The sequence below is a fragment of the Salmo salar genome, chromosome 09, assembly GCF_965601325.2.
Source record: "Salmo salar chromosome 09, fSalSal1, whole genome shotgun sequence".
Lineage (NCBI taxonomy): Eukaryota > Metazoa > Chordata > Actinopteri > Salmoniformes > Salmonidae > Salmo > Salmo salar.
Genome location: NC_138299.1, coordinates 68,506,383 through 68,567,330, shown reverse-complemented (window position 1 = coordinate 68,567,330; position 60,948 = coordinate 68,506,383). Strand labels below are relative to the sequence as shown.

At 43.5% G+C, this 60,948-nt stretch overlaps 2 protein-coding genes across 4 annotated transcripts; both read left to right on the top strand.

Moving 5' to 3' along the window:
• The first annotated feature begins 1,442 nt into the window (after nt 1-1,442).
• LOC106611590 (proteinase-activated receptor 4) lies at nt 1,443-8,952 on the top strand. The gene is made up of 2 exons (XM_014211967.3): nt 1,443-2,120; nt 4,123-8,952. Exons 1-2 carry the CDS (start codon nt 2,009-2,011, stop codon nt 5,199-5,201), a joined length of 1,191 nt encoding a protein of 396 aa, XP_014067442.1. The 5' UTR covers nt 1,443-2,008; the 3' UTR covers nt 5,202-8,952.
• Nucleotides 8,953-9,501: 549 nt separating this feature from the next.
• On the top strand, nt 9,502-29,076 carry LOC106611589 (leukocyte cell-derived chemotaxin-2). 3 transcript variants are annotated; one of them, XM_082955880.1, is made up of 7 exons: nt 9,563-9,599; nt 16,573-16,643; nt 16,778-16,956; nt 17,174-17,237; nt 26,565-26,676; nt 26,970-27,121; nt 27,579-29,076. In XM_082955880.1, exons 5-7 carry the CDS (start codon nt 26,585-26,587, stop codon nt 27,743-27,745), a joined length of 411 nt encoding a protein of 136 aa, XP_082812006.1. In that variant the 5' UTR covers nt 9,563-9,599; nt 16,573-16,643; nt 16,778-16,956; nt 17,174-17,237; nt 26,565-26,584; the 3' UTR covers nt 27,746-29,076. The 3 variants fall into 3 exon arrangements, with proteins under 3 accessions (XP_014067439.1, XP_082812006.1, XP_014067437.1); XM_014211964.3 differs by lacking the exons at nt 16,573-16,643; nt 16,778-16,956 and having other exon boundaries at nt 9,502-9,599; XM_014211962.3 differs by lacking the exons at nt 9,563-9,599; nt 16,573-16,643; nt 16,778-16,956; nt 17,174-17,237 and adding an exon at nt 26,178-26,334.
• Nucleotides 29,077-60,948: the final 31,872 nt, after the last annotated feature.

Here is a 60,948-nt window from a genome sequence, read left to right as displayed (position 1 = left end):
TCTACATGTGTGAAATAGGACCAATATAAGCACCCACCAAATTATTATTTTATTATGAGCCCCCTCATACCCACTGAGCACCAACCAACACCAGACGTCGGACATTGAAAAGTAGTTACAATTTTCTTAGAATTTGTAACTATTAGAATCATAGTCAGTGTGTAGAATAATACCCAGACATGCAAAGGGAGATATTCCATGTTTTACCTTTGTGTACCTATTCAGGATACATCACCGTGAAGAGAATGACATGAATAATTATGCATTTCTGTATAGTACAGATCAGGGACCCATGATGTCATTCTTTTACCATAATTATGTTATGGGTGTTAATCCACTTCACTTACTGTAGTTTAATAACCAATAATGTTTTCAAACTCAAGGTGTTATATTATAGCTAACACCCCATTGTTTCTGCAGACATCTTTGAATCTTAATTGGAGTTTTTTGAAAATGTGGTCACATAAAAAAGAGATTTCACCGTAATTTTGCAAAGTTCTTTGAGTAAATGTGTTTGGTAACACTTTGCCAGATGCAATAAGAAAATTACAGAAACACATTATCAGTAATAGCCTGTTGAGTCTGAATATATAAACACCAGGGTGGCACGCACAGACACACTTCCCCTACATCCGTGATCCCTCTTTTCCGTCAGCTAAGATCCTATCGTTTCCTGTGAGATGTCAGCAATTCACATGAAAACACATCAGCATAACATTAGCTAAGCACTGTGGACACAGAAGTTGAAGTCCTTCTCAATCCACTTGCCCTGCTAGAAGATACAAGGACTGTAATGCTGATGTGTTGCAGACCCTATTTGACTTTGCTATTAGTCCTTTCAAGGCCATTGCCTTGATATGCCCCTGTTCTTCTGTGACGAAAGTGTCTGCTCCTCATGCAGGCCTCTACCTCTCTCCTCACAGTCACCATACTGGGGACATAGGTCATGTGCTTATCCAGTTTGACAGACTGTGTGTTTGTAATGTTTATTTGTGTGTGTCTGAGTAGGGTTGCTTGGTATATGTGTGCGGAAGGACAGACTGCCAAGACAGGAGGAACAAATAAACCAAGCTACGTGAAAAATAGAGGTCTCATATAAAAGGAATGGTTGGATATTTATACAACTTGAGAGTATTTGGGTGGAAAGCACAGCCTCTCTGCCCAGTGGAGGATTATTGACGCTTATTTGACAATGGCTTGTCCTCCTAAGAACGGCAGGAATGTATTCCCTCTGGCGTCAAGACCTGAAGCTTTTTGTGAGTTGTGTTTTAAATGGCATCTGAGGATGCACGATTGAGTCCAGTATGCAGAACAAAGATTGCTGCAAGGGAGAGGAGGATTGGGAACATACAGGTGTTGTTTAGGACAGGATATTTTCAATGAATGTCAGAACATGGAACTCTTCAGCATAATGACACTTACTTATGAAGTGTGTGTATGTGGTTGTATGTGTGTGTTTGTGTGTGTATGCTCTTACGAGAAAGGGTCATTGGGTGTGAGTGGATGTCTGTCTGGAATAATGCATGCCTTACTATGGCCCCTGAGGTCAAATTACCATATTTCCTGTTCCTCAAAGCGTGGGGCAGATCAACTCACCGCTCTCCTCATATGAATCACAGCATGAGAAGAACAATGTCATGCCCCCACCACCAAACATGCACCTCCCCCAGAGGCAGAACTAGACACACAGCTGGACTATATTAGAATAGAGCATAGGAGTACAGTGTAGAAGAGACCGGTGTAGTCTGTTGAAGTCAAGCTGCTGAACTCATCTGAGACACAGCGAAGACTCTTGACAAACTTTGGCAGGAATACAGTGATTTGAAGGGTGATATTGTGGTAAAGGAGATAACAATTTCAGACTTCACTGCGGGGGCTGCGTTACACGGAGCAGATAAAGGAAGGGAGGGAAAAGGAAGGGAGAGGCAGCTCTCTCTGCTTGTGGAAGTAGCTCCAAACCATAAATTATAGCTTTCGCTGTGAGAGAGTACGGATCCTCTGCAGCACCATGAGTCTCTTTGCTCCAGCCGGGACTCTGCTATTGCTGCTCTCTCTCTCTGCTATCCTCCATGGCTGTTCCTCCTCTCCCACCACAGAAGAGTGCACTGGCATGGGCGTCCGTAAGTTGGTGCATCTTTTTTTTCTTCTTTTGATCCAAACTCCTTCAGGTCACTTTTATTAAGCAAACCTCAAACGAAGGGTTTGTCGTTAAAAACTCTGAATGTGTGTGTTTGCGTGTGAATTATTTTTATTTTGGTAGGTGTTCATGTAGCTTGGATGTGGTCATTTCAGTTGAGGAAGCTTATCTTTCCTGTGATTTTGAAGATATACCGGCATGCAAGCTAATCTACTGCCTCTTATTTACTGAGTAGGAATGTGTTCTCTATAGGGTAGTTTATGTACATTATTGCCATATACTGGCCAGCTATTTCCTGTAAATTAAATCATTAGCTGAAATGAGCCTGAGCTCTCTGGGAACTGTCACTATAGCCTGCCACTTAACTGTAATGGCCAAAACAACATCAGGCTTAACTGGAATGTGAATTTCATTGGTGATTGAAAAATATGAGTGTTCACAACGCTGAGCCACTACACGCACAGGCAAGGTACTGAACAAGAGAGGTAACCCTCTTAGAAAAAAGGTGCTATCTAGAACCAACAAGGGTTCTTTGGCTGTCCCCATAGAAGAACCCTGGGATTTCTAGTTCCAGATAGAACTCTTTTGGGTTCCATGTAGAACCCTCTGTGTAAAGGGTTCTACCTTGAACCCAAAAGGGTTCTACCTGGAACCCAAAACATTTATACTATGAGGACAGCCGAAGAACCCTTGTGAACCCTTTTTTGTAAGTGTGTAGGAGCTAAACGAGCTTCAGTATATCTGCATTTCAAATGTGATAAATATACTGAACAAAAATTTAAAGGCAACATATAAAGTGTTTCATGAGCTGAAATAAAAGATCCCAGACATTTTCCATAAAAGCTCATGCACAAATTTCTTTACATCCCTGTTAGTGAGAATTTCTCCTTTGCCAAGATAATCTATCTACCTGACAGGTGTAACATATCAAGAAGCTGATTAAACAGCATGATCATTACACAGGTGCGTCTTGTGCTGGGGACAATAAAAGGACACTCTAAAATGTGCAGTTTTGTCACACAACACAGTGTCACAGATGTCTCAGGTTTTGAGGGAGCATGGAATAGGCATGCTGACTGCAGGAATGTCCTCCAGGGCTGTTGCCAGGGACCAGCCACCCAGACAGCTGATGAAACTGTGGGTTTACACTACCGAAGAACAACTGCACAAACTGTCAGAAACCGTCTCAGGGAAGCTGATCTGCGTGTTCGTCATCCTCACCAGGGTCTTGACCTGACTGCAGTTCGGCGTCATATCCGGCTTCAGTAGGAAAATGCTCACCTTCGATGGCCACGGGCACACTGGAGAAGTGTGCTCTTCACAGATTAATCCTGATTTCAACTGTTCCGGGACAGATGGCAGACAATGCCGCAATGATCTGTACACAATTCCTGGAAACTGAAAATGCCCTAGTTCTTCAATGGCCTGCTTACTCACTAGACATTTCATCCATTGACATGTCATCCATGTTTGGGATACTCTGGATTGACATGTACGACAGCGTGTTCTAGTTCCCGCCAATATCCAGAAACTTCGCACACCTTCGGACATACAGTACCACAGACCACTTTAATGGTCTCGCCAGACCCCTCCCATGACCATAGGTTATTTTCAAGCTGATGAGATCACTTTGTTCTTAATGATCTGAATCCTAGCTTGAGATCCACTCGTGTAACTCAAGTTTTCACCCAAAATGTCCTTTCGACTACGGATGTGAAAGTCCTGCAAGCTTTTCGCAGTGGGCTGAAACCTAACTTGAGAAATGCAGGCATATCTCCATCCTTTGTGTATATCACACATTGATGCTATTAGAAGTTTGTGTCACCTACACATTTCAAGTTAGGGGTATGCCTTATCTGAATGCTTAACTAGGAACACAGCTTTTGCTAGGTAAAATATCAGTATATGAATGCATTTATACTGAAAATAATTTCATGCAGAACCTCTAACGAATCATCAAATCTCTTCTGTTTCTACCTCGACAGGGCTGCGCTCCTTCAAGCTGGTGTCCAACTGCAACTTCACCACCCTGAAAGACAAACAGATCCAGGAGGTGCAGGCTCCCACCACCGTGCTCTACGTGCCCATGCTCTACCTGGTAGCCTTCACTGTGGGCCTCCCGGCTAACCTCCTGGCCCTGTGGGTCCTTCTGTTCCGTACCAAGAAGATGCCATCCACCATCCTCCTTATCAACCTCACCACCACCGACCTCATGATACTGATGGTGCTCCCCTTCCGCATAGTCTATCACTTCCAGGGCAATGACTGGGTCTTCGGCGAGCCCTTCTGCCGCGTGGTCACGGCGCTCTTCTACGGCAACATGTACGGCTCGGTGCTGTGCCTGGCGTTCATCGCCGTTGACCGCTACGTGGCATTGGTGCACCCATTCGGTGCCAAAACCCTCCGCAGCCGCCGCACCTCCCTTTACATGAGCCTGGGCGTGTGGGTGGTGGTGCTGGCCGCCATGTTGCCTCTCCTCGTCTCCCGCCAGTCCTACAAGCTGGACGAGCCGAGCATAACCACATGCCACGACGCGTTGCCTGAGGAGGAGCATGAGAACTACTTCCTGCCCTACTTTCTCACACTCTTCTTTCTCTGCTTCCTGCTCCCCCTGCTGGTCGTCCTCTACTGCTACGGCTCCGTGATACGCACCCTAGTGGCGGGAGGCCAGCGCTACGCCCACGCTGTGCGTGTCACTGTGCTAGTGCTGGTAGTGTTTGTTGGCTGCCTGCTACCCAGCAACGTCCTCCTTCTCCTGCACTACTCCGACTCCTACCTGGTGGATGACGGGGAGGACCTGTACGTGCCCTACATGGTTAGCCTAGCTGTTAGCACGTTGAACAGCTGCATCGACCCCTTCATCTTCTACTACGTCTCTGACGACTTCAGGGAAAAGGTCAGGACGGTGCTGTGTTGCCGCGGCGACAATGGGAGAGACTCGACCACAGGGAACCAGGTGTCCTATTCGTCCACCTCAAAGGGGACGCAAAGGTCAAAAGTGACACTGCTGTCCAAGTCTAGTCGGAGCCCGGTGACGTCAGAGGGGGAGGTAGCATGCAGATAGGTATTAGAGAACTAGACGTGTAGGCACTAGGATCAGACAAAGACTCAATCTTGTGTTGTGCCACACAATGTTTTCTCTGGTTTGCATGAGACTCATCTCATTTATACAGCCAATTACTTTTATCGTATATTGTGAATAATAAAACATTTATGGCATTTCTGTGCAATTTCCATAAACATGCAATCAATGGAGGGAGGTGTTTAGGAATCATCATCATACAGGGATACATTAGTCTCTTTAGACATCCACTTTTCCTCACACAATTTTCAAATGCTCTTCACTGTTGCCTATGGTCTGGTTTTCGAGATGAGGGTTTGTATCATTAGAGTTCTACAGTATTACACAGTCACTCTATATTAATGGACAAAATGGGAAAAACACAGTTGCAGGGTGCGTTGTCCCTATTCTTCGGTCTAGGTCAGTGGTTCCCAAACTTTTTATAGTCCCATGCCCCTTCAATCATTCAACCTCCAGCTGCATACCCCCTCTAGCACCAGGGTCAGCGCACTCTCAAATGTTGTTTTTTGCCATCATTGTAAGCCTGCCACACACACTATACGATTAATTTATTAAACATAAGAATGAGTGTGAGTTTTTGTCACAGCCCGGCTTGTGGGAACTGACAAAGAGCTCTTAAAGGACCAGGGGTCAAATAATAATATAATAATATTCAATCATTTTGCTCTTTATTTAACCATCTTACATATAAAATCTTATTTATTCATCGAAAATTGTGAATAACTCACCACAGGTTAATGAGAAGGGTGTGTTTGAAAGCATGCACATAACTCTGCAATGTTGGGTTGTATTGGAGAGAGTATTAACTAATTTCCCACACACAGTCTGTGCCTGTATTTAGTTTTCATGCTAATGAGGGCCGAGAATCCACTCTCAAATAGGTACATGGTTGCAAAGGGCATCAGTGTCTTAACAGCACGATTTGCCAAGGCAGAATACTCTGAGCGCATCCCAATCTAGACATCTGGCAGTGGCTTCTGATTAAATTCAATTTTCACAGAACCGCTTGTTGCAATTTCAATGAGGCTCTCTTGTTCAGATATCGGTAAGTGGACTGAAGGTAGGGCATGAAAGGGATAACGAATCCAGTTGTTTGTTTCATCCGTTTCGGGAAGGTAACTATGTAATTGCGCACCCAGCTCACTCAGGTGCTTTGCTATATCACATTTTAAGTTAATTTGCACACAAAAAATCATACAATGATGGAAAGACCTGTGTGTTGTCCTTGTTAATGCAGAAAGAGAAGAGCTCCAACTTCTTAGTCATAGCCTCAATTTTGTCCCGCACATTGAATATAGTTGCAGAGAGTCCCTGTAATCCTAGATTCAAATCATTCAGGCGAGAAAAAACATCATCCAGATAGGCCAGTCGTGTGAGAAATTATGGTCAGTAAAGAAAACCTTAAGCTCGTCTCTCAATTAAAAAAAATGTGTCAATACTTTGCCCCTTGATAACCAGCGCACTTCTGTATGTTGTAAAAGCGTTACATGGTCGCTGCCCATATCATTGCATAGTGCAGAAAATATACGAGAGTTCAGGGGCATTGCTTTAACTATTTTCACTGCAGTGTCCAAAACGTCTTTCAAGCTGTCAGGCATTCCCTTGGCAGCAAGAGCCTCTCGGTGGATGCTGCAGTGTACCCAAGTGGCGTCGGGAGCAACTGCTTGCGCACGCATTACCACTCTACTATGTCTCCCTGTCATGGCTTTTGTGCCATCAGTACAGATACCAACACATCTTGACCACCAAAGTCCATTTGATGTCACAAAGCTGCCCAGTACTTTAACAATATCCTCTCCTGTTGTCCTGGTTTCCAATGGTTTGTAGAAGAGGATGTCTTCCTTAACTGACACCCCATAAACGTAATGGACATATACCAGGAGCTGTGCCAGGCCTGCCACGTCTGTTGACTCATCCAGCTGTTATGCATATAATTCACTGGCTTGTATGCGAATCCGTAATTGTTTCAAAACATCTCCTGCCATGTCACTGATGCGTGGTGAAACAGTGTTGTTTGATGAAGCCATTGTCTGTATAGTTTTTTTGGCCTTTTCCCCTAGCATTGTCCCAGCCATATCCGCGGCAGCAGGAAGAATTAAGTCCTCCACAATAGTTTGGGGCTTGCCTGTCCTAGCCACTCGGTAGCTCACTATATAAGACGCCTCTAGCCCCTTCTTATTAATGGTATCTGTTGCTTTTATACATGTCTTACTACTCGAAATTCATCTTAGTTCTCGCTCTAGAAAGAGGAGTGGGAGGCCCCGGTGCACAACTGAGCATGAGTACAAGTACATTAGTGTCTAGTTTGAGAAACAGATGCCTCACAAGTACTCAACTGGCAGCAAATGCTAATCCTCTTGCTCAGTTGTGCTCCGGGGCCTCCCACTCCTCTTTCTGTTCTGGTTAGGGACAGTTTGCACTGTTCTGTGAAGGGAGTAGTTCACAGCTTTGTACGGGATATTCAGTTTCTTGGCAATTTCTCGCATGGAATAGCCTTCATTTCTCAGAACAAAAATAGACTGACGAGTTTCAGAAGAAAGTTATTTGTTTCTGGCCATTTTGAGCCTGTAATCGAACCCACAAATACTGATGCTCCAGATACTCAACTAGTCTAAAGAAGGTCAGTTTTATTACTTTTTTAATCAGAACAATAGTTTCAGCTGTGCTAACATAATTACAAAAGGGTTTTCTAATGATCAATAAGCCTTTTAAAATGATAAACTTGGATTAGCTAACACAAAGTGCCATTGGAACACAGGAGTGATGGTTGCTGATAATGGGCCTCTGTACGCCTACGTAGATATTCCATTAAAAATCAGCCATTTCCAGCTACAATAGTGATTAACAACATTAAATATATACACTGTATGTCTGATCAATTTGATGTTATTTTAATGGCCAAAAATGTGCTTTTCTTTCAAAAACAAGGACATTTCTAAGTGACCCCAAACTTTTGAACGGTAGTGTATATATATTTACGGCATTGTGTGTACCCCCAGTTTGAGGATACCTGGTCTAGGTGAAATGCCTAAATAGAGTGGGTATAACCCTTTCATTATCTACATGTACAGTACTGATACAAATATCTAATAGTATGGAATCAGCATTACTACACAGTATTACACATTTGTTTTCATTGTATTATCTCAACAATCCAGGGGTACATTCCTATAGGTAGGGTGACCTATCCATAGCTTACAGCTCTGTGGTAAATGTTTCAATTGTCTGTGGAATAGCTGAACAGTTTGTACCTAGAGGTCAACAACAGCATATCACATTAAGCCGTTCTAAGTGATGCCATCATTTTTTTCCATTTAGACGTGTTGGCCAAATATAGGCATGTCCATGTGAAAATGGGTACGCGTCTGGAATGGATTCTGTTCATACCATGCTGTGACTGCTTGTCTGGAACACATTCAAGTTCTGGATATTTCCCTCACAAATTATACATCATGGAGTGTTTTTAAGGTAAAGGATAGAGTCAGCAAAACATCCTAATGTGGCTTTGTCAGAATTATATACCCTTAATTTAGCCATTAATAATGGTTTTGATGTACATTAGGCTGGTTTATACTTGAATACTTGAACTGGTGGCCTGGTATTTTATAATATTGTTTCCACTGGTATTTATTCATCTGGCATTTACTAAGAAAGTATGTTGTATTATTATTGTACTTACTTATATTCACCGGTTTAAAGAAATCACTAAAATAAAGTGCAACATTTTTTGGTGGAGGAATGGGAGTTATATCCTATAATATGCTGAAGCACACATATATCACCCCAAATGTGTTTTTTCACACTCTCTCAAACTTCCCTGACATCACTTGAGTGGAAACCAAATGTGTTCTTTGCTTATCTACTGACAATGGTTTTTGTCCTAAATAAAACACAGAAGGAAGTTTCCTCGTCAATTCTGGAGCCAAAACATACACAGTGCACTTGCCTTCACTGTGGAACATTCCACAGTGGCAGTAAATCAATACTAGCTCCCACTATCAACATGTAAATGGTTGTTTATCAGGGCTCTCAAAACACATTGAAATACCAAACCACTATCAAGAACTATTCATCTTTCAACAACAATACCAACATATATACATGCACATTTATTTAAACAAAGGGATTAATATCAATGTAACACCAAGTAGACAAAGCCTATGAGTGTGTAATCAAGTGCCAGCAAGCAGTGGATCCAACGCCTTGTTTTGGCCAATTGTGTGGAGTGATAAGGGGTATCATGGCATAGCAGTCTTGGGGGATGGGGGGGAAGGGGGGAATAAGTGAGTGACACCCATGACCAGTCGAAGCGTCTGTTGGGTGGGTCTAAACCAGAATAATAACCTTTGTCTTCATTGGGATTCCAATACATTTGACTAGGTATGTTGTTTTTTGTTCATAAACTTTCAAAATACCGATATTGATAAGAATATCTGCATGTGTCTAATGGAATATTTGAATTTACGACGTAGTCTGACATACAAAGAAAACCATTTGATAAAAATAAACTTTTGCACATATACAAAGGCTTTGGCATCTGAAATAGTGTAAGTGCACGTTTGAAAATAGGTTGGTTAGACATCTGTCACTTTTGCAACATACCAAGTTCTCCTTTTCCTGTATTTGGCTAATTCAATTGAGATTAAAGTTTAACTGAATGAACAACAGAGACAAAATGCAAGTGTAAACACTTCTTAAAATAGTTTGGGGAATGGCCTCGTCTCTGAGGGATGATCCTCAGAGCCTGATCCTTTGATGGCAGGTAGCCCTATGCGGGGCAGCTGGCAGTGAAATCTCCCCCTCAGGGATTAAGAGGTTCCAATGACAGGTCTTAGCTGGTGATGGTGGAGAGGTGGAGGGTTGTCGGTAACTTTCGCTGTGACACAGCAAGTACGAGAACATGGGTAAGTTTGACATACAAACACATCCCAAGATGTATGCCCATTGGTTGAGAGAGAGGAATGTGATAAGACTGTGCCCATAGGTTAAACAGCAAGCGTAAGGAATTTGCATTATTCTGCTCATAGGCTATGAGGCAAATAGGTGAATGACATTCTGTACGTTGATAATGGAAAACAGGAGGAGAGACATGATGCTATGCTGATGATGTTAATATTTTTAAACACTAACACACATTCCCATTATGCACATAGAAGAGGAAGTAATGTGAATTGTATTATGCTTACTGAAAGAAGTAAAGCGAGCTATCCATTCAGACCAGCCATACCGATTGAACCTATGAGATGAACTACATTAGATTAGAAACTTCTCTTCTGCATGTCATTATTTCCTCTCCAATTGCTGAGCATCAAATCACATCTAATCACATTTTATTAGTCACATGCACCGAATACAACAGTGAAATGCTTACTAACAAGCCCTCAACCAACAATGCAGTTAAAAAAAATATGAATAAGAATAAGAAATAAAAGGAACAAGTAATTAAAGAGCTGCAGTAAAATAACAATAGCGAGACTATATACAGGGGGTACCGGTACAGAGTCAATGTGCGGGGGCACCGGTTAGTCGAGGTAATTGAGGTAATATGTACATGTAGATAGAGTTATTAAAGTGACTATGCATAGATAATAACAGAGAGTAGCAGCAGCGTAAAAGGGGGGGGGGGGGGGGCAATGCAAATAGTCTGGGTTGCCATTTGATTAGATGTTCAGGTGTCTTATGGCTTGGGGGTAGAAGCTGTTTAGAAGCCTCTTGGACCTAGACTTGGTACTCCGATACTGCTTGCCGTGCGGTACCAGAGAGAACAGTGTATGACTAGGTTGGCTGGAATCTTTGACAATTGCTCGGGCCTTTTTCTGACACTGCCTGGTATAGAGGTCCTGGATGGCAGGAAGCTTGGCCCCAGTGATGTACTGAGCCGTACGCACTACCCTCTGTAGTGCCTTGCGGTCTGAGGCCGAGCAGTTGCCATACCAGGCAGTGATGCAACCAGTCAGGATGCTCTCGATGGTGCAGCTCTCTAGAACCTTTTGAGGATCTGAGGACTCATGCCAAATCTTTTCAGTCTCCTGAAGCTGGATGGAAGATGAGAAGGGTAGCTATAGATGTGAAACAATGCAAATCTGCAAATCTATAAAAGTAATGGACCATTTGGGCTTCCCAAAATAGTTAAGTTTGGTTAAAATGCCAAATAATTATTTATTGTACTCAGTAACTAAATGAAGGAGGGAGAAAGAGTATGAATGTTAGTGTCTTTACACACTTGTATGGGCACTTTCTATACAGTATGTTTCGGACAAAGAAACACACATTCATACCTCTATGTTTGTGAGTGTACCGCTATGTTTGTGCGTATGCATGCTGTGTGTACGTGTGTGTGTGCATGCGTATTAGAGCAAGTAGGATGCACACACTTAACTACTAGACCAATCAATGGACTTTCTCCATGTCAACAGGGTTAGCTTTGGCAAACCCATAGCAGACACTACCAGCCTCATAGTGGGCTGACAAAATGGAGGCTAAATGACCTCTGAGGCTAATGGTTTCTTCCTCTAATGGTCTGGAAAGCCTTAGCATGGCCATTAAAACACAGACAATTAGGTTTAGCAATTCACAGCATCCCCAGAGTAACTCCCCCACGTCATTTCTATTGATTCTCCAAAGAGGCTCTGAAAGGTAATTTATTTTCTCATGAAGATTATTGGAAAAATAGGATTGTGATAATCAAATCAAATCAAATTTATTTTTATATATTCCTTCGTACATCAGCTGATATTCTCAAAGTGCTGTACAGAAACCCAGCCTAAAACCCCAAACAGCAAGCAAAGCATGTGAAAGAAGCACGGTGGCTAGGAAAAACTCCCTAGGAAAAACTCCCTAGAAAGGCCAAAAAGCTAGGAAGAAACCTAGAGAGGAACCAGGCTATGAGGGGTGGCCAGTCCTCTTCTGGCTGTGCAGGGTGGATATTATAACAGAACATGGTCAAAATGTTAAAATGTTAAAATGTTCATAAATGACCAGCATGGTCAAATAATAATAATCATAGTAGTTGTCGAGGGTGCAACAAGCACGTCCGGTGAACAGGTCAGGGTTCCATAGCCGCAGGCAGAACAGTTGAAACTGGAGCAGCAGGTGGACTGGGGACAGCAAGGAGTCATCATACCAGGTAGTCCTGAGGCATGGTCCTAGGGCTCAGGTCCTCCGAGAGAAAGACAGAAAGAGAGAAAGAGAGAATTAGAGAGAGCATATTTAAATACACACAGGACACCGGATAAGACAAGAGAAATACTCCAGATGTAACAGACTGACCCTAGCCCCCCGACACATAAACTACTGCAGCATAAATACTGGAGGCTGAGACAGGAGGGATCAGAAGACACTGTGGCCCCATCCGATGATACCCCCGGACAGGGCCAAACAGGCAGGATATAACCCCACCCACTTTGCCAAAGCACAGCCCCCACACCACTAGAGGGATGTCTCCAACCACCAACTTACCGTCCTAAGACAAGGCCGAGTATAGCCCACAACGATCTCCGCCATGGCACAACCCAAGGGGGGGGGGGGGGGGGGGGGGCGCCAACCCAGACAGGAAGACCACGTCAGTGACTCAACCCACTCAAGTGACGCACCCCTCCCATGGACGGCATGGAAGAACACCAGTAGGCCAGTGACTCAGCCCCTGTAAAAGGGTTAGAGGCAGAGAATCCCAGTGGAAAGAGGGGAACCGGCAAGGCAGAGACAGCAAGGGCGGTTCGTTGCTCCAGCCTTTCCGTTCACCTTCACACTCCTGGGCCAGACTATACTTAATCATAGGACCTACTGAAGAGATAAGTCTTCAGTAAAGACTTAAAGGTTGAGACTGAGTCTGCGTCTCTCACATTGGTAGGCAGACCATTCCATAAAAATGGAGCTCTATAGGAGAAAGCCCTACCTCCAGCCATTTGCTTAGAAATTCTAGGGACAATTAGGAGGCCTGCGTCTTGTGACCGTAGCGTACGTGTAGGTATGTACGGCAGGACCAAATCGGAAAGATAGGTAGGAGCAAGCCCATGTAATGCTTTGTAGGTTAGCAGTAAAACCTTCAAATCAGCCCTTGCCTTAACAGGAAGCCAGTGTAGGGAGGCTAGTACTGGAGTAATATGATCAAATTTTTTGGTTCTAGTCAGGATTCTAGCAGCCGTATTTAGCACTAACTGAAGTTTATTTAGTGCTTTATCCGGGTAGCCGGAAAGTAGAGCATTGCAGTAGTCCAGCCTAGAAGTAACAAAAGCATGGATTAATTTTTCTGCGTCATTTTTGGACAGAAAATTTCGGATTTTTGCAATGTTACGTAGATGGAAAAAAGCTGTCCTTGAAACAGTCTTGATATGTTCTTCAAAAGAGAGATCAGGGTCCAGAGTAACGCCGAGGTCCTTCACAGTTTTATTTGAGACGACTGTACAACCATCCAGATTAATTGTCAGATTCAACAGAAGATCTCTTTGTTTCTTGGGACCTAGAACAAGCATCTCTGTTTTGTCCGAGTTTAAAAGTAGAAAGTTTGCAGCCATCCACTTCTTTATGTCTGAAACACAGGCTTCTAGCGAGGGCAATTTTGGGGCTTCACCATGTTTCATTGAAATGTACAGCTGTGTGTCGTCCGCATAGCAGTGAAATTTAACATTATGTTTTCGAATGACATCCCCAAGAGGTAAAATATATAGTGAAAACAATAGTGGTCCTAAAACGGAACCTTGAGGAACACCGAAATTTACAATTGATTTGTCAGAGGACAAACCATTCACAGAGACAAACTGATATCTTTCTGACAGATAAGATCTAAACCAGGCCAGAACTTGTCCATATAGACCAATTTGGGTTTCCAATCTCTCCAAAAGAATGTGGTGATCGATGGTATCAAAAGCGGCACTAAGATCTAGGAGCACGAGGACAGATGCAGAGCCTCGGTCTGACGTCATTAAAAGGTCATTTACCACCTTCACAAGTGCAGTCTCAGTGCTATGATGGGGTCTAAAACCAGACTGAAGCGTTTCGTATACATTGTTTGATAACCGTCAGGGAACCCAGCGTCTGAACACAGGAACCTCAACTGAAACCTGAATGACATTTGGATGAGGTTTTGATCTATTGTAAGGGTTGTTGAGGTGAAATATGTTTGGTAACACATGCAGTATACTCAGGAAAACAAATACATTGTTTGTGGTGGGCAGTGAAACTCAAAATACAATTGAAGAGAAATGAGTGGTAATACAAACGGAACGTCTAAACTGTCATCGTCATCTCAACTTCTCTGTCACTAAATCATGAACACTGGCCCTTATGTATTTGTGCAATATAATTTGGGTAACAGAAACAATACTGGTCATGATTTGATGAATGGTAAAAAGGTCTACATTTCATCACTTCTTAGTTGGTTTGATTGGTTGTAGTTCAAATATCTAGCTAATTGGTAAAACAGAAGTGAAATAAGGTGAAGAACCAAGACATGCCAGAAACAAAAGTGGTGTAGCCCGACATCTAGTGGAGAAGTTGAGATTCAGCACATTCTGATTATATTCAGGGCCATGAGCATAGGCCATGTCTGTGCTTAGTCCTACTGCAGGGGCGAAAATCTGATATCAACTTTGGGGGGGACAATTTCAGTACATTTTCTCAAGAGCAATTCCTGAGGGGGACACCAAAAGTAGTGCTGTAACACATAGCCTACATTGTAATATGGTAAATGTATATTGAGGAACCAAAGAAATAAGGTGTTTACCGTACTCCTAACTACCGGTACCCAAAACTACACAACTAATCACAACAGCAATACCATTGCCTTTAACAAATCTTAGTTCAGTCACCAGTTTAAGTTGAGAGTGGGGGTATCCATGGCATTTTCCAATTATGTTCCTATTTTACAAGTCAAAAAAATTGAGAACCTTTCATAATGTTGCCAAACAAAGACTCAACAAACTTACCTGAGACTCCCTGTCTCTGCCAGTCTGTCTGTGTGCCATCTGTTGCCTGCTCTGCCTAATGACATCATTGTGAAACATTTCCATTAGAATTTCATTTCTTTCTTATGAACATTTTATCAACTAGTCTTTGAGATATTAGGCTACTAGGGTTCTTACTTTGCGTTTTGGTGTACTGAAAAATACTCTGATGTCCGTCTTTTTTCTGCCATTTTTCTGCCATTTTTCTACCTGGTTGGCTACACACACACAGTATGTAGGTTATTTACAGTAGGAGATGGGCTTCTATCATCTTATCTTCTATCATTCTATATGGGCTTCGATCTAAAAGGTAGCTAGCAAATGTGAAACAGATTGCAGTGACAAGAGTTGACAGCTGTATGAGTTCACCATTTACACAACATATGCTGCAACCTTTTGTAATTTTAATCGTTTGTTTCATATTGGCTGGCTTCTAACAATAGCTGAATTTGCAAAGCTAGCGAGCACCAATTCAGTGGTGTTTGCTATAATCTTTGCTACCCGGGTTAAATAAAGGTGAAATAAAATATATAAATAAAAGTTCCCTTGCGACAATTTAGCTTTTGCAACGAGACCATTAAATATATTTAAAACAATGGTAGAAGAGAGTGTAGTTCTGTTCAGTTTATCGCTAACCTTATCACAGGGACTTTGAAGCACTAACTTACATGCATGCTGATCTTGGAATAAATTGACGATAGCAAAGATTCCATCTTTGACGACGCCACATAAATGGAATAGGTACTAGCTAGCTTAATAGTTAATATTTGCGCGCTAGCTCTGCATATTCAGCTAGTGTGTGTGCGCGATTGACTGGATTAACCTCACGTCAGTTACGTGCATTGAGTGCCTTTCAGACAGTAGATACGACCTCTACGTTACCTCGCAAGCTAAGGAACTGGCAGTGGATCAAACCTTTGTGAGGCAAAGGGTGGGGGGGGTCGCAATCTTTTGAAACTTAAAAACAAGCTATTAAGTGTCTATAATCAGCACAATTGCTTTCATTGCGTATTATTAATATTATTTAAATTACATAGTTATGTTTCAGTGATATATTGGGGGGGACAAATCATATTTTTCCCAGGACGGGGGGGTCGTGTCCCCCCCGTCCCCCCCGGGATTTCCGCCCCTGTCCTACTGACGTGAATGTGGCTGCAAAGAGCTGATGTCATACGTTCAACTTAAGATCAGATTCCCTTTGTACTTTCCTATGTTATTACTATTGCTATAACTATGTTATGGATGATAACATTGCTATTGATGCATTCACTGAAAAACGGAGATAAACCGTAGCGTTGGTCATGCAAAAAACTCCAGTATGTGTCATGAAGTCTCCCTTTGTCGTAAAGTTATGTATCATGTGACTATCTGTTAATACATTGTGACTTGCCTGTCATTTTTACCTATTGCAGCCTTCGCAGGTGACGCTAGTCTCGTCTTGCTTTGTTTGATGGCACAATGGATCTTGACGCAATGAGTGATGGTGAGAGAATGCTAAGAGTTCAGATATTCTGAGGTCACAGACACGGACAATTTGTCTAAAGTTAAGCACACAACACTCTAAAACCTGACAAACAAAGTAGAAATTCGAACTAAGTCCAACCTCATCTCCCTTAGACATATCCACTGCAGTGATGGCTGGTTCTCTGGCCACTCTCCTAGCAGTGGTCACAGCGACAATATGGTTATACCGACAAAGGACCATGAAGAGGGCAAGCATGGTCAAGTAGACCAATGTCAAAGAGCAGGACAGCCCGAAGTCCCCAAAATCCTCCCCCAGGGCATCCTGAAGAGCGGTAAAGTTAGGCCTATAAGCAGAGTTAAACTGCAAGTTGAAGCTCTAATAGTGGTTCCACTTTATTATGATAGTCTGACTGAAACATTACCAGCTTTCCACAATCTAGGTGTCATATGCCTAACAATACGTGTCTGTTAAAATAGTCACTCCCTTCTTTTATCAAAGCTTTGCACTCAAGTCTCTAATGTGTGGTTTTCCTCTTTTCTTGTGTCCAGCCAGAGAAAGACAGATGCCACTGAGGAAGAGGAGGAGGGTGATGATGAAACTGACGTGAACACGGTCAGTTAGAAAAGTTACGCGGCTTAAACTGGACAGCATGCTTTCAAATGTTTATGTCTTGATGACATTTGTCTGCGTTATATGTAGGCAGGTATATGCTGAAAATATGATGTTATTTTATTAAAATATGTATTGTTAAACCAAACAATGACATAAACTACAAGATGTTTGGTTAAGTAATTATGATTTATGTCATAAAAAATAGATTTAGAAGCAGTAAAATTATTCTCACAGTATTGTTACAGTAATTAACCCTTCGCAAATTAACCCCCCTTGGTTACTGTTGTTAACTCGGACAAGTTTATCTTCCTGCAAATATGGAGAAACACACATTAATAACACTAAGGGAACTCCCAAAATAGGTACTCAGTAACTTTGAGACAACCATCAATTATACTCATAAAGGAGCAGACAAAAAAGCCTTCAATGGAACTCTGGAGAGCCCAAGGTGAAATGTCCACTACAAGCTTGTCACAACAAGGGCTGGTGCCCAAACTAATCAGTTGGACAGGCCTTTGATATATTCTTATTCTTTGATTGGGTTTAACGGCGGTTGGAATCCAATGTTATTGTGAATTACCGCCACCAGCTGGACGGGGTATTCAAACATTGCAGGAAAGGGGAAAACAAAATACCAAAATTAAACAAATCAACTGTCACGTCCTGACCATAGTAAGTTGTTATTTTCTATGGTAGAGTAGGTCAGGGCGTGACAGGGGATGTTTGTCTGTTTTTGTATTTCTATGTTCAGTTTCTAGTTTTGTATTTCTATGTTGGTGTTGTTTGGGTTGATCTCCAATTGGAGGCAGCTGATCCTCGTTCCCTCTAATTGGAGGTCATATTTATGTTGATGTTTGTCCCAACTGTGTTTTTGGGTGATTATATTTTGAGTAGTGTGTTTTCCTCTTTGCGTCATGGTTTGTTGTTTATTGTGTTTCAAGTAATTAGTGTATTGCATTTAGTTTCACGGAATAAATAAATATGTGGAACTATGAACACGCTGCATTTTGATGCGATCCTTTGAACAGCCGTGACAGAATCACCCACCAAAAAAGGACCAAGCAGCGTGCCCAGGAGGAGCAGGGATCCTGGGCCAGGGAAAGGAGAGAATGGAGGACGTCCTGGACATGGGAGGAGGTAATGGCAGGGGACAAGACCCTGCCATGGAAACAGGTGGAGACAGCGAGGGAGGAACGGCGATATTACGAGGAGCTAGCCCAACGAAGGAAGCACGAGAGGCATCCCCCAACATTCTTTTTTTTTGGGGGGGGGGCACACAGGAAGTTTGGCAGAGTCAGGATGGAGACCTGAGCCAACTCCCCGTGCTTACCGTGGGGAGCGAGTGACGGGGAAAGCACCGTGTTAAGCAGTGATGCACACTGTGTCATCAGGGCGCACTCACAGGCCGGTGCGATCTGTGCCCGCGCCCTGCATTAGTCGAGCTAGGTTGAGCATCCAGCCAGAACGGGTTGTGCCAGCTCTACGCTCGAGATCTCCAGTGCGCCTCCATGGCCCAGTATATCCTGTGCCTGCCCCACGTACCCGGCCTCCAGTGCGCCTGCCCAGTCCGGGGTGTCCTGTTCCTGCTCCCCGCACTCGCCCTGAGGTGCGTGTTACTAGTCTGGTGCCTCCTATGCCAGCTCCATGCATCAGGCCTCCAGTGCGCCTGCCCAGTCCGGGGTGTCCTGTTCCTGCTCCCCGCACTCGCCCCTGAGGTGCGTGTTACTAGTCTGGCGCCTCCTATGCCAGCCCCACGCATCAGGCCTCCAGTGCGCCTCCCCAGTACGGAGCCTCCAGCGATGCTCCCCAGTACGGAGCCTCCAGCGACGCTCCCCAGTCCGGAGCCTCCAGCGGCGGTCTGCAGCCCGCAGCCTCCAACGGCGGTCTGCAGCCCGGAGCCTCAAACGGCGGTCTGCACCCTGGAGCCTTCAGCGGCGGTCTGCAGCCCGAAGCCTTCAGCGGTGGTCTGCAGCCCGGAGTCTTAAGCGGCGGTCTGCAGCCCAGAACCTCCAGCGGCGGCCTGCAGCCCAGAACCTCTAGCAATGATCTACAGTCCGGTTCTTTCGACGATCATCCACGGTCAGGTGGTAAAGAAGCAGAGGGATCAGTGGGTGGAGTGGGGGTTACGCCCCGAACCCGAGCCGCCTCCATGGGGGGAGGCGCTAGATAAGAAGGTTCTGGGTACTGCATATGAGCCGCCGTAGACATTAGTCGCCTACCCTACCCTCCCTTTGTGTTTTGTTGTTGGGTGGGTTTGATGTGTGGGGGGTTTGTTGTTGTTTTAAAAAAAAACATGTATTTTTTTTAGGTGCGGTCGGAGTCCGCACCTTTGGGGGGGAGGTGTGTACTGTCACGTCCTGACCATAGTTGTTGTTATTTTCTATGGTAGAGTAGGTCAGGGTGTGACAGGGGGTGTTTGTCTGTTTTTGTATTTCTATGTTCAGTTTCTAGTTTTGTATTTCTATATTGGTGTTGTTCGGGTTGATCTCCAATTGGAGGCAGCTGATCCTCGTTCCCTCTAATTGGAGGTCGTATTTATGTTGATGTTTGTCCCACCTGTGTTTGTGTGTGATTATATTTTGAGTAGTGTGTTTTCCTCTCTGCGTCATGGTTTGTTTGTTTTTTGTGTTTCAAGTATTTAGTGTATTGCATTTAGTTTCACGGAATAAATAAATATGTGGAACTACGAACACGCTGCATTTTGGTCCGATCCTTTGAACAGTCGTGACATCAACTCACAAAACCCATCCCACTTCTTCAATCCCAGTCCACTCCAAAATACATCTCAACACAGGCTCAGGGGCGTGTGATGGCGAAACATCCACCGATGTTTGCACAGACTTGGCTGTGAAATCACAAAGACTCCCAAAAAATTCAGCTGCATTCAAAATGATTCCAATTTTTTCCCAGCATAAGGCGCTCGTCGATTCAGGCGCGGCTGGGAATTTTATAGACAGATCGTTCGCCCTTAGTTTAGGGATCCCCGTTGTTCCCGTGGCTGTGCCCTTCCCCGTTCACGCCTTAGACAGTTGACCATTAGGGTCAGGGTTGATTAGGGAGGCCACCGCTCCTCTGGGTATGGTGACGCAGGGGGGTCACAAGGAGAGAATCAGTCTCTTCCTCATTGACTCTACTGCGTTTCCCATGGTGCTAGGCCTACCCTGGTTAGCCTGTCATGACCCCACTGTTTCTTGGCAACGGAGGACTCTCACGGGGTGGTCGCTAGAGTGCTTGGGGAGGTGTTTAGGGGTTTCCGTTGGTGCTACTACGGTGGAAAGTCCAGACCAGGTCTCCACCGTGCGCATTCCCCCTGAATATGCCGATTTGGCTCTCGCCTTCTCCAAAAAGAAGGTGACTCAATTACCACCCCATCGAAGGGGCAATTGTGCCATAAATCTCCTGGTAGACACTGCACTTCCCAGGAGTCACATGTATCCCCTGTCACAGGCGGAGACGGAGGCTATGGAGACATATGTCTCCGAATCCCTGCGTCAGGGGTACATTCGGTCCTCCACTTTACCCGCCTCCTCAAGTTTCTTTTTTGTGAAGAAGAAGGAGGGAGGTCTGCGCCCGTGTATTGACTATTGAGGTCTAAACCAGATCACGGTGAGGTACAGTTACCCGCTACCGCTCATCGCCACATCGATTGCACGGGGCGCGCTTCTTCACCAAATTAGATCTCAGGAGCGCTTACAACATGGTGTGTATCCGGGAGGGAGATGAGTGGAAGATGGCGTTCAGTACCACCTCAGGGCATTATGAGTACCTCGACATGCCATACAGGTTGATGAATGCTCCATCACTCTTCCAAGCCTTTGTAGACGAGATTTTCAGGGACCTGCACGGGCAGGGTGTAGTGGTGTATATTGATGACATTCTGATATACTCCGCTACACGCGCCGAGCATGTGCCTGGTGCGCAGGGTCCTTGGTCAACTGTTAGAGCATGACCTGTACGTCAAGGCTGAGAAATGCCTGTTCTTTCAGCAGTCCGTCTCCTTCCTAGGGTACCGCATTTCCACCTCGGGTGTGGAGATGGAAAGTAACCGCATTTCAGCCGTGCGTAATTGGCCGACTCCCACCACGGTAAAGGAAGTGCAGCGGTTCCTAGGGTTTGCCAATTACTACCAGAGGTTTTTCCGGGGTTTTGGTCAGGTAGCGGCTCCCATTACCTCACTGCTGAAGGGCGGCCCGGTACATTTGCAGTGGTCGAACTGAGGGCTCTGTTTACCTCGGCTCCCGTGCTGGCCCATCCGGATCCCTCTTTGGCGTTCATAGTGGAGGTGGACGCGTCCGAGGCTGGGATAGGAGCCGTGCTCTCTCAGCGCTCGGGTACGCCACCGAAGCTCCGTCCCGTGCCTTCTTCTCGAAGAGGCTCAGCCCGGCGGAGCGAAACTATGACGTGGGGGACCGGGAGCTGTTGGCTGTTGTCAAGGCTCTGAAGGCATGGAGACATTAGCTTGAGGGGGCTAAACACCCTTTTCTCATCTGGACTGACCACCGCAATCTGGAGTACATCTGGCCAGCGAGGAGACTGAACCCTCGCCAGGCAAGGTGGGCCATGTTTTTCACCTGTTTTGTTTTTTCCCTTTCCTACAGACCAGGTTCCCAGAACGTTAAGGCAGATGCACTGTCCCGACTGTATGACACAGAGGAGAGGCCCATGGATCCCACTCCCATACTCCTGGCCTCCTGCCTGGTGGCGCCGGTAGTGTGGGAGCTGGACGCGGACATTGAGCAGGCGTTACGTGCAGAGCCCGCTCCCCTCCAGTGTCTTGCTGGGCATCTGTAAGTTCCGTCTGCTGTCCGTGACCGGTTGATCTATTGGGCCCACAAGTCACCCTCCTCTGGTCATCCTGGGATCGGTCAGACGGTGCGCTGTTTGGCTGGGAAGTACTGGTGGCCTACTTTGACCAAGGACGTGAGGGTTTATGTTTCCTCCTGCTCGGTGTGCGCACAGTGTAAGGCTCGTAGGCACCTTTCTAGAGGGAAGCTACACACCTTACCCGTTCCACAGCGGCCTTGGTCGCACCTGTCGGTGGATTTTATTACCGATCTTCCCCCCTCTCAGGGAAACATCACGATCCTGGTCATTGTGGATCGATTCTCTAAGTCCTGCCGTCTCCTCCCTCTGCCCGGTCTCCCTACAGCCCTACAGACTGTGGAGGCCTTGTTTATGCACGTCTTCCGGCACTACGGGGTGCCTGAGGATATAGCGTCTGATCGAGGTCCCCAGTTCACTTCGAGGGTTTGGAAGGCGTTTATAGAACATCTGGGGGTCTTGATCAGCCTTACCTCAGGGTTTCATCCCGAGAGTAATGGGCAGGTGGAGAGAGTGAACCAGGATGTGGGCAGGTTTCTGCGGTTGTATAACCTTTCCCCCTTCCAGTGCGTACTGGGGTACCAGCCGGTTCTGGCGCCTTGGTATTAGAGTCAGACCGAGGCTCCTGCGGTGGACGACTGGTTCAGGTGCACGGAGAAGACATGGGATGCCGCCCATGTTCACCTCCAGCGGGCCGTGCTCCGCCAGTAAACCAGTGCAGACCGTCACCGCAGTGAGGCTCCGGTGTTTGCACCGGGAGTCCGGGTCTGGCTTTCGACCCGAAACCTGCCCCTCCGCCTGCCCTGCCAGAAGCTGGGCCCGCGGTTTGTTGGGCCATTTAAAGTCCTGAGGAGAGTGAACGAGGTTTGTTATAGGTTACAGCTTCCCCCTGATTACCGTATTAACCCCTCGTTCCAAGTGTCTCCCCTCAGGCCGGTGGTGGTTGGCCCGCTCCAGGAGTCTGAGGTGCGGGAGGTTCCTTCGCCTCCTCTGGACATCGAGGGGGCCCCGGCGTACTCAGTTCGCTCTATACTGTATTCGAGGCGTCGGGCGAGGGGCCTTCAGTACCTTGTGGAGTGGGAGGGGTACGGTCCGGAGGAGAGGTGCTGGGTTCCGGTGGAGGACGTGTTGGACCCTTCAATGCTGCGGGAGTTCCACCGTCTCCGTCCGGATCGCACTGTGCCTCGCCCTCCGGGTCAACCTCGAGGCCGGCATCGGCGCGCTGCTGGAGCCGCGCGTCAAGGGGGGGGTACTGTCACAACTTCCGCCGAAGTCGGGTCCTCTCCTTGTTCGGGCGGCGCTCGCCGGTCGGCGTTGCCGGTCTTCTAGCCATCATCGATCCATTTTTCATTTTCCATTGGTTTTGTCTTGTTTTCCTCACACCTGGTTTCAATCCCCTCAATTACTTGTTGTATATTTAACCCTCTGTTTCCCCCATGTCTTTGTGTGGGATTGTTTGTAGTAAGTGCTTGTGCACATGTTTTCTGGTGCGCGTCGGGTTTTGTACCCATGTTCGTTATGTCTTTATGCCGTTGTTTTTTTTTAAATTAAACTGCTCAGGCTATTTCCTAGTTCTGCTCTATTGCGTCTGAGTTCACTGCCATCAGTTAGGCACCCCTTACATACATTTAAACTCAGTTTTTCACAATTCCTGATATTTAATCCTAGTAAAAATTCCCTGTCTTAGGTCAGTTAGGATCACCACTTTATTTTAAGAATGTGAAATGTCAGATTAATAGTAGAGAGAATGATTTATTTCAGCTTTTATTTCTTTCATCACATTCCCAGTGGGTCAGAAGTTTACATACACTCAATTAGTATTTGGTAGAATACAGTATATATGAGATGAGTCATGCCAGATATGTAAACATTATTAAAGTGACTAGTGTTCCATTCTTTAAAGTGGCCAGTGATTTCTAGTCTATGTCTAGGCAGCAGCCTCTAATGTTCTAGTGACAGTCTCTCGGTCCAAGCTTTGATGCACTTGTACTGACCTCGACTTCTGGATGATAACGGGGTGAACAAGCAGTGGCTCAGGTAGTTGATATCCTTGATGATCTTTTTGGCCTTCCTGTGACATCGGGTGCTGTATGTGTCCTGGACGGCGGGTGGTTTGCCCCCCGGTAATGCGTTGGGCAGACCACACCACCCTCTGGAGAGCCTTGCGGTTGCGGGTGGTGCAGTTGCCATACCAGGAGGTGATAGAGCCCAACAAGAGGCTTTCAATTGTGCATCTGTAAAAGTTTGTGAGGGTTTTAGGTGACAAGCCAAATTTCTTTAGCCTCCTGAGGTTGAAGAGGCTCTGATGCACCTTCTTCACCACACTGTATGTGTGGGGGTCCATTTCAGTTTGTCAGTGATGTGTATGCCAAGGAACTTGAAGCTTTCCATCTTCTCCACTGCGGTCCCGTCGATGTAGATAGGGGGGTGCACCCTCTGCTGTTTCCTGAAGTCCACGATCATCTACATTGTTTTGTTGACGTTGAGTGAGAGGTTGTTTTCCAGGCACCACACTCCCAGAGCCCTCACCTCCTCCCTGTAGGCTGTCTCGTAATTGTTGGTAATCAAGCCTACTGCTGTTGTGTCATCTGCAAACTTGATGATTGAGGCGTGCATGCCCACTCAGTCATGGGTGAACAGATATGACCTGGGGGTTATGACCTGATGCCCATCGTAAATTGTAAGGCAACAGCCCAACTCCATTCTGTTCTCTAATGTGAGAGACTGGAATGTGTGTGCCTTATGGAGAATCTACCTCAGAATTGTAATATGCAATAAATGGACTTTGGGACATTATATTTCACCAGCCAAAATGGTGGTAACAATGATAAATGGAATATGAAAATTAATGTTAGTTTTGTTATGTTATTGTTAAAGGGAAATGTCACAATTGTTCAACTTCATTTTCATCATCTCCAGCACCAGCCCAACATCAACATATGTGAAAATTATGTGTTTCTATGTTTTGACATCATCGGTGTGCATCCTGTGATTTTAACCAATTATGATTAGGAATTGCCTACAAATTGTCTAGTAATTGGTTCATTATGTCATTGGAAACACTTAGCTTGTGAAGTTGAAAAATTGTGAAATTTCCCTTCAACCAGGTGGTAGCTGGCTTCTTTTTTCTCTTAGTAATATATTGAGATATTACACATTATGCAAAAGGTTAACTTAACTTGGTTGCTTACCTTGGAGCAAACATATATGTGTCCTTCGTTATCTTGCTTGTGTTCAACTGTGAATGACCACAAAGCTTTATCCACAACCTACACTTCTCTCTGTTAGATTCTGGTTTTGGAAAGGGTATAAAAAAGACACCACTCTCTTACCTCTCCAGGTACAGACTGTCAGTATTACACGTGCCCCAGGCACACCGTTTTACCATTTTCTGTTCATTTGTAGCAGAGAAAGGAAAAGTATCTCTGCCCGTAGCCCATAGAAACCATGAGGATTCTTTTCTCCAAAAGGGTGAAGGGTCAAAAGGGTAAATTATGTAAAACTGATTTGTGATACCTTTGATGGTTTCTTATAACCAGGTGCTTTACATACTAACCAATACACTTGAACATTATCACATTAACAGGTCAAAGACGGCCATTATGTGTTTTTCTTTATTATAATTTGGTATTATTGTATAATGTACACCATGTGTTAGGCACTTATTTCTGTTATAAAGTTTACATTTATTCTCTATTGGAGTATATTCATCGCTTAAAGTGACAGTAGAACCAAATGTTATAATTTGTCAACATTTTTCTGTATTTTTTTTTTAACCCAATCAGAGTATTCTGAACAAACCTTATTTGCCAAGAAACAGGTAAAGGTCAGGGACAGGCTTCAAGTTTCAAGTCCAAAGAAATGCTTTCTTGGAGGTTCCTTCTCGACAATGCAACAACAATAAAACATGATAAAATATAAGAATATGACCATAAATTAAATTACCCAGAAGAATAGAATAAACATTTTAGCATAACCACTTGTTTACCCTGCTGTCCACCATTTTGTTCTACCAAATCTTTTTTTCTGGATTTCATAAAGTAAACGAAGCATTTCCAAATTCAGGGTTTTCTACTCTGATGAAAGAGTGTAATACAAGGGTGTGCAATGTAGGAAAGTTTAACTTCAAGAGGTATTTAAGCACAGACATTATGCAGTCAGAAACACAGAAGGAAGCTGAGCAAGACTTTCTTGTAGATTTTCTCCTTGAGTGAAAGCATCATCTAAGGCTTTACCATGAGGACTGCTGTTCTTTTGTTTACTGTGGTGCTCATAGGTAAGAATAACCAAAAATGACATATATTCATTCAACTATTAGGTCAATCCATTGCAATATCAAATCAAGTAGCTGTCCAGCTCGCACATGTAATTTGGTTCTGGGTGCAGTTTGTGTTCAATATAATTTTGCCATTTTAATATAAATACCCTTAAATAGTTTAGTAGAAAATATCAGCGTAAAAGCTTTTCCTCCTTGGTAAATATATCTGTGGTCCATCCCATCTCTAGCTGTGTTGTCAGAGTGCGAGATGGTCAAGTTTGGTCAGCTGTGCAGCGGCAACTCCAGTAACAGGAGGAGGACAGGGGACAGATGGGGACAAGGACACTACGGCGCACGCAGGTATGGCAAGTGTGTGTGTGTGTGTGTGTCTGTAGTATTTGTGGCATGTATTTTGATGTATCAGTTTGGTTTTGTATTATTTTACTGTCTGCAATTTACCTCATACTTTAGTTGATAAGATGTTAACCACATTCCATGACAATGATTGAAATCTAAAATCCCATTAATTCAATATTAATGCTCTTACTGTATACAGTACAAGAATGAAAACATACCATAGTGTTGTGATTGAGAGAGTCTCTGAATACTTTGTGAATCCCCCAGCATTAATACCCTTTCCTATCTATGCCCAGAGGAAACCGTGAGCATCAGGGCCTGGACATTGTGTGTAATGATGGGGCCACAGTGTACGCTCCATTTGATGTGAAACTCAATGGGAAAGTGATCGTGTACACAGACCCGAAGAAGGCAGCCATCAATGATGGGATCAACCTCAGTGGAGAGGGTCAGTGTCTATCCTGAATCATTTTTCTTTTAAATAACCGAGATAAATAGTTAAGTTAATGCTATGCTTGTAAATATGCACTGTATTCCGATGGAACTCCCTAAAAACCAACCACTTCACTCTGATTGTCGTAACAGGTTAGGAAGGCATTTTCGCTAACCCTAATCCTTTTCTTAACCTTAACTTCATTCTCCTAACCTGCTACATTAATTCTCCTTACCTGCTGTCTAAGTTCTCCTAACCACTAAGAAAAAGTCAATTTTGGTCATGGCTGTAGTGGCGTGTTTTTAGGCTGTCCTGTATCTCAATATTCTGGCTCTGTTGTTTCACTGAGGTATACTAGCAAATAATATGTCACATGGCGGAATGGATATTGGAAGAATATGTGGCTGAATCGATTGTCTAATTGATTGATTGATCGATTGATTGACTGACTGTGGTTGTCTCTGTTTTCTAGGTCTGTGCTTTAAGCTGTTCTACGTAAAGCCTGACAAGTACTCTGGGGTGGTGAAGAAGGGCCAGAGGATTGGGACCCTGCTGACCATGCAAAGTGTCTACCCAGGGATCACTTCTCACGTCCACGTCCAGATGTGTGACAAGTCTGACCCCACCAAGTTTTTCTAATGGAGTCCCCTTTGGCCTCTCCATCAATCAATCAATCAATCAATCAATCAATCAATCAATCAATCAATCAATCAATCAATCAATCAATCAATCAATCAATCAATCAATCTACAAAATGATTGTAATCATTGGCCAATAGATGGGCTTACTGTGTTTAAAAATAATAATTTGCTTATTATAATAAACATTTTTTATTACAGTATAAAATACATAAAAGTTGCACACTTCTGGAATAAAGTTTTAACCCTATAAGCATCAACAGGGGTAATTCATAATTTCAAAAACCTTTTTTTTATCCTTTTATGCAACTAGTTACAGACATGAAAATAATTTACAATGATTTCTGTGTTAATATATAATTTCTGTGGTATATATATATATATATATATATATATATATATATATATATATATATATATATAAAATCTCTTTTTTGTGTACTAGTTTTACGTGGCTAATCTGACAATGTGGACTCAATAGTAAACTTTGAAAAAAACATAGATTTAAAACAAATACACGTGTCAAGGCTGTGGGTAACTGGTGAAAGGAGTCAGGCGCAGGAGAGCTGAGATGCGTGGACAAGGTATTTAATACAAGAAAACATCAGTATGAACACAATACTATGGTGCTGGAAAAAAAACGGTACCACGAAATTAACAGGCGTAATAAAAAAACCCGGTAACAATATACCAGCCGTCAGATACAGCCTTACAATAAAACAAAGACGCACACAAACATCGGGGAAACCAGAGGGTTAAATAATGAACATGTAATGGGGGAATTGAAACCAGGTGTGTAAAAAAACAACAACAAAACAAATGGAAAATGAAAAGTGGATCGGTGATGGCTACCGCCGAATGCCGCTCGAACAAGGAGAGGGACCGACTCCGGCGGAAGTCGTGACAACATGTGTGTCATTGAACAACCCCATACCATGACTAGATGGTGGAAAAAAACACCCATCTCTTTAATAAGTTCTTTAGACAATTAAAGCTAATTTACCAACATTTCTGAAAATTTGGAATGAAACTTCTATTGATAAAAATAACTGTTTAAAACATGAAAAACATACTAAAATGTATATTTTTAAACATGAAATTTGACTATAAATGTGTGAAAATTTAAAAATATATGCATATTTTGGGGAATTTAATAAAAGAAAAAGTGTTACTGTTTGACAGAAAATGCCATTTTGCCATTATTTCCAATTTGGGGTTAAAATGACCCATGTTGATGCATTTAGGGGTCAAAATATGTTGGTCCTTTTGGGGTATTAACAACAAAATAAATACATCATAAATCATTCCTAATAAATAATGTGTATTTTTGTATCTGAGCCTCCGTTTTGGATTTTTTTCATATTTTCAACAGTATCATTCGTCATTGTCTCAATAAAAACAACGGCGTGGCTGCGCAACTTGTGTTCAGGACACATTTTTCCAGTGCACTAAACAACCTAATATTCTGAGCATGTGTTACTTTACACAACTGAAACCAAACAAAACAAGCGCACCCATTAAGGCAATGTCGAGCCCATGTGAAGGTGGAAGGGAACGAGGAAGTAGATGTGCTAGCTAAACAGTCCCTTCGGAGAGAGGAAGTGGAGGTGCCAATGAACAAGGCGGCTAAGGGACTGATATGGAAACTAGTGGTGCAGAGATGGCAGGAGCAGTGAAGCAGAGACACTTAGGGCAGGCATCTATTCCAAGTACAGAGGAATAACAAACTTACGGTTAGAAAACAATTTAATTTTCTACAAAAAATGATAGACCTAATAAAGCATATGTGGTCGGTTTCCATTGTATTGTTGTTTTGGTCAATTTTTGTTGAGTAAGGCAGCTCCAAAATGCAGCTGTTTCAGACTCGCTCAGTGCTTTATGTGGTGGAGGGGCAGACAGAGAAAGTACAGAGCGTAGGCGTCTTTGATCTTCTCTGGTCGCGTGTGATTGGCTCAGGGTGCTGTCACTCATTGGGACACTACGCTCAGGGTGCTGTCATTCACGAGGACACTACGTCACCACAGCACCTGCTGGGAGAGCTAGCTAGCAAAAACCCCTCTTCGGTGCCCCATTGATTTACAGTAGAAGTGCCCGCCCAAGAAGGCCCATTGTCATTGGCCACAGATAAATCAACATCTAATGCCCGGTAACTTTGTCAACTTCATAGCTAGCTAGTTGTTTACCACACACTGTTACCACGTCTTGAAGCTAGGTAGCTTAGCTAGTTGAAACATGTCGACTAGCTTAGCTATCTCAGAGCAAATGATTTTCAAACATAGTGTTATGAAGGAAATGTAGAGATAAAATGTATTGGTGCTAATTAGCCACCTAAACTTGAAAATATGGTTATCCATTAAAAACAAAGCAAGCTGGAAAAGAAGATTCTAGTCGAGTGGTTGGTGTGGATCATAGAGCAGTGGCTATTGTTGATGTTTGATGGCAGACTGTAATATCGATGGAACCATATGTAGGAGAAGGATTAGTTATAAATGTCTTTGATGGAACTGGAACTGTGCAATATATGAAGCGAGGGAATAGTGTTATAAACATTGCATATTGTTAATTAAGCAGGCCCCTTTGTGTCACAATATTACAGACCGATTACTAGTTAGTTAACTCTATAAAAGTATGCTCGACTACCGTGGTCTTTTGTGCAATAAGAGCTAAAGATATGGGACGTAGCCATAATCTGATCATAACCCAAATGTTATAACATTTGTGTGTGTAGCTTCAAATTAATTTTTGAGATTAATTATTAGTGCATTCAATGTGTAGCCAGTGTAGTGTACTGGTTTTAATGCATATGAGCTTTGTTGATTGAGTTTGCCCAACCAATATTTTCAGGTTAAATGCAGCGCTGGACAGGAGGTAAAATGGTATGGAAAGAAGAGGAGTAAAGTAACATTTAAATTAACCTGGAAAGAATATGAGTAAACTGACATTTAAATGAACCCCAACCCTATAACGCTTTTAGATTTTTGATGAAAGCGTTTTCAGAATATTATTATTACTCTCTCTCTCTGCTTCTTCAAATGTGTTGCTGAAACAATCACTGACCTACTTCCTGTTCTTTCAGTGACAGTAAGGCAGAGAGTCAAAGTTTGACTGACACCACAACTCAGAGAAAAGCTCACTTCTGTCACAACCCACTGGGCACACCACGTCATTTCAACATGGGATAATTGGGTAATATTTGGTTGTGACGTTGATCAATGAGATTACAACCTATATTAATCCACTCAAAAAGACAGCCAAAAGTGAGTTGAATTGCCAATGTGTTATCACTATGCTTTCAACTATCTAAAAGCACATGTAACAAGGGTTGTCTAAAGGAGACCAAGGCGCAGCTTGTATAGTGCTCATTCTTTTCTTTAATGGAAAAAACACTTCAACAAAACAACAAACGACCGACAACAGTTCCGTAAAGTACACTTGACAAAACGGAAAACAACTACCCACATCCACACCTGAAAAACAGGCTGCCTAAGTATGGCTTCCAATCAGAGACAACGATAGTCAGCTGCCTCTGATTGGAAACCATACCTGGCCAAAACATAGAAAACAAAAACATAGAAATAGAAATCTAGAAAAACCCCACATAGAAACAGAAAACCAAAACCACCCAAAACACCCCCCTGTCACGCCCTGACCACTCTACTATAGAAAATGACCTCTTACAAGGGTCAGGACGTGACAGTACCCCCCCCCAAAGGTGCAGACTCCGACTGCACCCAAACAAAACCCAACAAAACAACCCCAAACACAAAGGGAGGGCAGGGAGGGTGACAAAAGTCTATGGCGGCTCATGTGCTACACCCAGAACCTTCCTCTCCCTCCGATCCTCCAGCAACGGAGGTGGCTCCGGCTCAGGGCGTAACCCCCGTTCCGCCCGCAGACCCCTCCGCTTCTGTAATACTGGCCTGTGAATCATTATCGGAGGAATCGGACTGTAGATCATTACCGGAAACTCTGTGCTGTAGACCACCGCTGGAGGTTCTGACCTACAGGCAGCCGCTGAAGGTTCTGGGCTGCAGGCCGCCGCTGAAGGCTCTGGGCTGCAGGCCGCCGCTGAAGGCCCTGGGCTGCAGACCGCCGCTGAAGGCACTGGGCTGCAGACCGCCGCTGAAAGCCCTGGGCTGCAGACCGCTGCTGAAGGCCCTGGGCTGCAGACCGCTGGGCTGCAGACACCGCTGGATTCTGGAGGCGCACTGGAGGGAGAGCTCGAGGAGCAGGCACAGGACGTACTGTGCTATGGAGGCACACTGGAGAGAGAGTGCGAGAGGCAGGCACATGCTTACCACAAAAAGCACGGGTAGTTGACTCAGGCCTCACCCCTGGCCCAGCCAAACTACCCGTGTGCCCCCCCAAAACATTTTTGGGGGGCTGCCTCTTGTTTTTCCCAGGTAGGCTCCAATATCTATCGATTACCTGGCCCCAAGTCCAGTTCCTCCTCTCCATCCACTCCGTATGTGACCAGGTGTCCATTTCTGCCCCGGCACGCCGCTTGATCCAGTCATGTTGGGTAGTTCTGTAACAGGGGTCGGCTAAAGGAGACCAACGCACAGCTTGTATAGTGCTCATTCTTTTCTTTAATGGAAAAAACACTTCAACAAACGACCGACAACAGTTCCGTATGGTACACTTGACAAAACAGAAAACAACTACCCACACCCACACCTGAAAAACAGGCTGCCTAAGTATGGCTTCCAATCAGAGATGATAGACAGCTGCCTCTGATTGGAAACCATACCTGGCCAAAACATAGAAAACAAAAACATAGAAATAGAAATCTAGAAAAACCCCACATAGAAACAGAAAACCAAAACCACCCAAAACACCCCCCTGTCACGCCCTGACCACTCTACTATGGAAAATGACCTCTTACAAGGGTCAGGATGTGACAGCACAACCAAATTCCTATCGATAAACAATGTCTGATTTTTGGTTCAGCTGTCACCCAAATGTCTATCACTGCGCTTTCAACCATATAAAAGCACAGCAAAGTTTAAATTGGAATACAGTGTCAGCTATTTTGTTTATTTACACAAAAGTTTAATATGTTATCACTGTGCTTCATCAAGCAGAACCAAATGATCTGGATTGCAGTTGAGATTACATTAAAGCACATGGTGCAAGTGACCAATGCCGTTCAAGATTCTGCAATTGTGAAGAACTCCACAGACCTGCGACGACCTATGCATGCTCTCTTGAACTTGCACGCTTTATACGATTACATAAGACATTTACAGTTACAGTAACCTCAAAATGTAGCCACGGATGTGATACTCATTTGAAGGTTTTTTGTTACATTTGTTTGTAAGATAACTTCAGGCTACATTTTCGGTGGTTGATGATCCAGCCAACCTACGGAGGAGGAGGAGGAGGATACACTGAATATGCCTGATGAAGAGCTCCAGGCCTGTCTATCCGACTGACGCTTCTCCCTCCCTGTATCATCGACACGCCCTGCACTACTATTTATTTTCTGAAAAGCCTCAGCACCCTGTCAGCTGTGAAAGACCATCGTCAAGACCTGCCACTGCCAGTACCCTACATTTGTTTTGTTTAGTTTTTAAAGCATATTTGAGATTCTCTTTGTAATGAAAAGTGCTACATAAAATACATCAATTATTATTGGGCCCACATCATGCCAATGTCTGCTGGGTTGCTGCTGAAGAGTGGGTCAAATTGCCAGTAGAAGGATGCAGCAAGCTCAATGATGGCTACAAAAAGCGTTTGTCAGCAGTTATCTAGGCCAAAGGCTGTGCAAACATGTTCTAGCTCCGGGGTGCCAATCATTTTGTCCATGGTATTTATCTTGAGTTGGTTCTGCAATGTTGAAAATCTGGAGACCAAAATCTATTCTCAATTTTAACTTAATTGAGAAGAAATAGGGAATTAATTGAATAAAAAATGGCAAGGGTGCCAATATATTTGGCCGCAACTGTATCTGTTACCAGAAAGGTACAAATCTTTACTCAGTAAACACTGACGTTGATGAGTTTTTAGGGTCTTTAGAGTAACTTTCATCTTAAGCCATCTTAGGCCAATTTATTTTTAGGTATTTTTAGATGCCACATTCAAAAAGTAGTTGAATTTTGATGACACAAGAAGCCAGGAGAATTTTAGAATGAGTTGAAAAGCAACATAGAAAGCTGAATATGGCTGTTGCTTTTCGACATCTGCCTGTGTAACAAAATATGGGGACAGTAAAGGGAGAAGAAAAGAGAGGACACTAAAGAGAAGATAAAATAGGGGGACACTGAAGAGAGGATAAAATAGGGCGACACTGACGAGAGGATAAAATAGGGCGACACTGAAGAGAGGATAAAATAGGGCGACACTGACGAGAGGATAAAATAGGGCGACACTGAAGAGAGGATAAAATAGGGGGACACTGAAGAGAGGATAAAATAGGGGGACACTGAAGGGAAGGGAGAAGAGCGTAACAATCTAAACAGTGGTGTGATGTACAAGGACCAAAGTTGAGACTGAGTTCCCTGAAATGCTTCATGTCAAAAGTTGCATCTCCATGTTGTAGCACCAGGGTGAGGACACAGGCGGCTGTGTTACCAGTGTTTCCTCTGTCTCTCTGTCTCTCTTAGGTACCCGTCAGAAATCGGGTGTTTCAATGTCAAATGTTTTGTTATATTTCAGTCTTCTGTGATTTATATAAAGTGATTTATTGGGATGCAAACTCAAAATGTAATACATTTTAACTCTATGTTTGACATGGTACAGGTGTCTTCTTTTTAAAGCCCATAACCATGTGTGTGAGGTGTGTGGATGTGGATTTCATCTTACCGAAAATATGAAATTGATTAAATAAAGGCAGTACAGTCTTCATGGGCTTATAAATGATTTCCACCCTGAACGGAAAAAAAACGACACATAAATATGCCGACTATAATGTCATGCTCATCTTCGATGGTCTGGATGAAAGCAGACTTCAATTAGATTTCAGTCCGAACCTGATGGTGAGTGACCTAACTAAACATCCACACTGTAAACTGGAGACACTGAGGGTAGTACTTTTGAAGGGTTCTTCACATGACTGGTTGTTGGACAGTTTGTTAGGGTCAACTTATCACCTGTAGAGCATGTTCGGATGCATTTTTCCTAAATTATTGTTTTTACTTGGAAGTCACAGAGTTGCATACCTACAGGTATAACTGGATATTAATACTAGCAGACTAAGAACATTTATATAGTGAATTATGTGCTTTATGTTCCTCGACATATAGACTTACTTGGTAGATAACGTGAAATGAACCAAATAGATGAACCTGGTTTAATGAAATTGTGTATTTCACTTTGTAGACTTAAAAGAAAAATTGATTACCAACATTTTTTTTTAAAACTTGTTACTCATCACGTTACAATACATCATCCCATTTAGGCTGAACAAATGTTATCTGACAGAGAGATGTTGTGAAGTGTTAGTCTCAGCTCTCAGCTTAATCTCTTCTCACTTGAGAGACCTGGAACTGTGTCACGTCCTGACCAGCAGATGGAGCTGTTGTTGTAGTTTTGGGGTCAGGACGTGGCAGTCTTGTGTGTGTGATTGTTCTGTGTTGGTCTTGTGACTCCTGATCAGGAACAGCTGGGGATCGTTGTTCCTGATTGGGAGTCATATATGTAGGAGTATGTTTGTCACTTGGTTTTGTGGGTAGTTGTTTTTGCACTGCGTGTTGTGTGCCTGCAAAACTGTTCCTGTCTGATATATTGTTTGAATTGTTAAGTGGATGCTCTACTCCTTTATTTTAATTAAAGATGAGTATTCACATACCTGCTGCGCCTTGGTCCATTTTCACAGAAGACAGCCGTTACAGAACTACCCACCACCAAAGGACCAAGCAGCAGAAGAGGAGGAAGCCACAGGAGAGAAAAAGGGAACAATGGACATGGGAGGACGTCCTGGACGGCAAGGGAGCCTACACCTGGGAGGAGATCCTGGCCGGAAGGGATCGCCTCCCATGGGAACAGGTGGAGGCACTCAGGAGAGTGGAGGCAGCTGGACAGAGGAACCATCGGGAACGTTACGCTGGAACACGGTTGGCTAGGAAACCCGAGAGGCAGCCCCAAGATTTTTTTTGGGGGGGGCACACGGGTAGTTTGGCCAGGCCAGGGAAGAGCCGTAAGCCAGCTACCCGTGACTACAGGGAGGTGCGTACGAGGTGGAGGGCGCCATGTTACGCTGAGGTGCGCACCATATCGCCTATACGGACGCACAGCCCAGTGCGCCCAGTACCAGCGCCCCGCAGGTGCCAGGGCAAGGGGAGCATCGAGCCGGAAGGGATGATGCCAACCCTGCACTCAAGACCGCCAGTGCGCCCTTTCGGTCCGGTGTTTCCCGCCAGACGCACTAGCATGGAGGTGCGTGTCTCCGGGCTGGCACGTCCTATACCAGCCCCGCGCATCAGGAGTCTAGTGTGTCAACCCAGCCTCGCCAGTCAACCATCACCAGAGCTGCCCGCCAGTCAACAGTCGTCAGAGCTGCCCGCCAGTCAACAGTCGTCAGAGCTGCCCGCCAGTCAACAGTCGTCAGAGCTGCCCGCCAGTCAACAGTCGTCAGAGCTGCCTGCCAGTCAACAGTCGCCAGAGAGGTCGGACTGCCCTGAACTGCCGGAGTGGCCGGACTGCCCTGAACTTCCGGAGTGGCCGGACTGCCCTGAACTTCCGGAGTGGCCGGACTGCCCTGAACTTCCGGAGTGGCCGGACTGCCCTGAACTTCCGGAGTGGCCGGACTGCCCTGAACTTACGGAGTGGCCGGACTGCCCTGAACTTACGGAGTGGCCGGACTGCCCTGAACTTCCGGAGTGGCCGGACTGCCCTGTTCTGCCGGAGTGGCCGGACTGCCCTGTTCTGCCAGAGTGGCCGGGCTGCCCTGTTCTGCCAGAGTGGCCGGGCTGCCCTGTTCTGCCAGAGTGGCCGGGCTGCCCTGTTCTGCCAGAGTGGCCGGGCTGCCCTGTTCTGCCAGAGTGGCCGGGCTGCCCTGTTCTGCCAGAGTGGCCGGGCTGCCCTGTTCTGCCAGAGTGGCCGGGCTGCCCTGTTCTGCCAGAGTGGCCGGGCTGCCCTGTTCTGCCAGAGTGGCCGGGCTGCCCTGTTCTGCCAGAGTGGCCGGACTGCCCTGTTCTGCCAGAGTGGCCGGACTGCCCTGTTCTGCCAGAGTGGCCGGACTGCCCTGTTCTGCCAGAGTGGCCGGACTGCCCTGTTCTGCCAGAGTGGCCGGACTGCCCTGTTCTGCCAGAGTGGCCGGACTGCCCTGTTCTGCCAGAGTGGCCGGACTGCCCTGTTCTGCCAGAGTGGCCGGACTGCCCTGTTCTGCCAGAGTGGCCGGACTGCCCGGTTCTGCCAGAGGTGCCCGCCTGCCCGGATCTGCCAGGGTGCCCGGCCTGTCAGGATCAGCCCGAGTGGTCCTCCTGCCCTCCGGTCCAGCCCGAGTGGCCCGCATGCCTTCCGGCCCGGCCCGAGTGGCCCGCATGCCTTCCGGCCCGGCCCGAGTGGCCCGCATGCCTTCCGGCCCGGCCCGAGTGGCCCGCATGCCTTCCGGCCCGGCCCGAGTGGCCCGCATGCCTTCCGGCCCGGCCCGAGTGGCCCGCATGCCTTCCGGCCCGGCCCGAGTGGCCCGCATGCCTTCCGGCCCGGCCCGAGGGGCCCTCCTGCTCTCCGGCCCGGCCCGAGGGGCCCTCCTGCTCTCCGGCCCGGCCCGAGGGGCCCTCCTGCTCCCCGGCCCGGCCCGAGGGGCCCTCCTGCTCCCCGGCCCGGCCCGAGGGGCCCTCCTGCTCCCCGGCCCGAGGGGCCCTCCTGCTCCCCGGCCCGGCCCGAGGGGCCCTCCTGCCCCCCGGCCCGGCCCGAGGGGCCCTCCTGTCCCCCGGCCCGAGGGGCCCTCCTGTCCGTCTGCCTGGCGCAGCTATCGGCTCCACCAAAGTGGGCGACGCCGAGGGTGGAGCAGGGTCCACGTCCTGCACCGGAGCCACCTCCAGGATAGGTGGGTTGGGGAGGGAGGGTGTAGCACAGTGCCGTCGTTGACGGCAGCCACCCTCCCTTCCCTCCCTTATTGTTTAGGGGTTATTGTTTATGGGTTTTGTTGGGGATTTTGTTTGTTGGTGTTTTTTCGTTGTTAGGTGCATTCCGGGGTCTGCACCTTGAGGGGGGGGTACTGTCACGTCCTGACCAGCAGATGGAGCTGTTGTTGTAGTTTTGGGGTCAGGACGTGGCAGTCTTGTGTGTGTGATTGTTCTGTTGGTCTTGTGACTCCTGATCAGGAACAGCTGGGGATCGTTGTTCCTGATTGGGAGTCATATATGTAGGAGTATGTTTGTCACTTGGTTTTGTGGGTAGTTGTTTTTGCACTGCGTGTTGTGTGCCTGCAAAACTGTTCCTGTCTGATATATTGTTTGAATTGTTAAGTGGATGCTCTACTCCTTTATTTTAATTAAAGATGAGTATTCACATACCTGCTGCGCCTTGGTCCATTTTTACAGAATACAGCCGTTACAAACTGCAGGATTCAGGAATGAGGCTCCTCTCTGCTGGACTGGGATAAAAACTATGAACTAGAGAAACTGAGGTTAATACTTAGAAACATTTGTGTCAAAGCACATCATCATTACAGTATCCAGTAAGTTGGCTCAATATACACGTACAAAGGTAAATACTGTGTAAATACTATTATACATGTCATTACATTTCAGTCTCACATTGCTGTGAAGTTTAACCCTTGTGGGATAACTGCAGGATATTAGTGCTGCAATTTGACTGTACATTTGAGAGGATTAACAATATTTATGAACTAATTCAGTTGTTAAAGTGACTAATACAATTATCCAATTAATACTAAATGACAGTGCAAATTGTATCTGTGTTGTCTTAACCTGAGAACCTGAGTTGATTAAATAAATCCTTAATTGATTTATGTTTCTTACATTAGTACAGCAGGGGAACATTGTAGTGACGACTGCACTGCAATACATGATCTTTGAATAAGAAACATTTGTTCACACTCAGTTGACCACCAGATGGCAGATGTCCTGTTATAAAATCATGATGACCTCTGCAAGCTGTCATTCTGTGGAGTCACAGATGAAGGCCGTGCTTCTCTGCTTTGCAAATCTTTTCTTCTTTTTTGTCTGACCAAGTAAGAATGGGAAACACTCTTCTAACACATTTATTACAGATTAATTGGATTTCTCTTATTGGCCTGAGAACAGTAAGGTCTTGATATGAAGTCGAACTCTTACTTTGTCACCCTTTTAGACTAGGCTTCACTTCATACAGCCTGTGTGTCACTCACTGGCTGTCTGTTCCTCTGTCTCTCTCGCAGTGTGGACCATAAGGAAGAGTTCTGGGTAAAACCACAGCTGCTGAAGAAGTGTATGTGTGCTAGTTATAAACAATCAATGTTGATCAATGCATCCAACAAATTAACACATTAAACACACATTCAGATCCAAATTAGTAAATTCCCTGTCCTCTCATCTGCAGATGCTTGTGATCACACACTGGACCCAAACACAGCAAATCCCAACCTCTCTCTCTCTGAGGGGAACAGAAAGGTTGAGTTGGGGAGATGGGAGCAGCCATATCCTGATTACCTAGAGAGGTTTGATTCAGAGGAAAATGTGCTGTGTAGAGAGGGTTTGATTGGATGCTGTTACTGGGAGGTAGAGTGAAATGGGATGGCTATAATAGCAGTGACATATGTAAAGACATCAGTAGAAAAGGATTGAATCATGCCTGAGGATATGACACGTTCTGGTGTCTGTTCTGCTGCCCTATGGATGATTACTCGACAATAATGAAAATATTATTAATATATGCTTCCTGCCTCATCAACCCTCAACCCCAGAGACACCTGCCCTCCTTCCGCCTCAGAGTAGGAGTGTTTCTGGACTGGCCAATTGGCACACTGTCCTTCTACATGGTCTACACTCACACAATGACCCATTCCACACCACATTATATACAAAACATTAGGATCACCTGGTCTTTCCATGACATAGACCAGGGGTACTCAACTCAACTAGCCGGAGCCTGCTACTTCTGTTCTACCTGGTAATTAATTTCACACATCTGGTGTCACTGGTCTAAATCAGTCCCTGATCAGAGGGGAACAATGAAAAAAATGCAGTGGAACTGGCTTAGAGGTTCAGAGTTGAGTTTGAGGGACATAGACTGACCAGGTGAAGCTATGAACCAGCACTGCCAACTCCCACGCATTGGCCGTGAAACACAAGCATTTGACCCTCTTCTCACGCTCTTATGGCACACCGCTTATATCTCACACAATGAAAACTACTGCTTTTATTATTTCACGTCGTCTATTGTATAGTCAGCTCGTTAACTTTTCAACTGTGCCCCAAAACTTTTTGAAATCTGCGTCTGCAACTGAACATCACGAGCAGAACCTCTATGTCCTGTCTTGTTACGTCACTTTGAAGCGTATGACTGGTCTAGTTATTGAAGGATCAAGGGGATTGGAGGCATGTTTTAAAGAAACGCCCAAGATTAGAGCCGAGCTGAATGGAGAGAGAGAACGTTCTCGGCTGAGTTTATAAAACTGTAAAAAGAGCAGCACGGTAACGCTGTTTTATGTAAAATGTTGTCAACAAAATTAGGCCGCTGTTACTCCTGTCCATTAATATATTGTAGAATGCAGCCTTTTGACAGCCTTTTGACAGCATTACATTTACATTTAAATAGCATGTACTGAATTCGATTTAATCCACACTTGCATTAGTCCCCTTGTTTTGGTGATTGGCATTTTGGGTCTGTATGGAGTACTGTATGTTTTAGCAGGGAAGATTGGTCGGGTGACCTGTTTGTAATTATGAAAATATATTTTTTTACAACAGATTGTGAACCCTAAAGTGTATGTTTGATTCTAGAGTGGGAAAATAAATAGATAAATCATTTGGTTAGGGTGTAGGGGCAGATTAATGTAATCTTCACTTCAGGAGATTTTATTATCTATTTTTTTTGTCTGATCAATGGAACAATTCTCATTCTTAACAATGGGCTAAAATATAGGGTAATGAATGTGCTTATCAGCAAGAATACTACTGTTATTCCCCAAACTTATTTTATTATTCCACTTCCTAATGTTGCCAGTGTAATAACATATTTGAAATCTGATATTCCTACTTGTGTCTTTGTAGCCATTCATGGAGAGTTTTGAATAAGCATTGTTGGAAAAAGTACCCAAATGTAATACTTGAGTAAAAGTAAAGATACCTTAATAAAAAATGACTCAAGTAAAAGTGAAAGTCACAGAGTAAAATACTACTTGAGTACAAGTCAAAAAGTATTTGGTTTTAAATATACTTAAGTATCAAAAGTAAAAGTAAAAATGTAAATAATTTCAAATTCCTTATATTAAGCAAACCAGATGGCACCATTTTCTTGTTTTCTCAATTTACGGATAGCCAGGGGCACACTCCAACACTCAGACATAATTTATAAATGAAGAATGTTTATAAAGGTAGTCAGGATGATCAGGGATAAGTGCATGAATTGGACCATTTTCCTGTCCTGAGTAATTTTGGCTGTCAGGGAAAATGTATGGAGTAAAAAGTACATTATTTTCTTTAGGAATGTCGTGAAGTAAAAGTAAAACTAGTAAAAAATATACAGAGTACAGTACAGATACCCAAAAAATCTACTTATGTAGTACTTTAAAGTTTTTTTTACTAAAGTACTTTACACCACCGTGAATAAGTCCTACAAAAACGCATTGGATATGAAATGCTCCTGGAATCAAATATAATATTTGACATTTTAGTATTGTGCACACGCTAGGCAGAGATGGTAGAGGGACTCACAACTCATAAAGGCATCATATTTTGTCTATGTAGAGTAAGATGATGGCAAGGATCTTTAACTAGTAGGCATAAACTACCTGAATATTGATATTCATTAGATCTTTCTTGAAGGTTGAGTGATTTTGAGAAATACATTTTCATAAAAAGAAACAGATCAAGAGAGGCTAATCCTCCTGGAGAGCAAGCAGGATTTTCTTACAGCCCTATTTTAAAGAGATAGTTCATCCAAATAAAAAAATGTTTGTTTCCTTACCTTGAAAGCAGTTTGTGGACAAGGAGACTACAATCTATGATTCTGTGCAGAGCCTTGCATACAACTTTCCACCTGAGAACAGGGATCAATCCCTGCTTCCAACCTTCCCAGTGTTTCTAGCATTTGCACAGCTCCCTGTCTATTCATTACTGTTTGAATGAAGTCTCGAAACACATAAAAAAATAAGTTTAAACAAATATTAGCATACTTTCAATTTCATCCCCCCCAAAATCTCAAAGTAACAAAGCCGTTATGAGTTCAAAGCATCCTGAATACACCTGACCTGTTTTTTGTTGTTGTTTTTTTTTCTTCACCCTGGTCATAGGCATAAACCATGTCAAAATGCGTAGAATTGCAGGAAATGTGCTTTAAAACAGTACAATTTTCCTGGGGGCAATGGGGGTTGTGCCAGAGGGCAATGATATTCACATAGCAAATCTCACTCCAAGCTTTCCTCAAAAGTTGGCAGCCCTGTATGATCCCTCATTGATGTCATTTGTTGAATCCACTTCAATCAGAGTAACTGAAGGGGAGGAGACAAGTTAAATAATAATTTTATTTTGAGACAATTAAGACATGGATTGCATATGTGTGCCATTCAGGGTCTAAATGGGTTTTTCACTCTCAACAGTTTCCCATGTGTATAGAGAATGATCCCCCACCCAAAGGACATTCAGCCAACTTGACACAACTGTGGGAAACATTGGTTTCAAATCAAATTAAATTTCATTTGTCACATGCGCCGAATAAAACAGGTGTAGACCTTACAGTGACATGCTTACTTACAAGCCCTTAAGCAACAATGCAGATTTAAGAGAAATAAGAGTTAAGGAAAATATTTACGAAATAAACTAAAGTAAAAAATAAAAGAGCAACAATAAAATAACAATAACGAGGCTACAGTTGAAGTCGGAAGTTTACATAAACCTTAGCTAAATACATTTAAACTCAGTTTTTCACAATTCCTGACATTTAGTTTTAGTAAGAATTCCCTGTTTTAGGTCTGCTAGGATAACCACTTTTTTTTAAGAATGTGAAATGTCAGAATAATAGTAGAGAGAATTATATATTTCAGCTTTTATTTCTTTCATCACATTCCCAGTGGGTCAGAAGTTTACATACACTCAATTAGTATTTGGTAGCATTTCCTTTAAATTGTTTAACTTGGGTCAAACGTTTCGTGTAGCTTTCCACAAGCTTCCCACAATAAGTTGGGTGTCACGTCCTGACCAGCAGATGGAGCTAGTGTTTTAGTTTTGGTCAGGACGTGGCATGTTTGTGTTGGGTATGTTTGTATTGTTGATTGGGACTTCCAATTGAAGGCAGGTGTGTTGAGTTGCCTTTAATTGGAAGTCCTATATAGGTGTGTGTGTTTTTCTTTGGGGTTGTGGGTGGTTGTTTTGCACTGCGTTTTTAGCCTGCAAACTGTTGCTGCTGTCCTGTTATTGTTTTCCTGTGGATGCCTTACTTGAGTCTATTAAAGTATTAGTATTCACAGTCTCGCTGCGCCTTGGTCCATTTCTACAGAAGACAGCCGTTACAGAACCACCCACCAACACAGGACCAAGCAGCGGAAGAAGGCTGGCGAGGTAAGGGAGACCGAGAGGCACCCCCAATAATTTTTTAGGGGGGGCACAAGGGGAGTTTTGCCGGGCAAGAATGGAGCCCCAGGCCAGCTCCCCGCACTAACATGGAGGTGCGTGTTCACAATCTGGTACGCCCAGTACCAGCACCACGCACCAGGCTTCAAGTGCGTGAACCCAGCCTCGCCAGTCAACAGTCACCAGAGCTGCCCGCCAGTCAACCATCACCAGAGCTGCCCGCCAGTCAACCATCACCAGAGCTGCCCGCCAGTCAACAGTCGTCAGAGCTGCCCACCAGTCAACAGTCGTCAGAGCTGCCCGCCAGTCAACAGTCGTCAGATCTGCCCGCCAGTCAACAGTCGTCAGTGCTGCCCGCCAGTCAACAGTCACCAGAGCTGCCCGCCAGTCAACCATCACCAGAGCTGCCCGCCAGTCAACAGTCGTCAGAGCTGCCCGCCAGTCAACAGTCGCCAGAGAGGTCAGACTGCGCCGAACTGCCGGAGTGGCCAGACTGCGCCGAACTGCCGGAGTGGCCAGACTGCCCCGAACTGCCGGAGTGGCCAGACTGCCCCGAACTGCCGGAGTGGCCAGACTGCCCCGAACTGCCGGAGTGGCCAGACTGCCCCGAACTGCCGGAGTGGCCAGACTGCCCCGAACTGCCGGAGTGGCCAGACTGCCCCGAGCTGCCGGAGTGGCCAGACTGCCCCGAGCTGCCGGAGTGGCCAGACTGCCCCGAGCTGCCGGAGTGGCCAGACTGCCCCGAGCTGCCGGAGTGGCCAGACTGCCCCGAGCTGCCGGAGTGGCCAGACTGCCCCGAGCTGCCGGAGTGGCCAGACTGCCCCGAGCTGCCGGAGTGGCCAGACTGCCCCGAGCTGCCGGAGTGGCCAGACTGTCCCGAGGTGCCGCAGTGGCCAGACTGCCCAGACTATCCCGAGTTGCCAGACTGCCCAGACTATCCCGAGTTGCCAGACTGTCCCGAGTTGCCAGACTGCCCAGACTGTCCCGAGTTGCCAGACTGCCCAGACTGTCCCGAGTTGCCAGACTGCCCAGACTGTCCCGAGTTGCCAGACTGCCCAGACTGTCCCGAGTTGCCAGACTGCCCCGACTGTCCCGAGTTGCCAGACTGCCCCGACTGTCCCGAGTTGCCAGACTGCCCCGACTGTCCCGAGTTGCCAGACTGCCCCGAGTTGCCAGACTGCCCCGACTGTCCCGAGTTGCCAGACTGCCCCGACTGTCCCGAGTTGCCAGACTGCCCCGAGCTGCCAGACTGCCCCGACTGCCCCGAGCTGCCAGAGTGGCCCGACTGCCTGGAACGGCCAGAGCCTGAGCCGCCTCCAGGATAGGTGGGTTGGGGAGGGAGGGTGTAGCACAGTGCCGTCGTTGACGGCAGCCACCCTCCCTTATTGTTTAGGGTTACTGTTTATGGGTTTTGTTGGGGATTTTTTTTGTTGGTGTTTTTCTGTTGGTAGGTGCATTCCGGGGTCTGCACCTTGAGGGGGGGTACTGTCACGTCCTGACCAGCAGATGGAGCTAGTGTTTTAGTTTTGGTCAGGACGTGGCATGTTTGTGTTGGGTATGTTTGTATTGTTGATTGGGACTTCCAATCGAAGGCAGGTGTGTTGAGTTGCCTTTAATTGGAAGTCCTATATAGGTGTGTGTGTTTTTTTGGGGGGTTGTGGGTGGTTGTTTTGCACTGCGTTTTTAGCCTGCAAACTGTTGCTGCTGTCCTGTTATTGTTTTCCTGTGGATGCCTTACTTGAGTCTATTAAAGTATGAGTATTCACAGTCTCACTGCGCCTTGGTCCATTTCTACAGAAGACAGCCGTTACATTGGGTGAATTTAGGCCCATTCCTCCTGACAGAGCTGGTGTAACTGAGTCAGGTTGGTAGGTCTCCTTGCTCGCACATGCTTTTTCAGTTTTGCCCACAAATTTTCTATGGGATTGAGGGTCAGGGCTTTGTGATGGCCACTCCAATACCTTGACTTTGATGTCCTTAAGCCATTTTGCCACAACTTTGGAAGAATGCTTGGGTCATTGTCCATTTGGAAGACCCATTTGCGACGAAGCTTTAACATCCTGACTGATGTCTTGAGATGTTGCTTCAATATATCCACATAATTGTCCCTACCTCATGATGCCATCTATTTTGTGAAGTGCAGCAGTCCCTCCTGCAGCAAAGCACCCCCACAACATGATGCTGCCACCCCCGTGCTTCATGGTTGGGATGGTGTTCTTCGGCTTGCAAACGTCCCCCCTTTTCCTCCAAACTTAACGATGGCCATCATGGCCAAACAGTTGTATTTTTGTTTCATCAGACCAGAGGACATTTCTCCAAAAAGTACGATGTTTGTCCCCATGTGCAGTTGCAAACCGTAGTCTGGCTTCTTCCTTGCTGGGCGGCCTTTCAGGTTATGTCGATATAGGACTTGTTTTACTGTGGATATAGATACTTTTGTACCTGTTTGCTCCAGCATCTTCACAAGGTCCTTTGCTGTTGTTCTGGGATTGACATGCACTTTCCGTACCTAAGTACATTCATCTCTAGGAGATGAACGGGTCTCCTTCCTGAGCGGTATGACGGTTGCATGGTCCCATGGTGTTTATACTTGCATACTATTGTTTGTACAGATGAACGTGGTACCTTCAGGCGTTTGGAATTTGCTCCAAAGGATGAACCAGATTTGTGGAGGTCTACAATTTTTTTCTGAGGTCTTGGCTGATATCTTTTGATTTTCCCATGATGTCAAGCAAAGAGGCACTGAGTTTGAAGGTAGGCCTTGAAATACATCCACAGGTACACCTCCAATTGACTCAAATGATGTCAATTAGCCTATCAGATTCTTCTAAAGCCATGACATAATTTTATGGAATTGTCAAGATGTTTAAAGGCACAGTCAACTTAGTGTATGTAAACTTCTGACCCACTGGAATTGTGATACAGTGAACTAATCTGTCTGAAAACAATTGTTGGAAAAACGACCTGTGTCATGCACAAAGTAGATGTCCTAACCGACTTGCCAAAACTATAGTTTGTTAACAAGAAATTTGTGGAGTGGTTGAAAAACGAGTTTTAATGACTCCAACCTAAGTGTATGTAAACTTCTGACTTCAATTGTACAGTATATACAGGGGGTACCGTTACCTGGTCAATGCACGAGGGTACAGGTTAGTCAAGGTAATTGAGGTAATATGTACAGTCGTGGCCAAAAGTTTTGAGAATGACACAAATACAAATTTTCACAAGGCTGCTGCCTCAGTTTGTTTGATGGCAATTTGTATATACTCCAGAATGTTATGAAGAGTGATCAGATGAATTGCAATTAATTGCAAAGTCCCTCTTTGCCATGCAAATGAACAGAATCCCCCAAAAACATTTCAACTGCATTTCAGCCCTGCCACAAAAGGACCAGCTGACATCATGTCAGTGATTCTCTCGTTAACACAGGTGTGAGTGTTGACGAGGACAAGGCTGGAGATCACTCTGTCATGCTGATTGAGTTCAAATAACAGACTGGAAGCTTCAAAAGGAAGGTGGTGCTTGGAATCACTGTTCTTCCTCTGTCTACCATGGTTACCTGCAAGGAAACACGTGCACAAAAAGGGCTTCACAAGCAAGGATATTGCTGCCAGTAAGATTGCACCTAAATCAACCATTTATTGGATCATCAAGAACTTCAAGGAGAGCGGTTCAATTGTTGTGAAGAAGGCTTCAGGGCGCCCAAGAAAGTCCAGCAAGCGCCATTACCGTCTCCTAAAGTTGATTCAGCTGTGGGATCGGGGCACCACCAGTACAGAGCTTGCTCAGGAATGGCAGCAGGCAGGTGTAAGTACATCTGCATGCACAGTGAGGCGAAGACTTTTGAAGGATGGCCTGGTGTCAAGAAGGGCAGCAAAGAAGCCCCTTCTCTGCAGGAAAAACATCAGGGACAGACTGATATTCTGCAAAAGGTACAGGGATTGGACTGCTGAGGACTGGGGTAAAGTCATTTTCTCTGATAAATCCCCTTTCCGATTGCTTGGGGCATCCGTAAAAAAGCTTGTCCGGAGAAGACAAGGTGAGCGCTACCATCAGTGCTGTATCATGCCAACAGTAAAGCATCCTGAGACCATTCATGTGTAGGGTTGGTTCTCAGCCAAGGGAGTGGGCTCACTCACAATTTTGCTTAACCTGTTGGGGCTACAGGTTAGCAATGAACCCCGAGCCGGGATTGCTAACAAGGCTGGTAATTCAAAACATCAAAAATCTAATAATTTCAATTTCTCAAACAATCAACTATTTTACACAATTTAAATGATAAACATCTCCTTAATCTAACCACATTGTTCGATTTTCAAAGAGGCTTGACGGCAAAAGCATAAAGTTAGATTATGTTAGGACAGTACATAGCCACAAAAGTACAAACATCCATTTTCAATTCAAGGTCAGGCGTCACCAAAAGCAGAAACCAGCTTGAATTATGCACTAACTTTTGTCAATCTCCATCAGATGACACTCCTAGGACATTATGTTATACAATACATGCATTTTTTGTTCCATCAAGTTCATATTTATATCCAAAAACAGCATTTTACAGTAGCGTGAAATTCAGATTTTTTTCTTCTCTGAAATGCTTCCGGTGAACATAACAAAATTACTATTCGAAAACATTGGTAAATTATAATATTGTCATTCAAAGAATAATATATTATCATCTCGTAATTGCTACCGAATGGCCAGATCTCAAAATAACTTTACTGGGAAATCACATTTTGCAATAAACGGGGTGCTATGCTAAGAACAACAGGCTATGCTATACAGTTAGCATCATCTAAAATCGATAATAACATTGTAAATACCCCCTTACCTTTGATTATCTCCATCAGAAGGCAGGATCCCAGGTCCGGAATGGCATCCCAGGTCCGGAACAAATGTGGTTTCTTTTGACAAAGTTCATAATTTATGTCCAAATAACACCAAGTACTTAGCGTTCATTATGCTCCCACAAAACGTGGTGGGGGGCTGGTAAAATCATGCCGAAAAGCTAAAAAAACCTAGTAAATAATCTATTTATGTTTGTTCAAACATGTCAAATGTTGTTTAGCATGAATCTTTTGGTCCATTTTTAACGTTAAACATCAGTAATATTTTCACACAACCTATCCTATGTCTAGATAAAAAATGATGACAAACTCACGTTTCTCAGATTTATGCGCAGGCGCAAAAAAATGAAGTGATGACATGTCAACTTCCTTGGATTCTAATTTGCTCTCTGTTTATCATAGACGCTTCAAACAACTTTATAAAGATCGTTGACATCTAGTGGAAGCCGTAGGTGTTGCGAAATGAATCCTTTCTCACTATGGTATCTATAAAACAATGACACTAAATAGTACAGTCACAAAATTCACATTTTTTTGGATCTATTTTTCACAGGTTTTTGCCTGCAATATGAGTTTTGTTATACTTACAGACACCATTCAAACTGTTTTAGAAAATTCAGAGTGTTTTCTATCCGAATGTGTTAATAATATGCATATCCTAGCTTCTGAGTTGGTGTAGGAGGCAGTTAAAAATGGGCACATATTTTTTTCAAAATGTCTCAATACTGCCCCCGAGCCCCAACAGGTTTTAAGAACACAGCCATGAATAAAGAATGGTACCAACACATCCCCCCAAGAGCAACTTCTCCCAACCATCCAGGAACAGCTTGGTGATGAACAATGCCTTTTCCATCATGATGGAGCACCTTGCCATAAGGCAAAAGTGATAACTAAGTGGCTCGGGGAACAAAACATCGATATTTTTGGTCCATGGCCAGGAAAATCCCCAGACCTTAATCCCATTTAGAACTTGTGGTCAATCCTCAAGAGGCGGGTGGACAAACAAAAACCCACAAATTATGACAGACTTCAAGCATTGATTATGCAAGAATGGGCTGCCATCAGTCAGGATGTGGCCCAGAAGTTAGAATATAACATTGTGACCATAACCATGAACACTAAGGTTCAAAAGAAACCTCCAAGGATTGTGGACAAGATACATTTAATCACGGAAAATGTCAAAATGATTTGGCTGCTGTACCTTGTGAGCTGATTGATCTAGGATGATTTAAGTCACGCTCCAGAATGTTTTATTAATTTGCTCACTGGGGTAATGGACCATCATGCCCAGTAAGAAAGACTACAGTTGGGGCTCGTCCATCTCCATGGATTGATGATGAACTGGGTTAGGCATTTTCTCAAAAAAATATGGCAAAAGTCTTCGCAGCCAAATATAAACTATAAATTGATTAACATAATTGTAGAATACTACGTAATTATGCAGTTGAAATAAATAACTTTATTTTAGAAAAATGCTTTTATTGATTGTAAAAATAATTTTTAAAAGGTATGGCATACAGTTAGGGGATTACTTGGTACATGTATTTGATCATGCCCATCTAGTGTGGAAGTTGACGGGAGAACAAAAACGTATATCATTTTGCAAATGTTTTTTACAAAGAACTAATTTACTGAGCAATAATGTAAACACCCATTCTTCCAAACAAGCTATTGTTCAATGGATTGATGATCATATTATGAGCAAAAAAACCTGCTCTTTTAGTCTACAATTGGTGTCAGTAGAGGAGGTGTTAAACCTATTGAAGACATTACCCAATGGTAAATGTACAGATTTTTTTGGTCACTGGAAAAGGGGAAATTTCCAAATGTATGAAAGCATGCTAAACTGTGTCCAATCCCGAAAGACAGCAAAGAACCCATTACTCCTGCCAATAGTCAACCAATTAGTCTACTCCATTCACTCAGTAAGACATTGGAGGGTATTGTGAGTAGACACATATGTATGGGAGTATATGGAAAAGAATGATCTGATCAAAGCCAATTAGCATGCTTATCGCAAAAACAATTCTACTGCCAGTGCACTGGTTGACATGACTGACCAGTGGCTCAATGCTATGGATAATAGCAGGTTTGTGGGTGTACTATTTTTTTTGATTTTAGTGCAGCATTTGATTGAGATGATCATGAAAATTATTGCATTATGGGTATCTAACTGACAGGAAACAGTCCACCTATATCAATGGATCGTTTTCTTCCCCTCATGCTCTAAACTGTGGAATTCCGCAGGGCAGCTACCTTGGGCCACTTCTTTACTTAATATATACCAACAACCTTCCTTATGCCTTATCTGAAACTCAAGCTACTATATTTGCAGATGATACTACAATTTAAACAGCAAGAAAATTGGTTCAACAGGTACAGCAAGCTCTACAAGTAGATATGGGACATTTCAGGGAGTGGGTTTGCCAGAACAAGCTTGTTTTGAACAACAAGAAAACCATGGTTATGTTGGCCTGTTCAACCAGGAAAAGGCCACCACAGCATGGGATGCAATTAAATATGGGGGGGGGGTACAAATTCTGGAAGTGACAGAAACCAAAACTACTAGGGGTGCAGCTAGACAACTGCTTATCATAATCCTCTCACATAACTAATATATGTAAAATAATAATGAAAACTGCATGTATGATCAGAAGGATAGCTAAATATTTGCTTGGAAAGATTCTTAAGCAAACAACCCAAGTATTAATTGGGAGTCAGTTCTGTGGTCTGGGGAAATGCATCAGCAATTGAGGCTACAGATTTCACAGAACAAAGCAGCAAGAATTGTTTTAAGGTGGAGACATGTTTTTCTGTTGTAGTCATGCACAATGCTCTTGGTTGGTCATCAATCAACAAGATAATTGAAAAAAAAACATGCTTATTTTATTTCACAATGTACACCATTTAAAACGGCCAAACTCTATTCACAACAGTATTCAGTTGGCAAGAGATGGTCAATACTAGGAATAGATTGTCCACCATCTATTTCTAATCCCGACAGAAAAGAGAAATAGGGAAAATAACATTTAGATTCAGAGCAGTAAAAAAATTGAATAATTTAAATGAGCATAGCAGAAACCTTTCAATATATAAATTCAAACAATAATTTTTAAATATAATATTTTGGAAGGTTGTGCAGGACTATGGTATATGAAGGAATCAATTAATAATTTCAGACTGTTAAGAGTATTTATCTGGTCAATATGTCAGTGTATTATGTCTGTTTGTAACAGTATGTTATATACACTACCGGTCAAAAGTTTTAGAACACCTACTCATTCAAGGGTTTTTCTTTATTTTTACTATTTTCTGCATCGTAGAATAATAGTGAAGACATCAAAACTATGAAATAACACATATGGATCATGTCTTGGTGGGCAATTCCGCCAATTTCGGCCTCATTCATTATCTCCAGCACCAAACTAGTGTCCACATACAGTACCAGTCAAAAGTTTGGAAACACCTACTCATTCAAGGGTTTTATTCTATTTTTACAATTTTCTACATTGTAAAATAATAGTGAAGACATCAAAACTTTGAAATAACATATTTGGAATCATGTAGTAACCAGAAAAGTGTTAAACAAATCAAAATATATTTTATATTTCAGATTCTTCAAAGTAGCCACCCTTTGCCTTGATGACAGCTTTGTACACTCTTGGCATTCTCTCAACCAGCATCATGAGGTAGTCACCTGGAATGCATTTCAATTAACATGTGTCCCTTGTTAAAAGTTAACTTGTGGAATTTATTTCCTTCATTTTTCATTTGAGCCGATTAGTTGTGTTGTGACAAGGTAAGGGTGGTAAACAGAAGAGAAACAACAGTCCATCATTACTTTAAGACATGAAGGTCAGTCAATATGGAACATTTCAAGAATTTTTTAAGTTTCTTCAAGTGCAGATGAATGCACTATGTTAAAACGGCCAGCTTCAGTCAGCTGATTCTAGACATCGTTTCTGGTTAGTTCTAGTCGGGCAGCTTAGTCTCCTATTCAGAGGAACCCCACTTTTGTCACTGTTAGTGATTACCCATTTATTAGCGTTGCTCATTTGTGACCCGTTTCAGGAAACTAGGCGTATGTCGCGGGTCATTAGTTCACAGGAGAGCCATTTGAACGTTTTCATTTTTTTTAATCAAAATGCGTTTGTTGCCAGAAATGCCTTATTGTACATGTGAACTTTCATGTGCCTTAATAACAAACTTGTATGCCATCTGTAAATACAAATAAAATTGTTAAATTAAGTGCCTAGCTGGTTTAGCCACAGTAAAAGACAGCAACCTTCCCGCTAGCCATGGTTGGCTGAGATAATAGGTGGGCTAGACATGCTGAGAGATGAGTTGGATTGGTCTGCCATATAGCACGCTTCTGTCAATTTGAGCTGGTCAGTACGTCTAGCCTGTTGGGGCTAGGGGGCAGTATTTGCACAGCCGGATAAAAAACGTACCCGATTTAAACTGGTTACTACTCTTGCCCAGAAATGAGAATATGCATATAATTAGTAGATTTGGATAGAAAACACTCTAAAGTTTCAAAAACTGTTTGAATGGTGTCTGTGAGTATAACAGAACTCATATGGCAGGACAAAACCTGAGAAGATTCCATACAGGAAGTGCCCTGTCTGACAATTTGTTGTCCTTCTGTTGCATCTCTATTGAAAATACAGCATCTATGCTGTAACGTGACATTTTCTAAGGCTTCCATTGGCTCTCTAAAGCCGCCAGAAAGTGGAATGGGGTGTCTGCTGTCTCTGGGCAAAGAACAGCAGCAGAGTTTGTGAGTGGTCAGCCTGGGGACAGTGAGACTGAGATGCGCGTTCACGAGACTACTCAATTTTTTTCTTTCAGCCTTTGAATGAATACAACGTTGCCCGGTTGGAATATTATCGCTATTTTACGAGAAAAATAGCATACATTTTTTTAACAAATAAAAAAAAATAATGATTTTAAACGGCGTTTGACATGCTTCTAAGTACGGTAATGGAATATTTTGAATTAATTTGTCACAAAATGCGCTCGCCCGTCACCCTTCGGATAGTGACCTGAATGCACGAACAAAACGGAGCTATTTGAATATAACTATGGATTATTTGGAACCAAAACAACATTTGTTGTTGAAGTAGAAGTCCTGGGAGAGCATTCTGATGAAGAACAGCAAAGGTAATCCAATTTTTCTAACAGTAATTCTGAGTTTAGTGAACCCCAAACTTGGTGGGTGTCAAAATAGCTAGCCGTGATGGCCGAGCTATGTACTCAGAATATTGCAAAATGTGCTTTCGCCGAAAAGCTATTTTAAAATCTGACACCGCGATTGCATAAAGGAGTTCTGTATCTATAATTCTTAAAATAATTGTTATGTATTTTGTGAACGTTTATCATGAGTAATTTAGTAACTTCACCGGAAGTATTCGGTGGGTATGCTAGTTCTGAACATCACATGCTAATGTAAAAAGCGTTTTTTTTATATAAATATTAACTTGATTGAACAAAACATGCATGTATTGTATAACATAATGTCCTAGGAGTGTCATCTGATGAAGATCATCAAAGGTTAGTGCTGCATTTAGATGTGGTTTTGGTTTTTGTGACATATATGCTTGCTTTGAAAATGGCTGTGTGATTATTTTTGGCAGGGTACTCTCCTGACATAATCTAATGTTTTGCTTTCGCTGTAAAGCCTTTTTGAAATCGGACAATGTGGTTAGATTAACGAGAGTCTTGTCTTTAAAATGGTGTAAAATAGTTATATGTTTGAGAAATTGAAGTTATAGCATTGTTGAGGTATTTGTATTTCGCGCCATGCCATTCCACTGGCTGTTGCCTAGGGTGGGACGCAAGCGCCCATAGAAGCTAGGTAATCCTAGACATTCTGGCCGGAGTCAGTAAGTGTTGGCAAATAAACGTGATTAAATTGTTGCCAGCAGCACAGTTACAGTCGCCAATGCTCTGGATAACATGAAAACAGCCTAACCAGCTCTGCTAGGGCGAGTAAAATGGTCAGAGTGAGGTGTTCTCTCATTTGTGTCTGGAAGTAGCTAGTAAGCTAGCCAATGTTAGCCAGTTAGCTCGGGTGCTTGACTGCTGCTGTTAGGGAAGAACGTTCGGATCAACCCTACTAATTGGCCAGAGCATCCTGTGTGCTCTCCGAACGTGAAACACACTGAATTTACTAACGGACAATTTGACAACACATTTGCATTCACCAACGCTCTGGATAACATAACAGCCTAACCAGCTCTGCTAGGGTGAAAAATGTTCAGTGAGCTGTTCTCTCTCACTTAGATGTCTGTAAAAAGCTAGCAAGTTAGCTTGGGTGCGTGACTGCTGTTGTTAGTACATTCGGATCAACCCTTAAAGAGATGGGTGGGGCTAAAGCTTAAGAGGGTGTGAACGATGCTGAATGGGTCTAGACAGTGAAGGGCTCTCCAATAGTAGTACCAAAACATTCAAAGGCCATTTTCTCAAAAGTGAGTTTAAAAACTTTCAAAGCAAAATTACTTTCCCATTGTACCTCAACTGTGGTGTATGATATACCTTTTTTTTGTTTTAGCTCTGAGTCTACTTTTATCCAATGAAAAAAACACAATTTCAACTTTTGCTACATAAGACCATTTGGAGCATGTCGGTCACATTTATGATGCTAGGCTATTTTCTGTTCTGTTTATATCCCTCATGCTCATTGTATTTGTATGATGTATACATTTCAACATTACTGTAATGTTTATTTGAGCACATTTCCCTGATTTTCATCTGTACGTCCAATAGGCTGTTTAGTCTATTGCCATGTGACTAGGCCTTATACCTGCTGTAGTGTATAGCCCTTGATGTTATATACTAACCTGTGCTAGCTTATACAGCCATGTCATTCATATTATAGCAGTGCTATAGCCTAAGTTTTCTTTCTCCTCTTTCCTTTCAGAACCACATAGTTAATGTCAGTTCTCACTGCACATGATTCCCAGTTATCTGCACCATGAGCGGTCAATCAATCAAATGTATTTATAAAGCCCTTTTTTCATCAGCCGATGTCACAAAGTGCCATACAGAATGTGTGTGGTCGGATGTGTGTGTGTGTGTGTGTGTGTGTGTGTGTGTGTGTGTGTGAATGTGGACATCTTCTATTAAACTCCCCTTAACCTGGACAGCCGCCTCATCCTCGTTCTGACCGGACATTCTGTAGTGGTTGCTACCGGCCTTCAGCCAGCACCTAAGATTTCTTATTACATTCATGGTCCTTCGATTCTCTACAACCCTACCCCTATTTTTCACACACTAACTGTAAGTCGCTTTGGATGAGAGCATCTGCTAAATTACTAAAATGTAATAATGTAAGTATCCTGTGGGTGTGTGTTGTCTGAGGAAGTACGGTTGTGTGTGGTTGTGGGAGCCAATAATTAGTAGGCTATATATATATATTTTAATATAAAGCACTAGGGTGAAGCTGGACTTGATAAAGTTTCTGTTAATAGTGAGATTTTCACCTCAGCCATCATCATGAAAAAAGCAGTCATCCTGTCCACTCTGGTCTTTCTGGGTATGAAAAAATACACAATTTTACTGATATTGTTAAGAAAGTTAAAATAACGGTTGTTACGAAAGTTAAGCAACTTTTTCCACTCATAACTCGGATTAATGATAGACTTATTCTTTTTGATTTCATGTTTAATAACTGTATATCACTATCTCCTCCTCAAGCCATCCTGGCAGAATTTGTGTCACAAAGATTTGTCCAGCTGTGCTCCTCCAACCAATACAACAGGATAAGAGGATCGGACAGATTTGGCCAAGGACACTATGGAGCCCGACAGTAAAGCAACTCCTGTGTAATATGTGTGTGTATGCATCTGTGCACGCACATGCCTGTGGGTGGGTGAGAAAGAAGTAATTATTGGGTAATAATCATATCACCAGTGGCGACATGTCATTCAGGGCAGGCCCCATCTGTTTTGAAGTTTAGCAAAATATATATATATATATTTGTAAAATACATTCGGGGGTGCCTATTTTGCATTTTATTTTGGCATTAATACGTGTCACATAACAGTTTGCAAACAATGTAAAACAATATATAACAAAGCCACATACAAACATGGTCTCTTTTTTGTTTTCTTGAGTAAGGCAGCTCCAAAATGCAGGTGTTTCAGCCTAGCTCAGTGCTTTCTGTGGTGGTGAAGCAGCCAGAGGAATATATGGAGCATAGGGGTTGGTAATGTTCTCTAGTTGCGCCGTGATTGGCTCAGTGTTCTGTCACTCATGGGGACACTATGTCTCCGAGTAGAGCTCGAAAATTCAAGCCCCTTGGGTGCTTCCATATAGTTACATTGGAAGTACCCATCCAAGGTGGCTCAAGGTAATTGGCCACAGATAAAAGGACGTCAAATCACATTGTGTCTACCATTGCTTTGACTGGACTGATCATGTCAACATCATACCTTCAAAATCTTAGCTAGCAAGCTAGCAATCATCATCATGAATCAATTTGACAATCTATTGGCAAATTCTTTTCAATCCTTGTCATATGAACAGAATTTATGAAGAGAAATTATAGATAAAGCGTGGCTGTAAAATAAAACGCTAGCAAATTACTAACTACAATGCACAACATGCAAAGTCTAAAATTACATAAAAATTAAGTGAATCTCTAATAATTTACATTTTCTCATGTCTGTGTCCAGAGCTGGCTGTTGCAAACACATGGGGGTTGACGTAGCATGATTGGATGGCCCGGGGCATCAGTCTATGCGCCAATCAACATGAAATTCAACGGCAGATCTATGCCATACTCCACCCCTTGAAAGAGGGACATTAACAATGGGGTTTCTGTCTAAAAGGATTTACTTGTAAAACTAATTGCATGGAAAACTGATTGCATATTATATCTAATCTACCGTAGTGTACTTTGGACAATATCATTATTAGCACTCATTGAGGAAACACACAGGAAGCACACGACCTATTCGTGTTTCAAAAGACATTTAAGTGTCTAAATAACAGATATGTTTAGACTTTTACAACAAGTTAATTTTTTTAACAATAGTTCTATCTTGGTGTCAAAATGATCCAAAATACAGGTACCTGCCAAAATAAAGGAAACACCAACATAAAGTGTCAGTGTTGGGCCACCACGAGCCAGAACAGCTTCAATGCGCCTTGGTATAGATCCTACAAGTGTCTGGAACCCTATTGGAGGTTGCAACACCATTCTTCCATGAGAAATTCCATGATTTTGGTGTTTAGTTGATGGTGGTGGAAAACACTGTTTCAGGCGACGCTCCAGAATCTCCCATAAGTGTTCAGTTGGGTTGAGATCTGGTGACTGAGACGGCCATGGCATACATATATTATGGTTTACATCGTTTTCATGCTCATCAAACCATTGTCATGGTAGCCAAAATAAGGGCCTGCCCAGCATTTTTATACATGACCCTGAGCCTGATGGCATGTTAATTACTTAATTAACAAAGGATACACACTTGTGCGGAAGCACCTGCTTTCAATATACTTTGTATCCTTCATTAACTCAAGTGTTTCATTCATTTTGTCAGTTAATTGTATGTCAGCATCTTGAGGGTTAACCTCTATGGGCCAGTGTAATCCCGTGGCGCGATATTCAAATACCTTAGAAATGCTATTACTTCAATTTTTCAAACATATGACTATTTTACACCATTTTAACCTGTTGGGTCTAGGGGGCAGCATTTGCACGTCTGGATAAAAAAATGTACCCGATTTAATCTGGTTACTAATCCTACCCAGTAACTAGAATATGCATATACTTATTATATATGGATAGAAAACACTCTAAAGTTTCCAAAACTGTTTGAATGGTGTCTGTGAGTATAACAGAACTCATTTGGCAGGCAAAACCCTGAGACATTTTCTGACAGGAAGTGGATACCTGATGTGTTGTATTGACTTTAAACCTATCCCATTGAAAAACACAGGGGTTTAGGAATATTTTGGCACTTCCTATTGCTTCCACTAGATGTCACCAGCCTTTACAAAGTGTTTTGAGTCTTCTGGAGGGAGATCTGACCGAACAAGAGCCATGGAACGGTGATGTCCCATTAGACACCTGGCGCGCTAGTTCATGTTGGGTACCCTCGTTCCAATACGTTATAAAAGAGTATGCATTCGTCCACCTTGAATATTATTCATGTTCTGGTTAAAAAAGGCCCTAATGATTTATGCTATACAACGTTTGACATGTTTGAACGAACGGAAATATATTTTTTCCCCTCGTTCATGACGAGAAGTCCGGCTGGCTTACATCATGTGCTAACGAGACGGAGATTTTTGGACATAAATGATGAGCTTTTTTGAACAAAACTACATTCGTTATGGACCTGTGATACCTGGAAGTGACATCTGATGAAGAGAATCAAAGGTAATGGATTATTTACATAGTATTTTCGATTTTAGATCTCCCCAACATGACGTCTAGTCTGTATCGCAACGCGTATTTTTCTGGGCGCAGTGCTCAGATTATTGCAAAGTGTGATTTCCCAGTAAGGTTATTTTTAAATCTGGCAAGTTGATTGCGTTCAAGAGATGTAAATCTATAATTCTTTAAATGACAATATAATATTTTACCAATGTTTTCTAATTTTAATTATTTAATTTCTGACGCTGACTTGACTGCCGGTTATTGGAGGGAAACGATTTCCTCAACATCAATGCCATAGTAAAACGCTGTTTTTGGATATAAATATGAACTTGATAGAACTAAAAATGCATGCATTGTCTAACATAATGTCCTAGGAGTGTCATCTGATGGAGATTGTAAAAGGTTAGTGCATCATTTTAGCTGGTTTTATGGTTTTGGTGACCCTGTCTTTGACTTGACAAAACATTACACACAACTCTTGTAAATGTACTGTCCTAACATACTCTAAATTTATGCTTTCGCCGTAAAACCTTTTTGAAATCGTAAAACGTGGTTAGATTAAGGAGATGTTTATCTTTCAAATGGTGTAACATAGTTGTATTTTTGAAAAATTTGAATTTTGACATTTATTTGGATTCAAATTTGCCGCTCTTGAAATGCACCTGCTGTTGATGGAGTGCACCACGGGTGGCACGCTAGCGTCCCACCTAGCCCCAAGAGGTTAAAGACAAGACTCTCGTTTATCTAACCACACTGTCCGATTTCAAAAAGGCTTTACAACGAAAGCAAAACATTAGATTATGTCAGCAGAGTACCCAGCCAGAAATAATCAGACACCCATTTTTCAAGCTAGCATATAATGTCACATAAACCCAAACCACAGCTAAATGCAGCACTAACCTTTGATGATCTTCATCAGATGACAATCCTAGGACATTATCTTATACAATACATGCATGTTTTGTTCAATCAAGTTCATATTTATATCAAAAACCAGCTTTTTACATTAGCATGTGACTAGCATGTGACTAGCATTCCCACCGAACACTTCCGGTGAATTTACTAAATTACTCACGATAAACGTTCACAAAAAACATAACAATTCTTTTAAGAATTATAGATACAGAACTCCTTTATGCACTCGCTATGTCCGATTTTAAAATAGCTTTTCGGTGAAAGCACATTTTGCAATATTCTGAGTAGATAGCCCGGCCATCTCAGGCTAGCTATTTTGACACCCACCAAGTGTGGTACTCACCAAACTCAGATAAACTATTAGAAAAGTTTGATTACCTTTGCTGTTCTTCGTCAGAATGCACTCCCAGGACTTCTACTTCAATAACAAATGTTGGTTTGGTCCCAAATAATCCATAGTTATATCCAAATAGCGGCGTTTTGTTCATGCGTTCAAGACACTATCCAAAGGTGACGAAGGGTTACGCGCCCGCCGCGTTTCGTGACAAAAAAATTCTAAATATTCCATTACCGTACTTCGAAGCATGTCAACCGCTGTTTAAAATCAATTTTTATGCTATTTTTCTCATAAAAAAGCGATAATATTCCGACCGGGAGTCGTTGTTTTCGTTCAAAGAGAGAGAAAGTAAACATGGTGTTGGCTCGTGCACGCGCCTCCAGTCTCATTGTCCTCAGATCGACCACTATCAAAATGCGCTAATGTTTTTCAGCCATGGCCTTCAAAGCCACCATTCATCTTTCTGGCGCCTTCTGAGAGCCTATGGGAGCGTTAGAAAATGTCACGTTATGCCAGAGATCCCCTGTTTTGGTTAGAGATGATCAAGAAGGCCATGAAATGGTCAGAGGGAGCGCTTCCTGTTTGGAATCTTCTCAGGTTTTGGCCTGCCAAATGAGTTCTGTTATACTCACAGACACCATTCAAACAGTTTTAGAAACTTTAGGGTGTTTTCTATCCAAATCAAACAATTATATGCATATTGTAGTTACTGGGCAGGAGTAGTAACCAGATTAAATTGGGTACATTTTTTATCCGGCCGTGCAAATACTGCCCCCTATCCCCAACAGGTTAATGGAAGCTATTGGTCAAAAGGAAACTGTATACAGAGTGGGTGCCCAGGGTCCAGAACCGTGAAAATCTGGTGTTCAGTTAAGTGTAATATTGGTTAATATCATGTTCTCCTTTTTACCCGAAGTCTATGCTTTAAACGGTGGTATGTGAAGCCAGTAAAGTACAGTGGCATAGTGAGGAAGGGCCAGCGGCTGGGGACAATGATGCCCATGTAACTTGTCTATCGTGGGATCCCTTCTCATGTCCACC

What these genes read in the sequence shown, in the direction of transcription:
- LOC106611590 (XM_014211967.3), top strand. Translation starts at nt 2,009, where the DNA reads ATGAGTCTCTTTGCTCCAGCCGGGACTCTGCTATTGCTGCTCTCTCTC. An exon ending in GTGCACTGGCATGGGCGTCC is followed by an intron (nt 2,121 to 4,122) that starts GTAAGTTGGTGC and finishes CTACCTCGACAG; the next exon opens with GGCTGCGCTCCTTCAAGCTG.
- LOC106611589 (XM_014211962.3), top strand. Translation starts at nt 26,295, where the DNA reads ATGAGGACTGCTGTTCTTTTGTTTACTGTGGTGCTCATAG. An exon ending in GTTTACTGTGGTGCTCATAG is followed by an intron (nt 26,335 to 26,564) that starts GTAAGAATAACC and finishes TCCCATCTCTAG; the next exon opens with CTGTGTTGTCAGAGTGCGAG. An exon ending in GATCAACCTCAGTGGAGAGG is followed by an intron (nt 27,122 to 27,578) that starts GTCAGTGTCTAT and finishes TCTGTTTTCTAG; the next exon opens with GTCTGTGCTTTAAGCTGTTC.